General features: G+C 33.8%; 10 protein-coding genes and 2 long non-coding RNA genes across 20 annotated transcripts in view; 8 read left to right on the plus strand and 4 right to left on the minus strand.

Moving 5' to 3' along the window:
* LOC111011354 (GTP-binding protein, HflX) overlaps positions 1–1675 on the plus strand; it is a 6740-nt gene extending 5065 nt beyond the window's left edge. The window contains exons 10-13 of the mRNA XM_022285084.2: positions 73–166; positions 588–716; positions 841–930; positions 1372–1675. Coding sequence (XP_022140776.1) covers positions 73–166; positions 588–716; positions 841–930; positions 1372–1464 — 406 coding nt within the window. The 3' untranslated portion in view covers positions 1465–1675. The remainder of the gene's footprint in view (positions 1–72; positions 167–587; positions 717–840; positions 931–1371) is intronic.
* A 603-nt stretch (positions 1676–2278) lies between these two features.
* Positions 2279–3213, plus strand: LOC148207981 (uncharacterized). Its single transcript, XR_015788838.1, has 2 exons — positions 2279–2384; positions 2811–3213. It is a non-coding gene; the product is annotated as an uncharacterized LOC148207981 (long non-coding RNA).
* A 1557-nt stretch (positions 3214–4770) lies between these two features.
* On the minus strand, positions 4771–6431 carry LOC111009185 (bZIP transcription factor 44). Its single transcript, XM_022282163.2, has one exon. The coding sequence runs from the start codon at positions 5710–5712 to the stop codon at positions 5182–5184; it is 531 nt and encodes a 176-aa protein (XP_022137855.1). The 5' UTR covers positions 5713–6431; the 3' UTR covers positions 4771–5181.
* Positions 6432–13834: 7403 nt separating this feature from the next.
* On the plus strand, positions 13835–19946 carry LOC111007330 (Clathrin adaptor complexes medium subunit family protein). Its single transcript, XM_022279669.2, has 13 exons — positions 13835–14039; positions 14353–14447; positions 15094–15297; positions 15456–15572; positions 15660–15788; positions 16695–16821; positions 17478–17581; positions 17655–17759; positions 17848–17942; positions 18152–18239; positions 19116–19176; positions 19258–19331; positions 19432–19946. Exons 1-13 carry the CDS (start codon positions 13982–13984, stop codon positions 19528–19530), a joined length of 1356 nt encoding a protein of 451 aa, XP_022135361.1. The 5' UTR covers positions 13835–13981; the 3' UTR covers positions 19531–19946.
* Positions 19947–22290: 2344 nt separating this feature from the next.
* Positions 22291–24847, plus strand: LOC111008948 (alcohol acyltransferase 9). The gene is made up of 2 exons (XM_022281833.2): positions 22291–22765; positions 23702–24847. Exons 1-2 carry the CDS (start codon positions 22322–22324, stop codon positions 24641–24643), a joined length of 1386 nt encoding a protein of 461 aa, XP_022137525.1. The 5' UTR covers positions 22291–22321; the 3' UTR covers positions 24644–24847.
* Positions 24848–31010: 6163 nt separating this feature from the next.
* LOC111012391 (basic helix-loop-helix (bHLH) DNA-binding superfamily protein) lies at positions 31011–34469 on the plus strand. Of its 3 annotated transcripts, none has more exons than XM_088119333.1 (8): positions 31011–31029; positions 31404–31568; positions 32070–32772; positions 33107–33238; positions 33356–33421; positions 33776–33841; positions 33935–33994; positions 34070–34469. In XM_088119333.1, exons 2-8 carry the CDS (start codon positions 31414–31416, stop codon positions 34226–34228), a joined length of 1341 nt encoding a protein of 446 aa, XP_087975459.1. In that variant the 5' UTR covers positions 31011–31029; positions 31404–31413; the 3' UTR covers positions 34229–34469. The 3 variants fall into 3 exon arrangements, with proteins under 3 accessions (XP_087975459.1, XP_022142334.1, XP_022142259.1); XM_022286567.2 differs by lacking the exon at positions 31011–31029 and adding an exon at positions 31051–31284; XM_022286642.2 differs by lacking the exon at positions 31011–31029 and having other exon boundaries at positions 31049–31568; positions 33776–33835.
* Positions 34470–37873: 3404 nt separating this feature from the next.
* BBD1 (bifunctional nuclease in basal defense response 1) lies at positions 37874–42042 on the plus strand. 6 transcript variants are annotated; one of them, XM_022283973.2, is made up of 12 exons: positions 37874–38010; positions 38146–38279; positions 38720–39028; positions 39275–39445; positions 39549–39598; positions 39736–39792; positions 39951–40016; positions 40098–40172; positions 40486–40604; positions 41005–41096; positions 41530–41585; positions 41718–42042. In XM_022283973.2, exons 3-11 carry the CDS (start codon positions 38728–38730, stop codon positions 41580–41582), a joined length of 984 nt encoding a protein of 327 aa, XP_022139665.1. In that variant the 5' UTR covers positions 37874–38010; positions 38146–38279; positions 38720–38727; the 3' UTR covers positions 41583–41585; positions 41718–42042. The 6 variants fall into 6 exon arrangements, with proteins under 6 accessions (XP_022139665.1, XP_022139679.1, XP_022139672.1 ...); XM_022283987.2 differs by having other exon boundaries at positions 37895–38010; positions 38132–38279; XM_022283980.2 differs by having other exon boundaries at positions 37913–38029.
* A 1626-nt stretch (positions 42043–43668) lies between these two features.
* Positions 43669–45242, minus strand: LOC111012395 (AAA-ATPase At3g50940). The gene is made up of 2 exons (XM_022286539.2): positions 44247–45242; positions 43669–44167 (listed from the first exon to the last, which is right to left on the minus strand). The coding sequence occupies exons 1-2, from the start codon at positions 45240–45242 to the stop codon at positions 43775–43777; spliced, it is 1389 nt and encodes a 462-aa protein (XP_022142231.1). The 3' UTR covers positions 43669–43774.
* Positions 45243–45351: 109 nt separating this feature from the next.
* LOC148207982 (uncharacterized) lies at positions 45352–47802 on the plus strand. The gene is made up of 3 exons (XR_015788666.1): positions 45352–45612; positions 46968–47561; positions 47662–47802. It is a non-coding gene; the product is annotated as an uncharacterized LOC148207982 (long non-coding RNA).
* On the minus strand, positions 46596–47524 carry LOC111012402 (heavy metal-associated isoprenylated plant protein 43). The gene is made up of 2 exons (XM_022286550.2): positions 47386–47524; positions 46596–47169 (listed from the first exon to the last, which is right to left on the minus strand). The coding sequence occupies exons 1-2, from the start codon at positions 47392–47394 to the stop codon at positions 46831–46833; spliced, it is 348 nt and encodes a 115-aa protein (XP_022142242.1). The 5' UTR covers positions 47395–47524; the 3' UTR covers positions 46596–46830.
* A 1660-nt stretch (positions 47803–49462) lies between the features above and the next one.
* On the minus strand, positions 49463–53953 carry LOC111012378 (inositol-pentakisphosphate 2-kinase). Of its 2 annotated transcripts, none has more exons than XM_022286528.2 (10): positions 53708–53953; positions 53568–53626; positions 53355–53476; positions 52805–53014; positions 52464–52611; positions 51727–51764; positions 51516–51626; positions 50696–51295; positions 49952–50149; positions 49463–49750 (listed from the first exon to the last, which is right to left on the minus strand). In XM_022286528.2, exons 3-9 carry the CDS (start codon positions 53454–53456, stop codon positions 50006–50008), a joined length of 1353 nt encoding a protein of 450 aa, XP_022142220.1. In that variant the 5' UTR covers positions 53457–53476; positions 53568–53626; positions 53708–53953; the 3' UTR covers positions 49463–49750; positions 49952–50005. The 2 variants fall into 2 exon arrangements, with proteins under 2 accessions (XP_022142220.1, XP_022142212.1); XM_022286520.2 differs by having other exon boundaries at positions 53558–53626; positions 53708–53952.
* Positions 53954–54517: 564 nt separating this feature from the next.
* On the plus strand, positions 54518–58040 carry LOC148207983 (putative jasmonic acid carboxyl methyltransferase 2). The gene is made up of 2 exons (XM_088119343.1): positions 54518–57267; positions 57620–58040. The coding sequence occupies exons 1-2, from the start codon at positions 56512–56514 to the stop codon at positions 57959–57961; spliced, it is 1098 nt and encodes a 365-aa protein (XP_087975469.1). The 5' UTR covers positions 54518–56511; the 3' UTR covers positions 57962–58040.
* Positions 58041–60948: the final 2908 nt, after the last annotated feature.

Raw genomic sequence — 60948 nt, forward strand, 5'->3', positions numbered from 1 at the left:
ATTGGTTAGTCTATTTGTAATGTTCCTAATTACCCTATCTTATTCTTCTGAATTGGATATTTTAAACTTCAGCCATCCGCTGGCTGAGCAACAGATAGAAGCTGTGGACAAAGTTCTTTCAGAACTGGATGTTTCATCAATTCCCAAGTTGATGGTATGGAACAAGGTAAAGAAAAAGAAAAAAAAAATCTTGCAAAAAAGAAAAAAAAAGAAAGAAAGAGAGAAACTGTTCTGGAATAAAATAAGGAAGTTAACTTCTTTTTTTCCCCCCTCTAAACTTAAATATTTTATATTTACTTGTAAAATAATTTGTTTGTCGTTGACCTTGCTTGCATTGATTTGGTTTCAGTCTCTTTTTTGTTTATGTTATTCTAACAACGGTCCAGAGTTCTACGTTTTTATGGAATTCTCTTCCAACTTGTCATATGTTCTACATAAAATGGCCTTTTGTTTTTCCCATAGCTCAGTCTTGTAGCTTTTGTATAGGATCCTTGTTGGTAATTTTTTTGCATAAATTCAAGTTCCTCATCTAATTCTAATATGTATCTCTGACCACAAAAGTCAAAATATATACATGGCTCTGGCAGGTTGACAAGGTTGATGATCCTGAACTTGTTAGACTGGAAGCGGAGAAGAGAGGAGATGTTGTTTGTGTATCTGCGTTGAGTGGTGATGGTCTGGACAAATTCTGTGATGCAGTTCAGGGAAAATTGAAGGTGCATTATGTTTGTGTATTCTTGAAAATAGTTGTGTTTCTCAATTCTTTGTATTTGCAGCAGCTGGCACTGCTTTAACCTGAAATATAAAGACAAGATCAGGAATGATTGTTTTCAATGACAGGACTCAATGGTTTGGGTGGAAGCCTTGATCCCATTTGATAGAGGTGAGCTCCTGAGCACTGTGCATCAGGTTGGAGTGGTGGAGAAAACTGTAAGTTATGGATGATCCTTTTCGATTAATTTAGTATTCTTGTTATACCCATTCCAGATTTTTTTAATATCTTGAGATTGCATTCCGTAGAAACACTTGATTAGTGTATTTCAAAAAATGTTGGATGGAAAAGTAATTTATTTGAAAATGTCATTCTCAAAACCGATCCAAAATCCACACTTAATGTCCATTACTCCTGCTATCTTGACTTTCTATCATTACATTAATAGATTGTATTGAAACTGCCATTGCTCTAAACAATACATATTTGTTAGCAGTGGCTTATAAACCTTTTGACACCGTCTTAGATGCCAAGAAACGAACATTAATGTTGGGCGACTCCTCCTTAAAATCACAGGGATCAATTTGATCTCTATGTTGTTCGTGGTCACCACTTGTTTGCTTCTCCAGTAATTTCTATTGTCATCTTATGACTGGCAGGAATATACAGAGAATGGGACATTGGTGCAGGCATACGTCCCCCTTAGGTTTTCAAGGCTGCTTACACCTATGAGGCAACTGTGTATATCCTGAACTCAGTTTTCCCCATTTTATCATTTCGACTTTTACTATCCATTTCTATTGCACTATTCATATGACAGGGGAAGGGACTCCTGTTTGTTGTAATTGTGTAAAAGCAAGGAATCACCCAACCATGGGATTGTAAATAAATTATGTTCTGAATTGTTGAAATTATGATGTGGAAAGAAGTTACACGGGCATTGGAACGTCCTCTTTTGCTATTTGCTCCTGCTCTCGCTTAAAGATGTAATTGGTACTCGAGCAAGAGCAATAGTACTTGAACACAAGGTTTTTCTGTTCATTAGCTTAAAGGAGATCATCTTCAGTTGCTACCGAGGCAGTAATTTTGTAAGAAAAACAGATTGTAAATGGAAGAGAGGCCAAACGGTGACAGTGGATGACGATGAATTGGTAAATTCTGCAAATCTGGTGCCGGTACTCTGCGAGGAGCCATATTCGGTTTGGTGCAGCAGTAATAGCAAATTTCCAGTGAGTGAACTCCTTTTCTAGCCTTTACAACTTTCAAGTTCTCATTTACAATAGCAATAATGATGACAAAACTTCTTAATTATATTTACTTTCAACTTATCCGTTTCCAATCCAAACAAGGGGGGTGCAGTTCCGAGTCAAAATTAGCTCTGGACTCTGGAGTTCGTCCAGTTCATGGAAGGTATGGAATCAAATTGCTTCCCAAAGCGTCAACTCTTCTGATTCTAATTTTTTCTTCAATGAAATTTGATATCTTAGTTTGTAGTGCTCGAAAGCAGCATCTGCGATATAGAAAGCACATACTTTGTCCTCGACATGTTTGATTTTTTGCCTGCAGCAACCTAAACTAATCCGATGGTTCTGTTGGGTGGCCCTGTCAAATGGGATTTTGGAAGAAACAACTTTACACATGAATTATATGGCATTTGGTCAGATTTTCTTTGGTAGGTACATATCTTTCGGTCACGCATCATAATCAGGTGTCGTCAGCTTGAAATCATTGGTTAAAAAAATCGTATGGGTCGGTGTTCTGCTTTACCATGACCAGAAATCTGACCCATAATTGGAACATATATATATGGAAACCATCTGGGGATTGGGTACACTTTTTTATTCAATGTAGTATTGAAGTCATCGTATAGCTCAGCGAAATAAAGCCCTCTTTTCGCAAAACAAAGCCATTTATAATGCTTGATTCCACCAAGCCAAAGAGTAAGAAGAGGGAGAAAATGACAGCAAATGTTACAAAATTGGAAAGACATTCGACTTCTATATATATTATATGTAAATGGATTAGTGCTTTAATTGCAAGTTTTGGCATAAAATTAGTGGAACCTTTCTTGCTCACCTTTTCATCTTATTAACTGCAGGTTAAAAAAATCAGTTCAAATGTCCCAAATTCGACCAACCCCACCGACTGAAGCCGCAGGGTCAACATTAAAGAAAGGATGAGTAAAGTAGGTTCGCAAAAGTTCCCTCTCTTTCACTGAAAATTACTCAAAATCATAACCAACATGTCAATCTCTAATGAATATATGGTGAAAATAATATTTTTTTGAATCTCTCTAATGTATCCAACGAATATGAACTGAGAACCAAGACCATAATTTTCTGATGAAATTTGACCACAAAAGGTGAAAACATTAGATTTAAGAATATAAACACTAAAATACCAACTTAATAATAGTATCTTTGATCAGTTCAAATCTCCACCTTTTACATGTTGTACTAAAATAAATAAGTACTAAAATAAAATAAGTATTGATTGCATCATTGGTACGCACAAATAATAATCTGATTTTGTGAGTAATTAAGACGACTTCCTAATCAACCAAATAACATATAGCATGAAAAAGAATGATAATTTGATTATGAATAAGATGATTATTATGAGAGAGATAAAGACAAATTAATGAGTGGAGCAATGAGAAGTGAAGTTCACAGGAGAACGTGGTAATATGCGAATCAAAAAGGACAGCTTAATGTTTGAAATATTTTTTAAGGCTGTGTTTGGTTACTGCAGCCATGTGAGACGTAAGGCAATTCATGGACTTGCCATTATAATACACTTTCTTAATAGTGCCTTTGCTTTATGTAAACTGTACTTTAATGCCATTATTATTATTATTATTATTATTATTAACAGCCTTAGGGGACTCCAAAAGGAAAAAAAAAAAAAAAAGCATTAGGGGAATCCTCCTAATAAACTAATCTCATTTATCTATAGTTTCCTCCATGTTTGTTTTTAATTGTATTTTAAAAAAGGAAAATTTACTTTATGCTCTGAACATTTGACCTATTGAACCCATTTTCACCTGCCATTTAACCTACTAGAAACAGGCCGTTACGTTAAGGGTGGTTTTGATTTATTAGAGAGACACAAGATTATTTACCTAAGCACTTTTTAATTTAGCTTGGATATTTTTTTCTCTAACCTACACTAACTAGTTAAAAGGAAGTTTAGTAGCCAAAACGAGCAAAAGGTTGTGAGTTCGATATCCCACATCTCATGGACTCAAAAAGTAAAAAATAAAAAGTAAAAAATAAAAATAAAAGAAAGTCTAGTATATATAGATCCAACATTTATTCATTCTCTAGTTCAACAATATGTAAGGTTGAGATTTGAACCTTTGACATTTTAGTTGAGGATATCTATCCAACAGGTTGGCTATGTTTAGTTGGCGACTAAATACATTGAACCATTGTGATATTTAATATATTTTTATAAGCTATGTACTTGACTATTGCCTAATATTATGTAAAGAGGAATTTAGGTATTCTCAACATAATATAATAATAATAATAATAATAATAATAATTATTATTATTTTGACATATTCTCATAAAATATCATATAAAGTAGATGTCTAATAACTATATATATTACAAATTCTACAACTCCACAAATTTTTATTCCTAATTTACATATATTTTTGTCATTTTTGTCTTTACAATTTTATAAATAGTGGTTGCAAGAAGAGTTTGTGTGAATAAAGTGATTCAGCAAAAGACACAAAGTTTCATTCTCTTTATCTTTTATATTTCTTTAATTATCTTACTGATATGTTTTATTTTAGCTTGGTTGGGATTAGATCAAGTGGCATATTCCATGATTGACTTACAACCATAGATATACAATAAAAACCATTCCCTAAGATTTAAGAACTTAAATTAAGCATCAATCACGCCCAATCTCTCCTTCATAGATCACAAGCTCAAATATCCTCTGTCACGAGTAATATAATATTTTAGAAAAAGCTTAAATAGAAGGGCAATAAAATAATCATATTTTCCTAGTGGCTAGGAAAAGGGGAGAAGAAAGAGAAAATATTTCATTAAGTAATGATAGAAAGATTATATTATATGAATATATAATGACAAAGAGGGCCCCTAGAACCGCATCAAAAGCCCCATTACATCATACTGAAAACGACCCATTCGCCAATCCAAACAAAATCCGAGAAACCAGTTTACACTTTTTTTTCTTTGGTTGCTTTTCCCAAAGTTTGAAAATCCTTTCTTCAATCATATTCATCATTTGATTTCCACCAGCGTCATGACGAGATTAATAATCCTACCCAACCCCCAAAATCAAAACTTATATATATATATATATATATAAATATTTTACACTTAATTTTCTGATTAACCAATCTGGTCCGATCTGATCCATCAACAGAAACCAAAAGAGATTGAGATTAAGATTAAAATTAAGGTCTCCCCTAAATCAGTGGTGGATGATCAGTAGTGAAGCACGTGATGATGATCAGCAGAAGCCATAATTGGTTGGTGTTGGGCGAGGAAGAAGGAATTGGCGAATGGGTTATGAATATCAAAATAAGAATCGTCGTCGAAACTCGGAAGAAAATCGTCGTCTTCTTGTTCTTCGGCGGCGGTGTTGTTGATGTGAAAGAGGATCTGGTTTAAAGACTCTAATCTATGGCTGAGCTCCATAATCTGAGCTCTCAAAACAGAGTTCTCTGCTTCGACGTTGAGGAAGAGGTGCGTGGTGAGATTAATTCGCGAGACGATTTGGTTTTTGTTTTCCCTGAGGTTCGCCACTTGCCCCATCAGCCCATCCAAGTGCTGCTGTTTTCTCATCCGTGATCGCCTCGCGGATTCCCGATTCGATTGCATTCTCTTTCGTTTTCTTTGGTCCATCAATTGCCTCAGCTCCTCTTCAGAACCAGAGCTCTGGTTCTGAAGCACGATCTGAGATAATGAACCTGAACCTGAACCTGAACCTGAAGAATTCCCACTAGAACAGCCCATACTAAAATCAACACCAGCAACAATAATATTCTTATTATATATATATTTATATATGGATTTCTATATTTACACTTGGTAGACGCGGGATCGAAAGAACTAGAAGACCTAGAAAAGCTAAATTCAGGGAGATATTTTTTTTGGCGGGGGGGGGGGGGGGGGGGGAATAATATTATGCTAGAATGGGAGAGGAGGGGGGGGAATGGTTCATGAGAAGACGTAGAACCAGTGGAGGAAGACGACGGAGAAGGACTGAACTAAATGGGTCCGGCGGCGGAGGGAGGAGCTAATGATAAAACCGGAACGGAGGATTTCACTGAGAACCGGAGACATCAATCTCAAGCGTTAAGGATACGGTTTCCAGCATCAAGAACTGTGGACGGATTGAATCTCTCGAGAATTAGGGCAACAAAAAGAAAGAAAAAAAAATCTGTGGAGAGAACGGCGAAGATTGAAGAAGAAGAAGAAGAAGAAGAAGAAGAAGAAGAGTAGGCAGAAGGGAAGGGAATTAGAGAGTGGCGAAGAGGCAATATATAGAAAAAGGAGGGGAAAGAAAAGAAAAGAAAAAGAAAATGGAGGGTGGAAATGAAAAGATAAAAAGGAAAGGGGGCATCGGAATAATGAGGGGATGGGGAGGGAGACGGGAGGGCGGTGATTGGGCGTGTGCGGTGCATCCTGCAGATTGAGAGCTCGCAACCTTCCCATTCGAGTCGGAAAATATTTCTTCTTTAATGATGAGAAAATTTTCTGTATTATAAAACATCCTACTTCCTTCCATTTTTATTTATATAAATGAAATGGACTCCGCCACGTTACTAATACAATGATTGATGTGGTAAATAATAAATAGAATAGAGTATTCTAGAAATTTTATTAAATATTTGACAACTCATTATTAATTTAAGAAAAAAATTGTTTTTACATTTCTTTTATCTTAACAGTCAAACATTTAGTGATTAGGAGGATAAAGTTCTTCTTCATTGAGGAGCCAAATATTTTCCTTTCCAACTGAGAAGCAGCGTAGTCTCAAATTATTTAGTTTCGACTTAGACCCCATATCTTAATAAAATTTCAAAAAAAGTTGAAATTATAAACTTCGGTAGAATAAAAAATATCTATTAATGGCCTAAATTTTAAAAATATTAAATTTCAATTTTTAATCAACAACATGAGGATAAGGAATTTAAATCTCCTACTTAAGTTGAGCTATACTTAGACTTTAAAATAATAAGTTAAAATTTTTAAATATTTAGATATCTAGCTTATGTGATTTTTTTTTTAAATTCGGGGATTTATTGAATACAAAGTCGAAATTTCAATAATTTATTAGACATTTTTCAAAGTTTATAAAGTTATTGGAATATGATTTGACCATTGTTAACCTAAAACTCATCTTATGGCACTGAAGAGTTCACTTAGTCTCTACGTAACCATGGACCATTCTTTGCATACAATGATGTTGATTGCTTAGTCGTCCTAATAGCAAACGATCTATTCTTGGTTTCTAGAAAAATCTACTGGTTTGAGTTTTCTAGAAGCAGCCTATTCTTTTAAGAATCTATTTGACATATTTTAAAGTTTGACAATTTATTAGATAAAACTCTCAAAGTCCATATGCGAAATTTGAATATAACCTACTTTTAATCTAAGAACTCTAATTTTCTTTTAATTATATTATTTAATTTTGCATCCAATTAGGTATCATTGTTTTTATTTTTTTTTAATAAATTAGGTATCATCGTTAATACTATTAATTAAATATTAATACAACATGCCAGTTTGACCGACTAACAATTTTGTCCCATCATGTCACAAGAAAGTAGGTTAGATTAATGGAATAAACTAAACATTTCGACGAGGATAGACTAAATATATTTGAATTAAAAAATTTGTAGCACTTATATTTTTATTTTATCTTATTGACGTAGTTAAATTATTATTCATTAGTTTCATCAACAAATATATAAATTTTTAGTTATCTCTATCATTTTTCCCGCTCCTTTCAATTTTTACTGGCACCAACAAGTTTGCCAACTATGCTACTCTTTCTTTAGTCTAATCTCAATTCCTTTTTTTATACTACTCCTATTCATAGAAGGAGAAAAAGATAAAAAAACGAGAAGTACTCTATATTATTTTAAACATAATGTTAATTGTTAATGTGACATGTAATGAATGGAACTAATATGGCTCGTGGTACCAAAAATTTTTCAGCGGAAGAGACGGACCCATCTTTAGTTTCTAAGCCGACACGTCGCACCCGGAAAGCTAAACGAGGAAATATATTAATGCTATCATGACGACGGTTGAAGGGTAAAATTGTATTTTTACTACATACCCACTTTGTCCTTAAAGTTTGTCCGCGTCAACCAATCACATTTCGCAACTTCTATTATGAGCTTAAATCTTGGGGAAGCAAACTTGCCAGGAAAATATTTGGCTCAAACTTTCAAGTTTCAAGTTCTTAGTTTTTCTTTTTTCTTTTTTTTCAGTTGAATTATAAATTTAGCCCTTAAATCCTACCTATTTACTTTTTTTTTTAATTCATACGATGAATTCATTTTCTTTTAAAATGTTGACACGACATCTTATCTAAGTCTTTCTTAACTCATTCGGATTATATGTTTTAATCTTAAAAAAAAATTCGAAATAAGTAATGATAGTGTAATTAAATGAATCTCGTGGAGAGCTTAAAATGAGATCAAATCACAGTGAGGTAAAAAGAATGTCTAAAATGGCTGCTTTTGGAGACTTGGTGCAGTAAATTACTAAAGTTCTAAAGCCTGAATTCATGAAAAAAGCAAAAGGTAACATCGTGGGGCAACATTATAACGTTGGAACCTTTCAAAGACTTTAAGAAGAAATAGAGAGAGAAAGCCAATATACAAACACCAAAACAATATCATTCGACAAGGTTTGACATCTTTCATGCTTTTTGATTTCGATGGAAGACCTAATTCTTTTTAACTTATTTCCATTTTATTTATTTCCTTCACTTGCAACATAAGAAACCATCTCAAAATAATCCTTTTACTTTTAGAAAAGCAATATTTTTGTTTAATTTAATTGTTTCTCACATAATATATACCTAATATTAGTATAGAGTGCATTTTTTAGATACATGAGAATTGTGACTTGTGATTATAAGAAATATCTAAAAGTAAATGAAAACAAGAAATTAACTTTTCCAGAATTCAAGATAATCAAAGTTTTCTTTTTCCCCGTTTAATTCATCTTTTCTTAGTCTTTCAACTTTCAAGCTTATTTATTTTTTGATATCCTAAATTTTCAGGTATTGTGTAAAAATATTATTATAAATTCAAATTTTAAGGTAATATATGTTTTTCTTCCATTCATTTATCCAATTGCGAGTAGATTTGATGTCATGCAATCAAGTGTTTGAAGTCGGACATGTAGGGCATATGCAAGAGTTTGAGAGAATATAAGTTCAAAAGATTAAATGAATAAGAATATAGGGAACTAACTAACTAAAATATAATCTAAAACATAAAAAGAAAATAGCAACTTTTATTTATTTTTGTTTGTTTGTTCTTTTGTCAAACTTCCAAACTAGGCATAGCCTTCACTATGTACAATATTAAAGCCTAAGAAGATGAAAGGGAAAAAAAGGATTGCAATATCTTTCACCATTTACCAACTTGCACTTCCCCATCAAACTTTTGTCTCTTTGGTGCCTCTTAGCAACACATGGGTCCTTAAGCTTAAAGCTTGATAGACATTAAACAAGTACTAATTAAACTCTCTCTTATTGAGCTATATTTTTGTATACACATATATAGAGAGAGATGAAACAAGGCCTTGATATATAGTGCATGTGGATGGCATTAAAATTTTAACCCTAAAGGGCAACAGAAAAACCAGCTCTTTCTTGATTTAGACACAATTGATCAAGTGGCAAAAAAAAAAAAAAAAAAAATTAAGGGTTTTCTAGTTTACCACTTACATTTAATATAGGTTTCCAAAAAACTCAAGCTTTTGCTCAATTATTGCAATGGGAAAGTGAAAGTTTAGGTGGTGGTTGCAAGGTTTTAACTTTTTTTTTTTTTGGGTGGGGGAGTGGTTTAATTTTAGTGCAAAACTTCCCACAAAAAAGAGTAGTATTCCCCACTACAAATATGAGGATATATATATGTGGGTAAGAAATATGCATTTGTTGTATAAAAAGTTAAAAAGATAGTGCAAGAGGACAAGGCAAAGGGGCAGAGGGCATTAAAAAGTTGTTTCTCATATGGGGCACTGAGGTAGCCCTTCATGAATCTCGAGTGTCCTAAAGAACTGGACAAATCTCCTTAGATAGGGCACACCCCCTCTTTACAAAAGTACCATTTGCAGCTAGCTTTTATAACAACAGGCCGCCAGGCCAATGGATGCAACTTCAATTATCTTTACTTATAGAAAAGGTTGCCTTCATAATGTGTGGGAGCATCAGCAAAAAGAAACGTTAAATCTTAATTCTTCAAAAATCGATGATGACAATGACAAAGATGAGTAATCAAAGCGGTAAAGAATGCAAATTTTATGTGGAGATCAAATCTAACACGAAAAAACTACGGCCACGACAGAGGTAAAACTCACCATCACTGAAAAGAAGTGTAAAAGTATAGCAAATATATTCACTATGATAAAAAAAAAAATCACTATCCTTATCAATAAATTTATAGGCATAAAGAAAATTATATATAATTTGAATATAGCTCAACTGTTTTAAGACATATATTTTCGATTAAAAGATCGTCAGTTTAAATTCTCGAAAAGCTATCTTATACGATTTTTTTTTTCAAAATAAAAGAAGGTATATTGTTTTATTTAAAAATAGAAAAGAAAAATAGAAAGAAGTGAACAATAGAAAATATTAGGATCTACTCCCAAAAAAAGAAAGTAATAAGGAAAAGTAAATAGAAAGTAATCATCACATAATAATGACCTAATCACTAAAACATATATCAGGCTGGAAAATAGTAACAATTGCAATTATATTTGACCTCTTTATTACAACAAATTATCCATTCAAATATAGGTGAGTAGTCAGACATTTATAATCTTATAGCACAATCTCCCATACAAAATCTGACTTAGTCGAGACACTAATTTATTTGGGATTAAGTTTCGAAAATGCATCCTAATTCATATACGAAAAAATTTCACTCAAACATATCTTAATCAAAAATATAAATTTCAAACATATCTTAATAAAAAATATAAATTTAGAAAATTGAAAGTGAAAAGCAAAACTCCCAAAATAGGGCGTTTATTTTGTAGGGTGGTGGGAAAGTTAGAGAAGTGGGATTCTCAAAACAGATTCCCTTGTCTTCTCGAAGGATGGCTTTGCTAATTCTTTCTTGTTTTTTCCTTTCCAATTTTATTAACAAACTTAAATATTTGACCATTATTTATTTATTCTTTAAAAATATTTTTAAAATTATATACAAATTTTAGAAATAACAAAAATAAATATTTTTTTTCCTTATTCCCGTTTATATTTATTTCAAAATATAAATTTTATAATTATTGAATTAATGGGTCGGAGGCATGAAATTTTATTTTTATCTATTAGAAAAGAGGCACACAGAAGAAACGGATGTTAAATATTTGTTGTCAATCATTGACGCAAGTGATGGGAGGGAGCCGTTCTCCGGTGGCGTTGGCTTGGCGCTGGCCGCTGGCCCATGATAGCGACGCATAGATTTTAATTTTAATTTTACTTAATTAATTAATAAGCATCTTAGAATATTCCATTAATTTCCTCTTTGAAGTTTCGGTTCTGCACCAACCTTTTACTGATCGAAATTAACCCCAGACAAGGGATGGGGTTAAAAATAATTAACTCAGGAGATATGATTTCGGTGGCCCACCGATATTCCTCGACGATTCGGTATTGTTTTTTTCTACTTTGTTCTCTTCCACACAACTATCGCCATCGATTCGATGCTTCGTTTTGTTATTATTACTGCAATTCGTCCGCTTGCGGCAGATGTAGCCATTATTCGGTCGTTCGGTAAATGTGAAATTTCAACCACCACAGTTTATTTTACAGAAAATATCAATTTATACGTAAATTTGAAAAGATCTATCCATTTTTTTTACCAACTTTTAATTTTACCATATGTGTCCAATCTTCGCCTATTCCGCGTATGTCTGTACTACCTCTTTTTTTAATTAATATGTGAATTAATAGAAATTGAAACGAGGTAAAAATTGCAACCTTTATCTAAGGTTTGAGAGCATTTTGATAATTTAAAAACTTATGGTAAAAATTGATACAACTTGGATAAGTTTAGAGGTAAAAAATATATTTTCCTTTTATTTTAGTATTTTACCGTCCTTTTTTTCTACATTTGTTAATATTACATCAATGCATTTATCTAAATAATATAAAATAAAATTCATTTCCATAAATTTTAAAATTTTTACAGAAAAATAGTACAATCGAAATCAAAGTTAAATTTAAATACAGGTAAAACACCAGAACTTCCTAATTTCAATTTTTAAAAATAAGATTTCTTGAGAAGAATCAGATTCAACCACGATTTGACGAAATCCTAATTCTTTGATTGCTATCATTCAGTAACGAGGAAGTTTAACAACTATCCAAAATGTTTCACCAAAACTACCACTGGATTTACATAACCATAGAGATTAAATGGTTAACTATAAAATTATTAATTTGAGAGTAGAAAAATTAAACCCTCACATGTACTATAAGTGTTAGCTTTCGAAAGAAAAAGTAGGGGTACACCTTGGAAATTTTCGGTGCTAGGATATTTTGCAAGCCCAATCCCAGGTAGCGATGGCCACAAAATAGAACATGTGCGTCAAAACGGGCCCTCCTTTAGAAAGGAAGCAAAGTATGTATGTATCAAACAAGGTACAATTTTATCTCTTTTAGGAATGTGCTCTCAAGTCATGCTTTTGCAAAAGGTCGTGTTTGACTGTAGTACATTTCACTATTTTTTCTTTTGGGAAAATTTGTTTGTATGATAACCTCAAGAGAGATATCAACAACTTTTTCTTTTTTTTAAAAATGATGCTTTCAAGATTTGTTCCTCAGAATCCAATTTTTTGCTTTGCAACTAGACTCAGAATCACATTCCTTAATTTTACTTTTGGCAACCGTTATTCTCTTTCTGTTGGGTTTTGGTCCAAATGCTCTTTGACATTTGTCCTTTCAACCACTAATTTTCAAGTTAAAAAAAAAAAAAAATTATACACACACATATATAAGAAAAAAGCTCCCAAAAGAAGATCCAAGATGATATCGTTTTCTTTATAAAGTAAATGATTTTGCCAATTTAAATATAGTTTTGGTGGTTAAAAATTAATGTCCCTATAATAATAAAGTGTTACGATCCTTTGAGAAATCCACAATTTATTACTATTCCTTTTTACATGATATTAGGTAAATAACTTCATAACAAAATTCATGGATGAGATTATGAAATAATTTGGAATCAATATCACCAAATATATTCAGAATTTGTTGTCATAAATTGGCGTTGTCTTACCCTGTCTAATTGAAATTTTGGATATTGCAAATATGACCATAAAAAAAAAAAAAATCTATACCCAAATTCAGCATCCAGTTTCACCATTTTTTCATTCAGTTTGTCTGAAACAAGTAGACGAATCTTAATTATAAGTTCTAAAAAACATTTTTCAAAATAAAAAACAAATCTTAGATTTCTATTTTCGAACGTAACCAATACTATCTCCATAATAATACACAATGATATGCTATTGTCCGGGCATGACCCAATTTTACTTTTGGTTTCACCCAAAATGTCTATTAACGAAGATAATTGTCCTTTATCTATATAGCATGAATCACTCTCTCCCCTAGCGAATATGAGATTTTGTTTCTTACAAACCCAACCATTCTCCCATGTTTATAATATTTAAAAGTTTTTGCCAAATGTCAATTAACCTTATTTAAAAGGACCATTCTGGCAATTTTTCCAATGGTTTAGTTTGTGGGCTTGCAGTTTTCCCAAATGGTCAGTTTCAAGGCCCACAGTGAAAATGGGCCGGGGAGATAAGGCTTAGAATTGTCGGCCCAACTTTGTTCTATTAGTCACATGATTTTCTCGTGACGTTTACCGACGTGGCAAACAGCAAGCAGGTCTGAGTCTACTTTCTTCCCAAGGGAGTGCTTGGAGTCTCCCATCTAGTTGAGTTCTTTCGCGCCCGCTGTCTCTGCGATTCGAAGACGGTACTAATTTTGGATAAACTCGACACGGTTGCTGAGTTATTGGCCATGATCTCGCAATTCTTCGTGCTTTCGCAGAGAGGCGATAACATTGTATTCCGAGATTGTGAGTCTTTTTTGTTCAGATCTGAGGTTTTTTTAGTTTTTTTCTCCTCCCGTTCTCTGAATTGCATCGATTTTGGTTTCAATTTGCTTACTGTTTTCTGTCATGTAATCTGTTCTGAATCAGAAAGCATGGCGTTCTTAAAGAACTTTAATCCTTGTAATTGTTCTGTTTCGAGGATGCGATTTTTGTTGTTTTGGACTGTTGTTCCAATCGGAAATTAGGCACTACAGCTTATAATTATGAAATTTAACTATAATATGATGCGATGAATACATCTCTTTAATATGTCGTGATTATTGTTAAATGCATGCAGATCGTGGCGAAGTACCGAAAGGAAGTGCTGAGATCTTTTTCCGAAAAGTGAAATTCTGGAAGGAAGACGGAGAAGGAGATGCGCCACCTGTCTTTGTAGGTATTTTCTTGTATTGACTGTATGGTTGTCTACTGGCATCTTGTCTGCTGCACACACACTCGCTGGAGTGTTTAAGAATTTCGAAATGCAGATTCAAATTAAAGCCAATTGTTAAACTTCTTTTTATGATTTCCCCAATAGGCAGTAGTGTTCCCTACCTTCTGTATCATAGCTATGTTGAAATCTATGACATCCTTGTGTGTCCGTTCATGCGTTCCACCAGTTTGTGTAGGCTATCGATTGTGTCTTGAATTGGACATTGAGTGCAATGTATGCTGATATAATTTTTACAAACCATTAAGTTTTATGATTTTTCTTAATAGGCAGCAATGTCCCTTACCTACTGACTACTGTTTATAGCTATTATGGAATCTAGGATATCTTTGTCCGTCTGTTTCCTGCATTCCACCAGCCTGTGCAGGCTATGGACTCTGTATCTTGGAATAGGACGTTGAGTGCAAGTATGCTGGAATAATTGTTATAAACGAAATAGTTTTATGCATTACAGATATTGGATTACATTCTCTTTTTGTGTGGTTTTTTGACTTATCTGCTCAATGATATATATTTTGATCATACAATTTCTTTCACATATATTTTGATTTTTACATTTTTTTTGGTGTCATCTTTCTTTGGTGGCAGAATTTGGATGGTGTGAACTACTTTCATGTGAAGGTTGTTGGACTATTATTCGTTGCTACAACAAGGATCAATGCGTCGCCTTCTCTTGTTCTTGAACTTCTTCAAAGAATTGCACGTGTAATCAAAGATTACCTTGGGGTTCTCAATGAAGATTCCCTCAGGAAAAACTTTGTTCTTGTGTACGAGTTGCTGGATGAAGTTATTGTAAGTTTGTTATTTTTTCCCCATCCTTTTTCTGGATTTACATACTTAACTTATTTTTGCTCTACCTTTGTGTGGCAAGTTTTTACTTTGTGTTGTGTGATAGTAACACATTAAATTTTATACATGCATCTTGTTATATGGTTTTCATTTGGTATTAGGATTTTGGTTATGTGCAAACAACCTCAACTGAGGTTCTGAAGTCATATGTATTTAATGAGCCCATTGTGGTTGATGCTGCACGCTTGCCTCCTCTTGGTCCGGCTTCCATTTTTGTGGTATCTTCTATACTATGTAACAATCTTTTTCCAGTTTTATTTCTTATATGTTTCTTTAATGGACTTTCTGTACTTGTCTCTTTGAAGCAAGGGAGCAAACGGATGCCTGGTACGGCTGTCACTAAGTCTGTGGTTGCAAATGAGCCTGGAGGTAGAAAACGAGAGGAAATTTTTGTTGACATAATCGAGAAGATTAGTGTTACATTCAGCTCGAGTGTGAGTATTTGTATTTCATATTATTCTTTACAGCTTCAGTTATGCTTCCTTGTTATCTTCAACTCAGTTAGACTTATCAGAAAATTCATATGGATGTTCTTAATGCAAATTAGGTGGAGCTGTTAATTTGATTATTTTAACTTTACTTTTTATACACCAGCATTTAATGCTTGCATACTTTTGACTTATGTGAATGAGAAAAGAGATTTCATGTGGTTTTCCTATCTCATGTACAATGGAAAAACAATACTTCATTCTTCACTATTCATTACCTTCTCAAATTTTTAGAGTGAAAAAAAGATGCACCCTGCACAATTCTATCTAAAGTATGTCTTTGGTGGCTGCTGCATGAAAACCTTTCCCTGTGCAGCTGTGACTGGATTTAAATAATAGGGTTTGGATGGAGGAGAAAGTTAGTAGTTGGTTAGTTTGCTTTGATGTAGCGGTTGTAAACATAGGAAGAAGGGGTCAGTGATTGAGGTAGACTATTACTTGTTAAAACCTAAAAGTGGGATTCATTAGAAATGGTTAGGGAGATTTTATAACTCATCGATTTATAGTAATTTTTCTAAACTAATAGAAATGGCTTTGTGAGCATTATTTTACTTATTGATAGTTTTTCTTTGGTGCATCTTATTAAATGGTACCATGCTATTATTCTACACGTGGCAAACACCTCACCTTTAAAGGATAAGGAAAATTATCTAACAATGTGTTGCAATAGTTCATGGTAAATGTACCCCTTTATTTGGGCTGTGTCTTTTTGTATGCCCCTTGTATACTTTCATTTTTCTCAATGAAAGTGAGGTTTCTTTTAAACTAAATAATAATAATAATAATCATGGTAAATGTACATATTGTTTTACATCAGTGTTTCCATAATGAATTATTATATGTTGACTACAGGGTTATATACTTACTTCAGAGATTGATGGTACCATTCAAATGAAGAGTTATCTCACGGGTAACCCAGAAATTCGACTTGCTCTTAATGAGGACTTGAGCATTGGAAGAAGTGGAAGGTCAATCTATGGTAAGGTTCTGCATATTTATTGGTTGTGTATTCTTTATTCTGTTAGGGCATCGATAATTCATGTAAATCAGAGAAAGCGAGTTGAGGGAGTTTGAGATTTTAGGGTTTTGAGTTAGCATGGGTAGTGTTTTTATTTTTATTATATATATATATTTTTATTTTTAAAATTCCTGTGTGCGTGTGTGATGGGAAGGATGGTAACTGTTTAGGGAAGTACAGAATTCGTAAAGAGCATATAGGAGCTAGGAAGTTTATGACCTTCCCCGAAGTTATATATCCTCTGTTTATGAATAAATAAAGGTGAATTCTATCTCGTTCTATGAGTTTTCTTTATTATTTGCTCTCCTACATATATGTATGATTTTGTGTGTGTACTTTTTGCTCTCCAGTTGTTCTCTATCTACTACAAAGATACATGATAGGTGATTATAGTTGTACAAATTGCTACCTTCATATTTCAATTTGTTTTTGTTTTTGTTTTTTTTTCTTTCGATATTTTAAGTATTTGATATCTATTTGTTTCTGTTCTCTAGAAATAGCTAGGTTGATATTTTTTTTTGATCAATCGGGTATATTTCTTTTGTTTGAGTGCTTACTATTTTTCTCAACCTATTGCATTTTCTTGGGACTCATCCAGCTTCGTCCTGTTTTGACAGATTATAGTAGTTCATCTGGTGGAGGGTCCGTTATCCTTGATGATTGTAATTTTCATGAATCTGTGCATCTTGATAATTTTGACATTGACAGAACTTTGGTCTTGGTTAGTAAAATATGACACAAGTTATTTGCTTTAACTTGTGAATTTAGACTCATTCTTGATACAATTTTAAAAGGTACCACCAGAAGGTGAATTTCCTGTCATGAACTATCGAATGACTCAAGAATTCAAGCCTCCGTTTCGTATTAACGCCTTAATTGAAGAAGCAGGGTCCCTTAAGGTTGAAATAACTTCCCTCCTGCATTATACAGACTGTATGTTTAACATTCCTCAGGATTAGTGTTATTGAAAAGGACCGATTCTTTCAGGCTGAAGTAATTCTTAGAGTTCGTGCTGAATTTCCCTCAAGCATCACAGCAAACACAATTATGGTTCAGATGCCACTGCCAACTTTCACGACTAGGTATCCTTTTTAGTTTTTAATGTGTGGTGTAGCATAGAAAAGGGTAAATCGTGAATAGATGTCATTTTTTGGTTGTGATTTGATCTCTTTGCTTGGAGTTTAGTTAAATAATCCCTGCTGCTTTTATCATTCGTTTCTTTGATGAAGCACAGAAAGTTCAAGATACTGTAAATCCTTCTAAGTTGCTCTAATATTTATGACATTTTCAGAGTCAGCTTTGAGTTGGAACCCGGAGCAGTAGGAAATACAACTGATTTTAAAGAAGCAAACAAGAGGCTTGAATGGGGTCTGAAGAAGGCAAGACGTTTCCCTTAATTTTTTTCCTCTTAATGAGCTTCTTTTACTGGTATATTTATCGACAATTTTAGATAGCCCAAGTAGTAAGTTATTCTGGCCGTATGATTTGTCTCTTTACTTTATTTTTCAGTCAATGAATTATTATCAATTTATACATTAATCATCTAATACTTTGTAAGTTACTTCCATATCTAGAATTTACTCTTTTATATCGATTGTCTTATGTATGTGCCGACTGCCGATTGTAGAGCCTTTCCGAAACTCATTTGGATTAAGACTTTTGCCGCCTTATTTTTCATATATTTAAACAAGCTATTTGTTTCTTTTTTAAAAAAATTCTTTTGACTTATAGAGACCAGCTTGTTAAATGGCAATTTAACAGATTGTATCATTACAATCTGATAAGGCTTACTATTATTTATGAAAAGAGAGCATCATCAAAACAGGGGAGATTCGAGAGCTCCCCAACTCTCCCTGAAGCACTCAATAGAGCGTTACAGCGTTTAGAATGCAAAAACATACCCTCTCCTCAGCAAACATTCTCTCTAAAACCTCCTCTCTTCACGTCACAGCCCTTGCACATAATTCCCTCTTACTAACAATATTCCTTAGGGCCCTCACAAAATCCCCCCTCCCTACTAATTACGTGGCCCCTCTTGTCTCACATGCTTACATGTATAATATTTGGGGATTTGGAGTCTAATCACAATATTCCCAGTCTACACTACAATCTTCCTTGTCTATTACCCTTTTTGCCCCACCTCGCATATTCCCTCAACTATTGAGGGTCAAACAGAACGCCAGTGTCTTGTTATCTGATCATCAGCATGATTTTTGCATTAAATTATTGTTACTGATAGGAGCATCATATTGCAGATTGTTGGTGGATCTGAACATACTTTGCGTGCAAGGCTCACATTTTCACAAGAATCACATGGTAAATATGTCGTACATTAACAAACGAGATATTTTTCTTAAAAAGTAAACACATGCATTTAAAACATATTTTTTATGGCAGGAAACATCGTGAAGGAAGCTGGACCTGTTAGTATGACCTTCACAATTCCAATGTACAACGCTTCAAGGCTCCAGGCATGTTATCTGAACAGAATTGAATCATCTCCTATACATATTCTGATCATATCCTTTGATAATCGATTAAGATGCCAATATCTCCTCTTTTTACTCGCAGGTTAAGTATTTGCAGATAGCCAAGAAGTCTAACACCTATAATCCCTATAGGTGGGTGAGATATGTGACGCAAGCAAATTCGTACGTTGCTCGGTTGTGAATGTAAAACCTTCTTCAAACTCAATTCACTCTCTTTCATTGTTTTGACCTGCGCTGTCAGTAAGCAAAATAAACCTTTGTTTGTGGGTGGTTATTTGAGGCTGTATTTGGTGCATATGCGAACTTATTTTTATCCTTCTGTAGAGTATGAGTGTCCACCCTTCCAGTGGATCTCTCAGGATAACTGCGGTCGATAATGTTCACAGCGGCATGCTTTGAGCTATCAAAATGTCAAACTGCATTGTAAAGTAATAATTAGGAAACTGTGGCTTATGGCCATATGCATTCAGCCAGAATAGCCCATATTCTAGTAGTTGTAGGACAGGTCGGTGCTCTTAAATTTTATTTTGATGTATTTGGTTTATACTTTCGAATTAATGATGGATGAGTATTAGGATATGAAGTTTTGAGTTTTAACTTTTATAACGTTATTCTTTCCTCACTTCATGGTCTACTTGAATGATTTATGCTAATATTTGAGCCCATAAGTCTGAGTTTATTGCGATTATGTTGAATTCATTGAAGTGAGCTTGGCTTATTAGTTCAAGCTTTTTAGTTTAGTAGCGAATAAAGAAGATGCTGGAAAAGAAAACTGGACAATGAAAGGACTAGCAGCGAATTGACGAAATATTAAATTACATTCAATGTTAGAATGAAGTATATGAAGAGGAAGGGAATTAATAGTACATATATTTGGTTAGCATTTGAATCATTTTAATCACAGCCCATGATTTTATTTTCTGTCTACCAAATCAATTCTCTGCAATTAGCCTAGTCTACAGAAAATTGTTCAAGGCATCCATCTTTGACTGACCACCATCAAATTTTCAGTGGAGGCTTGCAGCAAGATAGATATTGACTAATTTTCCAATTTTTATTTGGTTTCACTCTCACTTTCGGAGTACTTTTCAATTTTATGTGGTTTTCAGTTTCACTTCAAATGGATACGATAAGATATTTTTCACTGCAAGCCATAGACAACCAAAAATGGGAGTCTCATCATTTCAGTCACAAAAAAGTTGATTTTTCCTGAAAAAGTCGATTAGAGGTCCAGCGGTAACCTATGATATGGTATATTTCGAGTCAAATACATCGAATGTGTTCAATTCTATAGAGAGAAGAGCATTTTCTGACCGTGAACAAAGCTTTCAAATCAAGAAATTTTGTTGTTGGCTAAGGATCAGATTTCATTTCATCGTCCAAGCTGGCCTCTAGCTTGGGATAAAAGGTGCTAAAATTAGGCAGTGATGGCAGGAAATGGCAACTATTTAGGGATAGTTCTATATTTGTCATACGTGGGAACCAGATGATCAAGTGCTATCATATTTGGTTTGATTATTGTACTATCGAGACTGCTTAGAAAGTTTCATTTTATTTGGTAAAATATTTTTTTAATGATATCAAACCAATTTTATTAGATCTCACATTTTTTTCCCACATGGTTAGATCAATTGTGAAACTATTCGTGTAAAAAAGAAAAAAAAACTTGACTATTTCTATTGGATAAAAAAAGATTTCATCTAGTTGCAAAAAGTTTAGTCTTCGTTGCTTTAATTAATTAATTATTTTCTTTTTTGAATTCATTGATAATGAACTAGATTGTGATTTGAACCATTAACCTTACAAAAAGTCACTTTATAATTTATTTAGTTAAATTATGTTCAAGTTGACTTAAGTAGTCTATGTTAATTAACATTTTGGAATAGTAGGAATGAGAAGCTTTATCATTACTCGTGATACAAATTCAAAATTCCTTACTATAATAATTAGACAAGCATCTAATCTAATCATGCATGTCCTTGTGACAAGATATTATTTTCATCCCATGGGGAGGCTAAGGGAGGATTTCAATTAGTGTGGACCACAACACAAAAGTTAAAGAGCCGTTTGAAATTGGTACAAAAGACCTGCTTTCTTTGACTCTCACTCCTCACACCTTCATTTTCACTTGGTTTCCTGTTGAGTTGGAGAATACGCTGACATCATCGTTTTCCCATGATTTTTTTTAGTACAACACATAGAGAATGTGGGATCGAACTCTCAACCCCATGGTTGGAGGTATATGTCAATTACTGTTGAACTATGCTCGTTTTGACAATTATTCGAAGGGATTGTAACAATGATAATATTTTATATAATGTTAGATGTAGAAAAGAGAAATTAAAAATTACGTTGATTGCCACACTATGGTGTCCACATTGAACAGCTTTCACTTTCATTCAATGTTCAGTCTATGGTAATGATAAAAGTTATTTAATGTATAACAAATTTGATTTCACTTTTTATTTTTTAAATAAAATTGTTTAGTATTAACATATATTTAATTAAAAAGAAGGGATGTTGGATAATGATTTTGAGTTTTATGTTCTATTTATAAAAAAAACCAAGTTTATTCATTAATATTTTCTTTTGGTTTCATACTCTACTTCTCAAATGGTATTCAAAATTCTAAGAACTAAATAATTTTTTTTTTAATTTTAAGAAATTTCAAAGTGAAATAGATTCTAAATAATTTCAAATTTAAGAAGCAAATCATAAGAAATACTAGTACATCCCAAACTAAAAAGTAAATTATGTTTTTAAAATTTAATCAACATTCCAAAGCCTATCCAAAAAACTGAAAGCAAGTGAAACACATTATGACTAAAAATACTGAGTGAAAAAGTTGGAGCATTAAATTAATTACAAGTGAAAATATAAATAATATTACTATTTTTGATACTATAAATATGTTGATTACCATAAAGTCCTCGGCATCTCCCTCTTTTGTCCTTCAAACTAAGAGGAAAACAATGGCAAAGGCCGTCATAGAAAAATCTCTGCAACTCCCAGACTGCGTGTACCAAAACGACCCCGTTTTGATCAAACCAAGCAGCGAAACTCCGAAGCATTTTCTACCACTTTCCGATCTGGACGATCAACTTTTTCTAAGATTTTCAATAAAGTTTTTGTTCGTATTCCGACGATCGATCCAATCGGAATGGCTAAAATGGGGTCTCTCGAGAGTTCTTGTGGATTACTATCCGCTGGCCGGGAGGCTGAGGAGGCGTCCCGATGGCGGCGAGAAGCTTGAAGTTGATTGTAATGGAGAGGGCGCTTTGTTTGCTGAAGCATTCTTGGATGTCGACTCTCACGATTTTCTCTCATTTTCTTGGAAGCCAAACAGGTCTTGGAGAACCCTTTTGTATAAGGTCCAAGCCCTAAATTTCACCCATGTTCCTCCTCTTGTTCTTCAGGTTGCACTTTTTTCTCTCTCTCTCTCTTCCATTTACCTAGAAAATTATATAAGAACAGTTTATTTTATTTTTATTTTTCTTAATTGTAAGACTATGGTTTTTATTCTTTAGGTCATATCTCTTGAAATCATATTTAAATTTCAAGTCGAATTTCAAAAACAAAAAAATAACTTTTGAAAATTAAAATTTGGCTTAGGGTTTTGATAATGTTTAGAAAAACTATATATAACAAAACAAATGTGTTATAAATTTATATAGATTACATAATCGTTTTTCTCCTTAAGAAGAGCCTTTACCGCCTAAATCAGTGAGTATAGGTGGTTATGCATAGAAAAATCTCATATAATTTCTAGCAATTAACAAGAGCTAAATAGAGATATTTGACCAAAAAAATTTATAGTAATTCAGTCCCAAAAAGGACTTACATTATTCACTTTACTTTACAAAGTTAACTTGTTACCATTCAATCTTGGTTCAATTATAAATTATACATATGGTTCAATTATCATAAGCTTTTTCCTTTTATGTGAAAGAGAGTTCATTGTTATATTTCTAACAGTTCAAGTACTAAAATTTTATAAAACAAAAGTTTGCAAATCAAAATGTTACCTCAACCGAAGGGTAAGAACAAGAAATGTGTTTTAACAGCAAGTATAGATTAGAAGAAATCAAAAAGAAAATTTAGACATTGATAATCCGTTTAGTGTATTCTCAATTAAAAAAACGAAAGGCCGTGAACAATTGATTTTTTTATTTTCTATTCTATTTTCAAACATAATTTTTTCATGGTCAATATCAATTTTGTTTGTCACAATCTGTCTTTAAAACCGTTCCAAATCAAATGTAGAAATTTAAAATTATGCTAATCTCTTTTCAAAAAAATATATAACAAAAAAAAAAAAGTAGGTTGTATTTAAAAAATTAGAGAATTTTCAGGTCACATATCTCCGGTGCGGAGCTATGATTCTGTGCACCGCGATCAATCACTGTTTATGCGACGGCGTCGGAACGTCCCAATTTCTGCATGCCTGGGCCCACGTAACTTCCGAATCAAATCTCGGCGGTCCACCAATCTCACCCTTACACAGCCGCCACGTGTTATCTCACCAAGGCCCAATTCAAATCCCCTGCGCTCATCCCCAGTATACCAAAACCCCACGGGCCAGCTGGCACGTCGACATCACCAAATCCCTCCAATCTCAGCCGTTGATCCCCTCTTCCTCAATCTTCACCGCCGCTCGCATCCTCCGCCTCAAGAGCCTGTGCCCGCCGACCTCAAACTGCACCACATTCGAAACCCTAGCTTCGCACACGTGGCGCTCCTGGATTCGTTCCCTCGATCTCCCCCCTTCACTCCACGTCAAGCTCCTCTTCCCTGTAAATATCCGCAACAAACTCAGCCCCAAAATCCCTCAAGGCTACTACGGAAACGCCTTCGTTCTCGGATGCGCCCAGGATTCTGTCGACCAATTGGCCGTTCCCGACAACTTAAACGGCGTCATCCGGTTAGTGCAAAACGCGAAATCGATCATCGATGACGATTACGTCAAGTCGATGATCGTTCTGCTGGAGGATAAGAATCTGCTTGCCGACTTGTCGGTTAGTTTTGTTATATCCGACTGGTCAAAATTGGGACTGCAGGACTTGGATTTTGGGGTCGGGAAGCCGCTCCATATGGGTCCTTTGGCCAGCGATGTGTTCTGTCTATTTCTGTCGGTGATCGGAGACGTTAAAGCGGTGAGAGTGCTCGTGTCGGTGCCGGAGAACGTGGTGGAGAAGTTTGAGTATTATATGACGGGAGAGTACTTTTCCGACGAAGAGACGGAGGTCTTAACGGAGAAATCAGTGGCTGGACCTGGACTGGCCCACTTTAAATAAATGGGCTATTTTATGTGGGCCTTCCATCGTTTGATCTACGGCCCAATTGGCCCAAAATAAATTCACCACACAGAAATGGTTGTGTGTGTATTGTAAAGGGCATGTGACGTGAGAGTGTATCTACCTCTTTGTTAAGGACTGTTTTCAAAATTGCCTCATAATATTGGCATATTCATTTATAATTTATCTATGTCCTTTAGAGTATGACCTTGGTTATATTATTGGGCGTGAAGCAAATTATTTAAATTAATTTTTGAAAATAATTATTGCCTTGATATTAATAGGTTGTATACTTGTTAGTGGTGGTTAAAGTACGGAACAATAGCATTTTATTTCTTTATATAGTAAAAAGAGTTAAAAGGGTATTTAATATATTTTCACTAAAAAGAAAATAAAAGTGATTCAATAATAAGAATAAGACTAAATGTGGATGTATTGTAATTGAAAAATGGGAAATTTAGAGTAAATATGGTTCACATTGTTTGATTTGGAAAAATGTAGTCCATTTTGAAATGTCTAGTTATAACACACAATCTTATCTTTAAAGCAAAAATTGCCAAAATTGAGATGTAATCAATAAAACCGACCTTATCTTTTTAATTTGTCTATTGAAGCACTTAAAAGATAAGATGGGGAAGAGAGTGGACCTAATAGTTTTTATTTAAGAAAAAAGAGACAAATGAATGAACCAAAAATTCAATAGGTCAACTTGTATTATATATAACTGGAAAAAATGGAAAACAATATAATTTAATGTGTTATATGTTTTTTTAATTACTATGGTTGGAAAAAAGACAAAACTTCTGTTCATAGATGCCCCCTTTATTCTCTATATGTGTTTGCTGTGGTGTACCGCACCACTTGGGATTTGTTTTTAAGAAGCGCAATTTTTTTTAAACTCTTCTGCCATTAATGTGTAAAGCTTTATTTTCTTTTTCTTGTTTGGAAATTGCAAAAGGACCCAGGGGAAAGAGGATGTCTGTACCATACTTGGTTAGAAAAAGACACAAAAACAATGTCAACATGCCTATGTTTTTCTAATAATTAATATTAAGAAATCAAAAAATAAATTACCAATTTCGTCCTAATTTGGGTCCTAATATGTATCATGTATTCCACATAGATAGGGTAGTAAATTTGATTCGACTATTTCGAATGCAAATTTATATGAATGTATTTTTGGATTAAATTCATAAATTTTGTTTTTGTTTTCTTCCGCTTTCACTTGGTTATATAGGACTGTACGTAGTCACACCATTAACATATCTCAAATTTAGTCCAATTTAAATTAATGAATAATAATACTGTGACAAAAAAATTTAAAGTACACGATGAGAAAGCATATAATATATAGCTAACAAATATAATATAGCAATAAAAACAGGTTCTTTGGATCTATAAAATAGTGCAAAAGGAAGGCAAGGGGAGGGTATGGCCCCTAAGCATTTAAATTATTTATCCCCCTGCCCTAAATTTTAGAAAGCAAATATTCTCCTGTTCCAATGTTTTGTCTTCTTCTCAAAAACCCACCTTTACATCCCCCACTTCAAACCCTTCTTTTAAGGGGCTGTGCCCCAAAAAGACTAAAAAAAAAAAAAAAAATCAGATATCTTTAATTTTTATTATATTCAAAGTGGAACATTATTACTTAGCGTTGTCAACTCCTAGTTAATTAAATAATCTGCTTTCCTATTACGAACATGAACGTAGCGGTAATTGATATATATCTTCGATAAGGGATCATGAATTTGAACACTGTTATTCTTACTTGTTATACTAAAAAAAACTCATTTACTTTTAATATCTCGATCAGATTCAAATATTTTTAAAAACTTTAGGTTTCAAATTTTGTTAGAATTAAATTTTCTTTTTAAATCTAAACAAACTTAATTTTCAAGAATTTATGAAAAGCATGTTCCTGCAGGAAAGAAGAGACATGTAAAAGCTGGGTGTGGTACTATAAGAGATACTGTTGGTGAAATTGCTCATAGAAAGAAGCTAAAAGATATATATATATGAGTAAAGAGGGAAAAGGCAGAATAGTTGAGAGGGAAAAGTTACCACTTTGAAAACCCTAAAATCTAAAGAGAGAAAAAAAAGTTTTTTTTTTCTTGGAAATTATTTAATTAATTAAAACCTGCACCTGCCTCATATAATCATGCAGACGTTCTGTTAATCTATTTAATTATAATTCATTAATTTAATTTAAAATATTTGACATGAACCTAGTGTGGAATGTGGATGCCTGTTATATATGCTTATTACTCTGATGAGTAAAAGTCTCAACATGAATTAACATTTATTGAACTTACATGTATGGTTAGATTTTTAAGAGTCTATTTGATAATTTTATGGTTAGATTTTAAAGAGTGCATGTGATAATTATTTTTATTTTGATTTTGATTTTTGTTTGAAAAATTTAGTTAAACATTATTTCTATCTAGGTGCTTGTTTGCTTTCTTATCTATTTATTAAAAACGTTTTCAAAATCTAAGTCAATTTTCTTTTTCTAAAGTAGTTTTAAAAAAGTGGTCTTTATTTTTTAAATTTGGTTAACAAGTTTATGCGGGAATAATATGTTACATATTAAATAAATAGAAAGGAAATATGTATTAATTCTTGAAAACAAAATTTAAAAAACAGTTACTACATGAGAGACCTAAGCTTTGAATTTATTTATGATTAAGGAAGAATTAATAGTAAGACTAAAACATGTGAAGTTTAAGGACTATACCAACATAAAAATTTAAAGCATTCAAAAGATTATTAAAATACAAAATCTCGAACTCCATTTAATTTACACTGTTGGTTTCTTGATCAAAGTTAACATTGAATTCATTGGTAAAGTGAAGAACAGTGAAAAAAGATTAAGACATGAAAAAGATAAAATTTACCACAATTTAAACAATACTTTTGGGTAATTTTTTAAACCAAAGACTCAAGTATTATTTCGAGGGAAGAATCTTTCCAGTAAATCAGATCAGAAAGTGAGATTAAAGGATTAATAAGTTTTTAATGTGTCTTAAATTAATATATATTGAGAAAAATGCAGCAAGCTTTAGTGGGAATGCATATTTTTGAACATAACATGAGAAGTTGCTGCTAAGATAAGTAAAGGGGCAAAAAAGGTAAAAGCACTCTATAAAAAGAAGAAAAGCTTTAAATAATGAAAAGATATAAATAGTCAAATATATATAATATTATGGTATGAACTTAAAGCATATTAATGTATAAAATGTGCAGATAGGAAAGAGCAGAGAAGAGAGAGAGGAGCTTGCCCATACTCTCTGATCTCACATTCTCCATCAACTTTTTAGTCTGATGTGATTCTTAGTGGGCCTCATCAAATTATTATAGGTCTTTTCATTAAGGTGAATCATACTTAATTAACTTATTTATCTTCAAATTATCATATACCCATCTTTTCTAAGGTGAATCATTCTTAATTAACTTCAATTATATAGGATGTGAATGTGAGATCTATTCTCTTTCTTTAATTTTCACTTATAATGTAACATAGTTAAAAGAAAAAAAAAAGTGATTTTTAAATCCAAAATCTAACCCGGGATTAATGAATATAAGAGAGAAAAGAAGAACATTCTAAGAATTTAAATATTTAGGGCGTCTAAAGTTGAATTTATTATACCATCTATGTGGGATCATTGGTAATATATCAATATTCATACAGTACACTTATATTATAAATCTTTATAAAGTATCTTCTCTTTTCAATGTACGATTCTAAACCGTCTATTATTAGACTTCTGTATTTTAATCAAAATATTTGAATGAAACTTGAGGAGATAGTTGTTGAGATGTATTGGAAAATTAGACAGAATAATATATATCTATGCAATATATGGTTTGTAGGTTAGAAATTAATAAATCTGGCTGCTTGCCACTTAGGGGTATGGGTGTGACACAAAATTCTAATTTTTCAATAGCATCATAATCAAAGATTTTGAAAGCAAAAGGTCTTTGCTCCATGGCCCTCGTACCCCCACACGAATCTAAATAGCTTAGATTTGCCGTTGCCTATCTCTGATCGCTCCAATTTAATCTTTGCATGAGACGCAAGATTAGTATATTATAATCATTATATGCATTTTCACCCTTCGTGTAAATAGATTGATTGTTTCTAATAATTATTGTTTTGACTAAGTATCAATTCATAAATTAAAATAATTATTTATATTTATTTCATTTGAGAATTTGAAGGTTTGGAAGATCCTAAATTCTGGAAGTGTGAGCAGCAATGATAATATATAAAAGTAGAGGAAAAGGAAAGAAAAAGAAGATAAATTATACTACAAATTTTTACGGATTAATAGGGCTATATGTCGTATCTTTTGCATACACACACACTGTAAGTTTATATTATAAGAATAAAGATTATTACAATGAATAAAATAAACCTCACACACACCTTATACAAGAATATTTCTCGCATTTGATCTACCAACTCAAGTTTTAAAATTTTAAATCTGCCTCAATAGATTGATGGATAGGTAATGAACATCCAAAATTTCATAAGAAAACGAAAAAAAACTTAACTTGTAATATGATGCACGATCCTCTTATTCTATCTCTTTTTCCACGTCATGGCCTAAGTCTTTTTTTTTGTCACCACAACTTTTAGTTGCCTTCATAAATTTTACATTGGGTTTATTTTAAACATTGATTTATATTTAAATTAAGATAGAATGAGTCTATTAAATGATTAGGCTTCTCCGTATATTTTAGTTTTTTTAATTAATATATATGTTTCAAATTGATGTGTTTAGAATAGGGTTTTCCCTAAGAAAACAAAAGAAAAGGGAAGGGTGAACGATGGTGGGGAGAACTAGAAGTTACATTATAAAGCTCTCACTTTTTGCAAATAATTTTAGATCAGGAAAATGTGTGTAAGAAATTCGTTGGTCAAATTTTCCTAGAAAAGTTGCTATGTCATCGAACCCACAAAAACAATTAATTAATCAAATTAATATTTTATTTTCCTTATTATCTCCAAAAAATTAAACAACTCCACTCATCGAGAGCAAACGTGACATAAAGGTAAATTCCTCTTTTTTATCATACATTAGTCTCTCTTTTTGTTTCGGTTTCGATTTTCTAAAAAATGAAAAGGAAAAAAAAAAAACTAGAAGAGAATATGGGGCCTAAAACATATATAGCCATGGCATTGAGTCATTGACAAACCTTTTTTTTTTTGTTGAAAAATTAGATCGACACTCCTAAATTAAAAGACAAAAGCAAAACCATGCAACTAATGGAATTAGAGCGCTGATATTAGTTTTTGTAAGAGAAAAAACTATGGTTTAGTAATAACAATTTTATAAATTTGAAGGCTAATGGAAAATAATTTTTGTTTTGTGCGTTGTTCTTTTCTTTTTATTTTTAGTATGGAATATAATGTGGTTACCACAATTCTTTTGGTTGTTTAGGGTGACGATTCTCATGCCATAGGGGATGGCAAAGATGGCTGCAACGGCACCAATAAAGTTCCATATTAGCTAGCGAAGAGAATGATCATGGATATATAGGAGATGACAATTATCTCCATTGGTATGAGGTCTTTTGGGTGAAACCAAAAATAAAGATGTTATGCCCAAAACAGACAATAGCATTGGTCACAATGTTAGTCACTAACTCTGTAACCAAAGATCTTTGAATTTGTGATATGACATATTCTTGAAAAAAGTTATTTTTATTTTTGTAAAATGAGTTGAGCAATTTTTGTATTTATTTCGGCCTTCAAAGCTAGACTTTGCACGTGGCTGACGGGTGAGGGAAGAGAACTACTTTTAATGCATGCTACTAAACAATGATGGCCATGGGGCAGTCTTACAGAACATGAGGGCTCTGTGGATAATAAAATTATGTCCACATAATTCCCAATCTTCAACTTCAAACTTCAAAGGTCCACACAATTATATGTTACAAAAATAAACTGTTTATTTTATCTTCTACTTACTATTTGTAATTTCCTGTCCTCTAGACTTTTCACTGTACCTTTTTTAAATTACAAGAGAGATATTCAAACAACCTTGAAAACTTATTGACAATTCATGTATGTAAACTGTAAAGCATAAATAGTGTTTGTATTTATGTCACAACATTGAAAATAAAAAAGATCGTAAATAAATAAGATCACGCAACAGAGCAAAAAGTCAAATCGGTTATATGATCTTTACAAGACGATTAGTCGTCTAAATAGAATTATGGAGCCAAGATATTTTGATGGAAAACCGACGGATCGACAAAAGAAGAATATAAACTATATAAGCGTGTGGTTGCTATGATTTCAGTTGGCAAAGTTTTGTTTTAAATTTTGAAAAGCCTTGGGATCGAAGGCAGCTGGGCTTCTTAATCATAACGTAGAGGAAGTAATCATCTTCCTGTAATTGCAGATAATTCGGGAAAAAAAAGAGAGAGAGAGTAAAAAAAATAATTAAAGTTAGTCAGAGGGGTATGGGGATGAATAACCCCACGCCCTTTCTTTCTTTCTTTTCAAGGCTACTTTTGTAAGAAATAAATTATAAATTGCAGAAAAGTGGGGGGTAAAAAAGCAAAATATGATCTGGGAATGTGCCTTGTTTCGATGCAGAGATTCCTAACACTTAGAACAACAAAGCTAACTTGTTTGTTTTGATCATTGCCCATCACTCTTATTTTCTTTCTCTCTTCTTGGGATTTTCAAGCTCTTTCAATTCCCTTTTAATATTTATTACTTATATATCTCAAAAATTTCACTTCCTAGATAGCTGTATATGGAGTCTGCCGCAAATCTCCATCACCACCAGCATCAGCTTCAAGACCAGCTCCTTCTTCCTTCTTCCTCTTCCTCTTCCTCTTCCTCTTTGCCTGTCATCCCATCTTATTTTGGCCTTGGAACCTCCCATGGTTGGACTCCCAATATTTCCCTGTGAGTCCTCTCTTTCTTTCCATTTTCCGAGATTTAAATCTCAGAAAGTTTATTAATATCTTAACGGGTTGAATTGTGTTTTCGAATTGATATCTTTTTTGTGTGTCTTATTACCAGCGTTTGGGGTAGCTGTGTTTTTTTACCAGGGTTTGAGAGTCTTTTATGAAGTTGCATTTGGGGATTTATGCTATATTTTGATATGTTTTTTATATATATATATATATAATTTTAATTTGGGCGAGGCCCCCTCGAAAAAAGATAAACTGAAACGGGTATGGATTGATTGATTTAATTTATATATGCTTGCTTATTAGCAACAATACCTGACATATTTTGAACTTCCTCAAGACCCCATTGAATTGCTGTAATTTTGGAAGCTAATTCATTAGGGTTTTTGCAAGTTCTTCTTTTCTTTTCTTCCCCGACTTTAATTAAGCATGCTGATGATGTGGGAAATATTTAATGTGGGGGATTATGGAATTTGGTGTTGTGTTGTGGCAGGAATACTTGCAACTACAACCCAAGAATATTCAATAATGGAGCAACTTCGATTCCAATTAGAGACTGTGGGCAGAAAAATAATACTTCTCCACCTCTCAACAGTTCTATGGTTCAAGATTTGGGGTTATTCCAATGGAGTAGTGGTGTAAATTCTTCAGGGAGTAGTTTCTTATTCCATGACCCGCAGGGTGGAAAAATCAAAGAAGAAATTTCCTCATTAGCTTCTGCTGCTGAATCTTTCCCCAAATTCACAGAAATGTTGAACAACAACAACAGCCCTTCGTGTACAAATCAAGATTTCGATCACTTAAAGAATACTAATAGCAACGATTCTCCGGCGGAGGATCTGAACGATCTCAGCCACAAGCTGTTGATCAAAACCCTCATTTCCTCCGGCTGCCAAATCGACGGTGGCGATCACATCAAACCCGGAGGTCATTTATTGTACAGCACTACTACTTCAAGACCAAATAGAGGCCACTTCGCTCAAATATACCCCAGCATTAATGTCTCTAATTGGAACCTCTCATCGCCGGCGCCGCCGTTCTCCAACTCCTTGGACTTGAACTTACAAACGCCGGCCGATATGTTGGCCGCCTCCGCCGGAAAATTCAGCCACTCGCAGGATAATTTTGGTATTTTTAGAGAAACCCTTCCTGATTATCACGATCACATCCCCAGCGTCCCATGCATTCCAAGTAAAGTAAGTTTTTTTCTCTTTTTTCTGGGTTAATTAAAATTTTTTTTTTTATATTGTTCTGGGAGGTAGATTTTAGGGTTATTATTGTAAAAGAAAGTGAAATGTCTTTAGCATAAAATTAGAGAGGGCATGGGAGGGGAGAGGGCTCTCTTTTTGCAGCAAGGGAAGGTACTTTCAGCTTTATACATTTGTAATTGTAAATGCATCTGCTTTCCCAGTCAACTACTTTCCCTTCCTTTTTCTTTTTACCTTTTTTTTTCAACTTTCTTTTCTATCTCTCAAACAACTGATTCGTCTTCTCCCCACTTTTTTTTTTCCTTTTTTTGGATTCTTAAAGATGACACCATTCAGCAGTGAAGTAACAGAAGCAAAGCGACCTTGTAACTCAATGGAGCCAAGGGTAAATCAACAGCCTCCTCCTTCAAAGAAAACGCGATTGGACTCACGCGCTTCTTGCCCACCATTTAAGGTTTCATTACTGTAACTAATTATCAACTTCATCCCATTACTTTTTAAAAGAAAAAAGATTATTATTTACTTCCATCAAAAGTGTACTCAGTGCATGGTTTTCTCTTTTTCTGGGCAGGTTAGAAAAGAGAAATTAGGTGATAGAATTGCAGCCCTCCAACAATTGGTGGCACCCTTTGGCAAGGTAATTCAACCAATCATGTTTAACATTTTTTCAAAATTAAAATAAAAATGTAAGATATTTGTGTGGTCAAGTAATTAATGTAACAATATAACCTATTAAATACAAAAATTGAAAGTTTTAATGAAAATTTTAAAGTATAACAATGGAATATAATTTTACTTTAAAAAAGAAAAAAACATAGATTTGAATGACAGCGGCTAGATTTCTGAATGACTAATTCTAGATACCTTGTAAACTGTAAAGTTCGTAGCTAGCTGTTTCGTAGGATTGGATGCTGTGTTTTGTTTGTTTGTTTGTTGTGAAAAAACATAGGTTATAGATTGGCGTTGTAAAATAATGCTGATGATGTTGCAGACAGACACAGCATCTGTGTTAATGGAGGCAATTGGATACATAAAATTCCTTCAAAATCAGGTCGAGGTACTTCTTTTTCCCATATATTACCTTTCTCATAAATCATCGTCCCTAATAACTCATGTCGTTTCAAATAATCTAAACCTTTTTATATTGCAGACCTTGAGCGTTCCATACATGAAGCCCTCCTGCAACAAAGCCTCTAAGCCGACACATCGGGTAAAAATAAGTAAATAAATAATAAAAAAGAAAAATACAATATTCTTCTCTTCCACTAACTGATTTTTTTGTCAGAGTTCGGTGGAGGATGGAAGTGAAGGGCAGCCAAATCGAGATCTCAGAAGTAGAGGGCTGTGCCTGGTTCCTTTCGGGTGCTTGTCTTACGTCACCGGCGACGGCGGCGGTGGCGGCGGAATTTGGCCGCCACCCGGGTTTAACGGAGGAACTTCTTGATAAATATATAATTAAATATATTTATTTTGAATTAGTCGAGAAATATTAAAGCTTCTCTAAGGACTAAGGCTCTAATGTGAATTAATGGAGCAAATTTGGTCAGTCTGTTTAAACCCATGGAGAGATACAGAAATGGACCAAGTTTGATCCATTAATATTAATCATTTCATGTATTGTTAATGATCCGTTGGATCCAACTTCACATTCCTTATTTTGGCTATCCATTATCTCATTACCCTTATTTTACCTTGGTTTTGTGCCTATAAAATTTCCTCACGATGAGGTATTTTGATTTTAATTGGATATAAATAAATTAGTAAGAGAAAAAGTTATTTAAAATATATTATTAATGTCTGACTTAGAGTACGATTTTAAATTATTAACATTAACACGTCAATTAAATATGTATATAATGAGAGGATGAACAAATCACACATGTGAAAATTTAAAAGTACACATGTATATTTCTTATAAATTATAATATTTTACGTATGAAATTTTGAAAAAATTGGTCTGAAATATCACTATTTTTATGCGCGATACTCTAGATCTGTTAATTACTTGCTATCTTATGACCAAATTGTAGATATAAAAATTCATTGTTAACGTTTTACTCTATTTTTAATAACTGAAGTTAGTTGTAAATAAGCAAATAGAAAAATATATTCGAACCTGAACACTAATCCAGATATGTACCCTCCAATCTTAGGTTAGAAGTTTGAGTCCCCAATTCATATGTTTTTTAACTAAAAAACAATATTTAATATTTAATCTGTGCAGGAAGAAAAAGTATTATTAAATATATTAAATCATCTCTAATTGTGTGAGGTAATTCCCAAATTATCTCAAATGAGTTCTTAATCTTTTAAATTCGCAATATTTGCTTCAATGTATTTAAAAGTTATTGATTAGATGATTAATAAAAGGATTTTTTTAGTACGATTATTAATAAAAAGTTGATGCTTCATTAAATATTATTGTATTATATTAAAATATTTGAACGTGTATTGAATATATCTCGAATTCTACTAAACATGTGAAACTCAATTAATATCTAGCAACAAATTCTAATTAAACTGTATGTTATGTATGGAGCAATACGCTACATCAAAAAGGACAATCGAGACCATCAACAGGGCCGGCCTAAGACACGGAGGTCGGCCCAACAAAGGGCCGACCCCACCTCGGCACCGACTCCTTCTCGGCCTTAGGTCGAGAAGGGCCTCGACGACTCTCCTTTTTCCCTCTCAGTCCCTGTTTCAAGTGAGTGGCGTTTGTGCCCCCAAGCCGATCCCTATTCTCGATCCTCTACCGATGCTGGAGACATCCCGGCCCAAAGCCCACGAATATCAAATCTAGGGTTGACATCCTGAAAAATCCTGAGGACAAATCGACTATAAATAGGGAGGGGATCACCCCTTGAAAGTAAGCTATAACTACACTTTCAAATTTGCTAACTTAGATATCGGAGCCAGTGTGACTAAAGTCACACAAGGTTAGGATTTTTGTTCGGTTTTGTAGATATTTTGTCTCGTAGTATTCGAGTTGGTGCGCGGAGATAACCGGTCTACCAAAATCCCAGCATCAACACTCCATCCGAGAAAATATATTTTTTTAAAGAGCGTGTCCAAATGACATTTACCTACATATTCAAAATTAAATATTAATTTAATGGTGTATCAAATTTTTATTAACAAAGTCTATCCATTTTTTCATTAAAAGAAAAATCTAACTGCTAATTTTTAAAAATTAAAGGCCAAGTTGAGAATTACCCTTTTTTTGTCCTTTTTTATTTGACGTGAAGTTGAGAATTACTTAAAATATGGGTGAAAATTTGGTATATTTAGTGCAAAAAGAAAGACTATTTTATCGTCCAACTTCAAATCCAATATCATCTTTTAATTAGACTTGAAAAAATTGTTTTCCTCCCTTTCAATAATTATTTAAGTGGTGGTAGATAAAAAATAGAAAACAACTCATTGATCTTAAGTTGATTTTTTTAAACACTCGTCACTCATCCCAATGGTAATAGACTTGTAAAAGAGAAATAAGAATTCTAAACAAGTCAATAGATGTTTGAAATTTACTCTCAAATGAATAATGTGACTCCTACGTACCTACAAATAATTTATTTTAGTATTTTATAGGTAACTAATGATTAGATTCTAAATTTTTAATGATATTCTCCCTAAGAAGTATTGAGACTTTTCAAATCAGGTTTTATGACAGATTTCAACAAATGACACGTGGCAGAACATTTTAAGATTATATATATATATATATATTAAGAAGTTCAATTAGATTATAAAGTCAAACTTATCAAATTTGTTTAAAAATATATATTTTAACAAGTTGGTGAATGCATGTTTTAAGCAAGATAACCAATGCTCAAGGCATTTACTTTTTATATATGCAAACAAAGGACGATTTATCCAACCGTCAATTATTAAAGTCACATCCACTGAGCTGTCACCGCCGAAGTCTTTTTAAGACTAGATATTTTTAGGAGGAAATGGAAAGGAAAACTGATATTTTTCCACCCCGAGTGGGTAGCCTTATCCAAGAACGTTTCAGGACGATTGTAATACACGTGGCGCTGATCGGAACCCCTTCATCTGCTCCGCCGCCGTCGACGGTAGAGAATATTTATTTTTATGATGTAAGCCGAATGCAGGGTGAAGATTCCCCAGACCCAATTTTATCCGTCGTTTTGCTCTCCTTTCAAAAGGACACAAACACCCTCCAGTAAATTAATAATCACATTTATTTGGCTTGTTGTGATTTTTTTTTTTTGGCTCCCCAGACTATTCTTTAAAAATAAGGTTTAAATTATATTTTTATTTATTTAATTAAGATATTAGAGTTAATTCTATCTTCTTTTATCAAAATTGAAGTCAAAGTTGACTTTTTAGAAAATTAACTCGTCGTTGGACTAAAACTAGTTAAAGTTACCAAAATTAAATTGAAAATGATCTCCAAATCTAATCCGAAATGTGATTTTTTTTATGTGAAAGGTGAAAGTTACTAAAATATATGAATATAATATATATAACTTAAATTGGAACTAAAATAAAATATTAAGAGGTTAAAAATTAAAAATTAAATTGAATGTGGATATTTAAAGATTAAATTAAGATAAACTAACAAATAAATGAACAAAACATAAATTTATACTGTGATCAACTTCACTTAAAGATTTTTGAGACAAAAAGAATGAGATGGACAAATATATATATATATATATATATATATATATTTGGAGTATAACATTTGGGATGAGGGTTCAAACCTACAATTTTTTGGTCTAAGATATATGTAAATCATCACTGTTCGCTTTGGCGAATAGATAGATTTATATCTACAATTTTATATCTACCATTAGTATTATAATCCATTGATTTTTATCGAGGTTAATTTATTGTATTTTCAAATTTAATTTTGTAAATTTAAAGATTGATTTGGTAATTACTTTTAATTTCCATAAAAGATTTCATTTTAGTTTTATAATTTAACTAACAAATTAGAAATTCATAAATTATTGAATAATTATATTTGAATAAGTTATATGATATTCAAACATATTTTAGAAATTTTTAATTCAATTTAACTTCGTCTTTTTCTTCATCGATGGCCCAAGGGCTAGAATGGTAATTTAGAATACATACTCAATAAATTAGAAATGGCGTGTGCTCTGAGCAAAAGTCTTCAATCACACTCCCTCCTCTTTGAAGAACCCATTTATCTTCTTGCCCGTCTACCGTTCCTCCTTATCCGTTCATCTTGTCGGTGTTTCTCTTCCAAGTTCTGTCTCTTTTTTATTTTTCCATCAATTTAATTCTTCGATCTGTATCGTTGATAATTTGTGAACTTAAATTTAGCCATCGATTACGTGCTTAAAATCAGATTTTGGATTCTAGAATTACGGGATCGAGAATCTGGCGGGAATCGTTTTACCTGATCGAGCTGTCATCGCCGATTTTTAGCGTACAATTCGGAGAGCCCTGTTGCGAGTTTCGGTCGTGATTCGGCCTAATTTTCGTATCTATAAAAGGTAATGAATCTTTAAACACTTCCGAGTGCTAAGATTGATGATCACGACCCACTTTATCTCCCACTGACGATCATGATAGATAGCCTTGATTGATAATGGAAACGTTGAATCCGACTATACGAGTCTTTTATCTACTTTCTATTCCATTAAAAACTCGTCGCCAAGAGACTGTTATTTGAAATTTACATACTGGTGACTAAGACTATTTAATTTTCTTCGCCAGAATTTTGTTCACTTCAAATTTCAATTTCCTTCGTCCGTCATAATATGAATAAGTTTAAGTGAAGAATTCAAGTTTGTTGCGCCTACTGATTATATGCGTTGGAATCGCGAATTCATTTTGCAATTTCAGTTTGTGTCATAATATATATTTTTTTGGTTAAGATTGGGGATTGTGCTTTTTAGTGTTGTCTGATCATTTTCATTTGGGTGAACTGAAGGACGCGAGATGGGGTCGTTGCAAGGACCAGTTGTTTGCCCCACTATTCGTGCAAAGCAAGCAGGATTGTACTCTCTGCCACTCAATCGTTCTTTAATGGCTTTTAGTTTTCGAAGAGGCGAATTATGGGGATTCACGGGGATCAACGGTTTGAATGCTAACTTGCCAGCTGCTTCTAACAAAGGTTGTGCTAGAAAATGCAAGACTCTGCGTTGCAGCTTCAGTTCATCATCTGATGGCAACGGAAGTACAGCAGAGAACTTCAACGAGAAGGATGAAGAGTATGTTGAATCGAGCGTGGTTGAGGCTGGTATGCTAAGCTGATGGCCTTAATCACATGACTATGTTTTATTTTCTTGAATGAAGTGTCTACAAATTAGTATTTCTCCGTGATTGTTCTGCAGTTTTAGTGATACATTCTGTAAGTTATCTGATTGAAGAAGAACCTTAGGACCATTTGGGAATTTAATGCTACTGTATGTTAATATGCACTTAGACCTTAGACGGTGCTATTAACTGATTGAAATGTTCTTTGGTTTGTTTGTGCCCTGTATAGTTGAGGTGAAAAGTGGTGCGGACGGTTTCATGATTAAAATGAGGGATGGTAGGCACTTAAGGTGTGTTCACAACAACCCTCACGGTGGACATCTGCCTGATTATGCTCCACATCCCGCAATCGTGTTGAAGATGGAAGATGGGACTGGTCTTCTTCTTCCCATAATCGTCTGTATGTATCTGTGGATGATAGTTTCTAACATGAACTTAATGTCATTGAACGAATTTGTTTTTGTTTTTTGTTTTTGACCCTATCAACTCTTCACCTTTTGCAGTGGAGATGCCGAGTGTGCTGCTTCTGGCTGCTGTGCGCAATGTTCCAATTGTATACTTTCTCATTTCTGTCTTCTCTTGAGATTGGACATAGTTGCTTTGGAATTTGAATTTTGGAAACTTGTGAAATTAGAAACATTCTATTCCATTGAACAGGAATTTTTAACAATTATTATTATTTGGTTCCAGGCCAGACCAACTATGTATCAAGTGGTAAAAGAGATGATCGACAAGATGGGTTATGAAGTATGTCTTTCTCTTTTTTTTTTTTTTTTTTTTTTTTTTTAAGTAGATTTTTCCACCTTTCCTTTTTAGTTGACCCTGCAGCATATATATTTTTAAAGTCTAGGTGGGATGTGGCAGCTTTCTGATGTTAATAACGATCATTTTACTCATCTATGCAGGTCAAACTTGTAAGGGTTACCAAGAGAGTGCATGAGGCATATTTTGCTCAGTTATACCTCTCAAAGGCATGTATTAATTTCTCCCTCTGAACTATGTACTCCTCTCTTAGGTCAGTCTAAGACTTTAAAAATTCTCGGGTTATCCAGATTGGCTGTGAGAATGACTGTCTCAGCTTTGATCTTCGACCTTCAGATGCCATAAACATTGCAGTACGATGCAAGGTAACTTAAACAGTTTTATGCATAACTTTTTTTTTAGCATAATTTTTCTTTGATAAGATTATAGACTTAGGTAAAGTGCCTCTTTAAGTCACTAAAATAATTGTTGAGATATTGCGATAAATATGACATTGAATTGCCTGGCTAACTGCAGAAATATTTTGTTGTTCAGGCCGTTAGATAATCTGTTCATTTGCTTTTGGTCGTAGGATGTTTCTATTAATTTGTTTGAGTTGTATTTTGTTGTTTTTCAAATTTTTGGCCTTGATTATGTGCTCTGATTTCTGAGTCATATTACTTCTGACAATTGATACAGGTGCCCATTCAAGTGAACAAATATCTAGCATACAGTGATGGTATGAGAGTTGTTGAAACTGGGAAACTGTCAATCCAGGCCCCTGCTACAGATGGCTTATTATTCACTGAGCTGGATCGGTAATCTTTCTTTTGAAGTGTCACATTCTTAGGTACAGATTCTAAGAAGTAAGAACCATGGACACATGATTTGGTTATTGATACAACCTGGACGGCAATACCCTGTTCCTAAGAAATAATGATAGATGATTTATATAGTCTGAGTATTATCTATGGGTTTAAATTATTTTTGCATCAATAAGCCGGCATTTTAAATGATCATACATCCGTTTAAGATAGAATATGAAACGATAAAATACAACAATACAAGATATTAACTGTGCATAACGAAGTTATGTCTATTCACACCTTTTTCTTTTTGTGTATATGAGGAATAATGGGCCCATTAATCGATAACAATTTAAGACTTCTGCTTCATTTGACGAGAGGAAAGGGTTTAATTGACTTCTTTTGTTTTCAGGCCAAGTGGTCAGCCTTGTGATGAAGCCAAAGAGTTTAATCTAGTGAGGAATATGCTGATAGCTGCTGTCGAAGAGCGCTATAGAGATGCTGGTACCTATTTCTGTTCAATAAAATTTTCTATCAATTGAACTGTTACACCATGATTATCATTTTACTTTCATTCATTTATGAATGTTCTAAATCAATTATTCTCTGACTTAGAACAGAAGCTTGCATGCTGTGGTAATCTTTTATCACAAGTTCGTTGAACATGTTGGTGTTAGTGTGAATAGAACATAACAATAAGAAAAATTGGAATACCAAGAATAATTAATTGCTTTGTAATTATATGGGATGGCCTTGTGGTGTTATACTTTTTCAAAATACAGAGAGTCTGGTGTTTTGAATAGTTCTGAAAAATTATCTAAGGTGTTCGTCTGCTTAGACAAGTCCTTAAGAAAGCTCCATTTTCCATTAATGTCGGGCTGGTTATTCAGCGTTTGAGAAATTTACATTTAGTTCTCACGGTTGGTGATTATTTCAGCTCAGTGGAGGGACAAGCTCAATCTGCTGCGGGCTAGGAGGAATTTGGCATAAGAGGTAGAAAAACTTATTATTCTCCTGTACTAACTGAGATGTTGATGGCTTATCTTTCTTAAATTTCCTATATTCAATATTTTCTCATCCACCTGGAACAAGAGAATGGTGACTGATGAAAACTACTTGTTTCAGTTGCTCCTGGAGAAAGTGTACTTGTAAATAGAACGGAATTGTTCGTGGCCGAGGATGGTTCGTGTCGGTAAACTATTGCCTCTTCTACTCAGTATTATGTATTTAGCCACTCTGTGAATGTACATATCTATAATATATATATATATATATATATATATGTGTAGATAGAACTTGGTGGTGTCGGGTCGTCAAATGTGTTCCAAGTGAAATGCATGACATAACCAATTCCTTCGATGCTTCACAATCGCAATGACTAATTTGTCAGTGAAACAAACATTGCTTATTTATATCTTAGTCACTGCTTATAGACTTTTTAAGTCGTTAATCTGAATGGTCATACATCAAATATCTTCAGTATAATGCTTTCTTAAGAAATGATTTCCTTTCAAGTCGTTTTTGAGGGGAGAGAATTATAAATAAACCCACCCTCCAAGGCAAGGGATGGGAAAACTGGAAATCGAATTATCATCATTTAGATTCCAATGACAAATATTTCAAATGAAACTCAAATTAAACATTTGTATGTTTTGTTTTCAAATTAGTGCTTCATATCCTCTAAATGAAGACAAATCTTCCATTAATCATGTATGGACGGTGCTTTTTATATATATATATATATATATATATATATATATATATATATTTCACAACAAATATTTGTTATCTAGAAAAATAAAAGTTTGTTACTTAATAAACAATTCAAACGTTATTTATTTGAATTACCAGTGATTTATTGTTACTTTTTTAACTATTTAATTTATAATTTTAGTCAGAGGTAGTTATTTGTAATGGACACTATTTGTAAATGTACTACTTACTCATAATAGTAAATTAATTATTTATTGCTTGAAATGTATTGAAATTATTAATTTGCTTATTTCATAATCAAAGTCGAGATTAAAAAAAGTTATAACTCGAATATATTGAGGAAATTACTTAGTGACATTGCAGAAATGAAAATTAATAAGAGATAACGATAATAATATTGATAATAAATAATGAATATTCGTAATATTACACGAGTGACGAGTAAATAATATTCCGAAACGACAGCTGGAAATCGACTAGAACCGGGTGCTTCAATGAACCGAGTATAAATAACAACAGTTTTGCCACGACGATATGCAAAATAACCCGATCCGGATTCCGGAGATGTGTTTCTCGGCCTCGCTTTCTCTACTTGAAAGGTCTCTCCGATGATTGTTTCTTGAAGCGTACGACATACGGTTTCTGGTTCTTGTTTCTCGGCACATGATCAAAATCCGAGGACGATTTTCTTTCAAATTCACCTGATCAGTTCGGCTTCTCAACCTATGTAAGTATGAATCTGTTTTTCTTCCCTTTGTGGTAACTGCGTATAAAACTCAGCGTGTTTGAGTAGATTTAGTTCCGATAATGTCTGTTGTTCTAGTTATTGAAAATTCCGTTCTACTTCGTCGTTGATCGTAGTAGTGAATGCTGCCTCATTAATCCTGATAATCAAACTTTCTTGTTCCTTAACCTCGAGAAATTACCGCAAGGACATATCATCAAATTTAGGAATCCTGCCTCCCGCTTCACTAATACTGTAATTTAATAGAGCAAAAGGAAATAAAAGAACAGTTGATATAGATCAATCACTGATTGAACTGTAATGGATAATGTGTAGATATATGCCCTGATTGGAACACGCGAACGGAAGTCAAGAGTAAAGAACATCGAGTACTTGGAGGAGCCACAAGTGCATCTAGAAAACTGGTGCTCTCTCCTATGAACTATGTTAGGCTTGTTGACGAATCTAGTTTCTTATAGTATGAGTCTTTGTTTGATACAATAGATTGATCGGTGTACATTTTAGAGCAAAAAATCTGCAGAACCTCCACTCATTTTCTAAAATAGTAGAGAAGAATCGGTTCCCTTTCGCATTTTGCAAATGCGAGGGAAACTAGAGAGCAACATCAATAATGGAGAAGATAGCAAAGCAGAGTGAGACACAGTTTTACTCCGAAAATTGAGTTGCAAAATAATTTGTAATCAAATTTGCAGTTGATTTTATGGGGGGAACAGTAGCAGCAAATCTAAGCTTTTACTGTGTCTGTCCGTGAATCTGGCGATCGATTTGTCCCCTGCTTGCCATGGAGGAAGCGATTAAGGCTTTGAAGTGAACTCGTAACATTGTCACTTTTCATTAGCTCTCCAGCTACTTCAGCAGGTGTTGCCTGAACTTCCTTTAATAGCTCTTTAATTTCTTCGAAAAGGGAGTGTTCATGAATTAGCAGGTAATTTTGTGCTAGAATCTTGAAACCACTGAAATCGCAGTAAGACATATGCAGGTGCAGATCCATGCGCCCAGGTCTCAACAATGCCGGGTCCAGCCGCTCCACGTGGTTTGTGGTCAACACCACTATCCGTTCATCTCCACAGCTCGACCACAGGCCATCAATGAAGTTCAATAACCCAGAAAGAGTAACCTGATTGCAACAAACACCCAACATTTTTATGCAGCTTTAAATACAAAATATTTAGTTTCATTCAGGTTCAGGGACCTACCTTTTCATCCTCTGCAGATTTAGTTCGATTTTCTGAATCAGAACTCCTATCTTGCAGCTCAATAGAACAATCAATGTCCTCGATTACTAATATCGAACGGCTTCCAGTGCCAATCAACAATCTTCTTAAATCCGAATTGCATTGAACTTCCCTCAAATCCATATCATAAATGTCAAACTTCAGATAGTTAGCCATGGCCGCGACCAAGCTTGATTTACCTGTTCCTGGTGGTCCATACAACAAATACCCACGTTTCCAAGCCTTTCCCACTCTTTTGTAGTACTGTTTCCTCTCAATAAACTTATTGAGATCATCAATTAATGCCTCCTTAGTTTCAGGGTTCATGGCTATAGTGTCAAATGTGGCCGGATGATTGAGGTCGATTGAACCCCAATAATCAGTACCACTATAATCTATTGTATGGAGCTTCACAGCCTTCCTCTCATCTCTAATGGCTTTTGCCTCCCGCAGAATATGTGGAAGGTAAAATTTCAATGCCATATCCCTGTGTTTGTTGTGAAAGCTTACCTCGAACTGTCTAACATCAGTCCGCGAAAACGCACTGGCATCGCGGTTCTTGTTTGAAATTGGCTTTTCAACACGCGAAGAAACCAAAACCCACTTGAATTTGACGCCTTCAAATGTGTCAATCAGTTCTTGATTCCTATCGATAGTCACGTCTAATTGCTGCTCTTTCTCCGGCTTGAGGACCTTAATTCGTCGTGAGGATGAAGAGAGTCTCGTGCCCAAGTAAACATTCACAGCGTCGAACATCTGGTTGGCGGTGAGGCCATCAAGTTCTTCGACGACGATGATCATCTGGGAGGATAAACGGTTGGAGAGGTCGTGGAGGCGCGCGAAGAAATAGTCTCGGACGGCGTCGGGAATGAGTTCGTTGTAGAAGGTTCGGAGGAGAACTACTGAGGCGGTGAGTGATGCCACCGCCGATAGAATGGTCCTGGATGAAGGCAAGCTCTCCTGAGGACTCCCCAACATTTTCCCCACCAAAATTTTGTGAGATCAAGCCGGCGGGATTTGGAGACGTGGGAAGGAATTGCTTGGTGAAAAAGAAAGCCAAGATTGCAAAGGTCGGCATGTATAAAGTGCAAAACTAGAAACGTCTTCATGCTGAGGGTGAGGATCGTTCGATCTACGGATCGATTAACGTTGTTAGAGTCTCTTTGAAGAGCCCACACATTGGTTCCTCGCGACGTACAAGAACGAAGCCCTGTGAAAATGGTTGGTTATGGAAGGGTGTTATTACGCTGAACCAACGAAGCCCATTTATACGGAAGGCCCATGTCAAAATATCTCAAGATTCCAAGTGACGAGGTGGCGTCGTGGCGAAGATTATGTTTTTCTTGAGGTAATCTTTAATCCAATGTTTTTCTTTATTTAGTTTCTATATTTTGTAAATTTTTACCAACTCTCTCCTATCTTATGTTATGGTTAAGAGGAGTATACGGTATAGGTACTTTCAACTTTGACTAAATTTAATATATATGCTCTAAAAACGTTTGGTTTTGTTTTATACTTTCAACTTTTGTCGATTTTAGTTTCGTACTTTTGAAATGTTCATTTTGGTCTTTAAAAGTAATTATTTTAGTCTTTTTATTTTTATTTTTATCTTATTTATTTTGACACTTCACGCTTACTAAATTTCTTGAAATACAACTATAAATTTGTATTGAAAAATTTTCCTTTGTATATAAACTTTATCTTAGACATTTTGAAAATATAGAGATTAAAATGAATAAAAGTTGAAAGACTAAATTTTTTGAAATTACAGGGATTAAAATGAACGAAAGCTAAAAGTATACAGATAAAAAAAGTATTAACCTAGTTATAGATGAATAAGAAGTGTTATAGTGTGACACATTTATTTTAGTTTATAACTTTGAATTGAACTTAAAGACATGTTTTAGTTAAGGAATGGAGTAGGGAAAACGACTAAAACTCATTTTAGGTTTTTTTTTTTCTACTTACTCCAAAAGTACTAAAAAAATTGTTACCAAATAATTATGTCTTTATTGAATTTCTATTAGGTTTTATTAATATGATTAGGATATTTAATTGGTGTCAAAGTGAACATAGCTCATTTTTCGGCACCAAATGTTGTAGGTCAGGCGGTTGTCCCGTGAGATTAGTCGAGGTGTATGTAAGATGGTCCCGACACTCACGGATATATAAAAAAAAAGTAAATATAGCTCAGTCGTAATTGACATATTTTTCCAATCACGAGGTTGAGATATTTGGTTTGTACTATTTAAAAGAGTTTAACTCTTAATTGAAACTGACATTGTCCAACGAACCTGGACATAGTTCAATCGATTAAGACACATGTACGTAGAAATAAAATTAGAAGAAAAACAAATGACATTGAAGACGGCATAAAAAAATGCATGGCAGTCTGAACCTAAACGTGTGCCCACTTATTTGGGTGGTTCGTCGTTTCTCGATATAGGTTGGAAGGAATAAGCCTTAATTTTGTCCAAATAAGGACAGATCACACCTACTTTTGAATGTTGAAGAAGAATAAGAAGAATAATGATAACAAATTGCTCATAAAATACACATTTCCTGATCACATAATGGAACAGTAACTATAAGCATCTTCAGTGACAACATACCAGACATCGCACTTGTGGCATGTCTTGGGGAAATGGCATATCACATCCTTGCTCTCGCTCTTTTTCTCATCCTTCTTCTCTTCTTTTGCAGGCCCTACACTCAGAATTGCAGCAGATTTTCTGAATTTTCTCACCTTCTTGATGACTTTCACTGGATCAGCTTCACCGATGACAGTGACCGTGTTTTTTGGTGGATCGAGGGCGATGGAAGTTATCCCATTAACCCTCGCAATCGACTTCATCACCTGCTGCCTGCATTTCCAACATGGAAGTTCCACTGACACTACAGTTTTCTGCAACGAAGAAGTGTCAGATTTTGCAGTACTCAAAGAGGTCCAAATTATTGGCATTCAATATTATATATGCAAAAACAAACTAGCAGAAGTACTGCAGTGTGTCAGTGTGTGGCTTTGACGCCACAGGAGGTTTGAGCCTCGTATTAATTGGCAACTAAAGGAAAACATCACACAGAAATGAAGGAATTTTAGAGTTTTGGAGTGCGGTGGAACCTTTGACATGGTTTTGGGAAAGAATTAAAGTGAGCCTGGTTGAAGAGGAAGGTATGAAAAAGTGGATCTCATATTGCTAATATAAATTCTACTGACAAACTTTCAAGAGTACTTTGCTGTAGAATTGAATTTCTCTGTGCAGGACGGAAGTGAAGATTGGTCGAAAAGTAAATGCGGTGAGTACAGAGTTTGTTGGCGACTACTAAATTCCAACGAATGTTATTCATGGAGAATATTGTAAACATCTCACCACCACCACTATGCCATTTATTGCAGCATTACCCCCTGAAAAAGAGTTCTTTTTCTTCTACTACGATTTGGCGAAAGTCGGTCAATGGAGCAACAAAGTAGCAACTTGAGCTGTGCAAGAAAGTACTTGCGCCTGGTAACTGGTAAGTACACATGTCTAACATTTAGAAGTTTGTTTATGTACAATTTGGGAGGGTACGAGATCCGTGCAAGCCGAGTAGCAAACTATGTAAAAAAATACACTCTGACCCTCATGTCAGTCAAAATGATATAGGGATTAGGAGAGAATCTTTTTGTTACGACAACGGCTAGCATGTTGTAATTTTACTTCCCAACAAAGTTTTTTCTCTTTCTTTCGTGAAAAGTATTTGATCCCTTATCACTAAAAATCTGTGTTTAATTTTAGGAAGTACAAGAAGTGAAAGGAAGAAAGCGAGCTTGAGTTTGCTTTCTTAGTCCATTTCTATTAATTCATCTATATCCTACCATATCTTCTATTATCTAGTTTTGCGTCTTATCTATAAGTAGCTTCCATTTATTTATTTTATATTTAATACATAAATAAATTTCAATATTAATTTTTACTCAATCAAATTACAAAATAAATTTGAATTTCTCTTGACAGCAATTGGAATTATTTTCTCGCATTATGGCCTTCACTTCGGATTTTGATATCCATTTTTTACTTTTATATAATATGATTGTTTGATAAGTGATAACGAGTTATTTTTCTTACCAACACGAACATTAAAGCTTAATATAAAACTTATCAGACAATCGTCCATTTTTAGACCAACTTTATATTTTAACCCTTAAAAAAACAAAATCCAAAAACAACATACTTCTGAATGATCATGTTGAGTGCATGCTACGGCGGCCCCAAACCCATCAAATAGCAGGAAGACTTTATTTTTTACAATTCCCAACGTCGTTCATCTAAATCTAAAATAAGATATCTCCTAGAGCACCCACAAATAAATGCTTTCACAAATAGAAAAAAAAAATTATAATTTCTACTCGTATAATTAATAACAAATAACTGGTTCCATTATTTCAGCTTTTTATTTAATTATGTGTTTTTTGAACGACTACATTTGCTTACCTAGTATTTCCAGAAACGGAAACACCAAAATAAAATAATTAAAACAAGAATAGTAACAAAATTGAGAGAAACTGTGAGCAAAGAGAAACAGATTACTGGGGAAAATAAAATAGTCATGAATAAAGAAGCGTGCAGACTGCAGAGAGATTTGGTGGAATAAAATGTGTGAAACCGAGGAATGAAGAGAAAATGTGTATAAATAGAGAGATTAGTGAGAAAAAATGTGTATAAATAGAGAGACTAGAGAGAAAAAATGTGCATATAAAGGAGTTGAAAGAGAGACTGCATGCATAGTAATTAGTAAAAATAGAGAATATAGAGAATGCAGAATGAGATTTAAGAATTAAATTGGATCTTTTGAAAAGTAGTTCTAAATTGTGTCTAAAGTATTTTTGTCATGATTAAAAGTGCTTCTAAACATGAGTAAAGGGAGACGATGAAGTAGAACCAGACAACAGTTCAAGTCAAAATCAACAGCCTTCTCAAAAATTCGTCCCAAAACGCAATAAAACAGACAATTCAAATGTATGAACACGTATCAGATCCCTGGTATCAAGAACATTTCAAAATCCAACTGTAGGAGTAATTTATAGGTCATAGGAAGGCTAAAAACTTACCAACGAGTCTCCTTGAGGTGGTCGCTAAATCACTCTACAGAGCCCCATGACAGTTCATTTTATCACTTTCTCCTGCACTTAAAAGAAGAAGCTCCCAATGGGGGAAAGATAAATAAAATATACATACTAGATCTTTACGAATTTCAAAAGAGGGCGCCATAGTAGAATTTTCCCTTTTTTTCTGGGGGCATAGTGGATTCTAACGTACACTAATCATTAAAAAAAAATCACTTCTACCAGATCATACATAACCTAAATTCCGAGGCAAGAGTGATATGCCAAATATTGACAGTAGACATATGCCACGTACGAATGCCATCGATGCTTTTGTTTGTCGTGAAGATTGGGATAACTAGACAAAGCTTCTGCAGAGGCTTTGTGAAACAGCAGATTAGATCTACAAAAAAAATACATCCAGCTTTTCATAAGAGCATCAAAGAAGTACAAAGGGCGATGCAGAAAGAAATAACTAATTAAGCAGCACCACGACAAAAGCTCAACGAGCAGAAAGTAGAATTGATAAAATAGCACAAAAAGATATCACTGATATCAGCATAATTACTATAATACTCTAAATAAATTTCCGATTCATGCTTACCAGAAAAGAAGTATAGCCACAAACTTTGGCGTGTACTCCCAATGCGTAGTAGATTCATAAGCGTTCGGGCCTGTAATAATTGTCTGCCTGCAGCTCTGTCACAAGCATCTGTGTGTAGTTGCAAACTATTTTTTTGTCTTGTTCGTAGTACTCTTCCATCTTCTTAAAAGGTTTTAGATCCAGGTCTATGAAATTCACCTAAAAATTTTTAGACCGGGTAGAGAATCATTAGAAAATCATGAGAAACCCAACTTGAAACTTAGAAAAAGTTGTTGATCTCAGTAAACTACTCGATCACCATATTCATGTTTTATTTGTCAAAGGATTAACGATGAGAAAGTTTGTGGAATCAAATAAAACTTCCCAACTGAACTGGGAAATTGGTCATTAGTCTTTCATGACCAACACAAAGGAAGGATTCATCACCAAACCTATTTGATTCCTGTGATTTAAATTATACCTACTCATCATAGTTCAGAAACATTTCACTAAGTATAGTAGACAACGGATTAATAAAGTACACCTGAAGTTGATTTATACTGCACCATTAGAAATGTAACCATTCAAATGGTGGACAAAATGCAAATTTCCGTGGATTTCATTGTCTTCACTTGTTAAAGAAAGTGTCTTACAAAATATATATACATCCATATATGTAATTCAAATAAATTAGCAGTTTTCAGTTTACTTGAAACTTTTGATATAAAAAAAGGGAATGCAAATGGATAGGCAGAGGGGATATACCTTATAGTCAAAAGTTTGGTTGGTTGATTCAAGTAATATGCTGTTATATGCAGAACCTGGACACTCAATATGCCACGGTCTAAACGTAACCATCAAACTACAGTCTTTAGCAGTTGCAGCTATTAAAAAGTTCCTCACAATCTCCAAGCGTTGATCAAGATGGGCAGAATGTAAAGTGGCACATCTGTTCAACAATTCATCATCATCCAGATGTCTACAAACCAAGCAGGGCTCAGAAATAATGTCATAGTACGCATGAATAGCCCCTTCTATGTCAAAACTGTCAAGCTTCTGAACCTCAAGGAGTCGATTCAGACATCCTGATTTATACACAGCCTCAGCAACAAGTTGTAGAAAACTCATTGTTCGAGATCCATTTTCTCTCTGGATAACAGATTGAAGGGCATCTTCAAATGCTTCCTCAATCACCAAATTAGTGTCAACAGCATAGCCACCTGACGCCCCAAATATTAGGGAACCATTCAAGAAAACACGGAAATTATTCTGAGGGGTAGAGAAAAGATCTTTGATTGCTTTATATATCCGGTCCTTGGATCCAGAGAACAAATCTAGAGGATCGTAATCACTTAACTCTGATATCTGTTAAGTAAATTGGATGCAATCAAGTTAGAACTTAAAACATTTCAGAAGAGCAGTCAATTAGTATCATAGAAGCATGAAGATCAGACACTGAAGTGATAGAAGAACTGGGATGTGACACTGAGAATCACATTTGAAGGGATACAGAAAAATAATTGATGGAGGAGTCACAGGTACAATCTAGATAATACCATTGAGACAAAAAGAGGAGCAAAATTACCTCGCCTTTCTTCAACTTCAATGCTTGGTGCATCCTAAAACGAGTCACATTTTGTTTAATGGCATTTCTTTTGCTTATGAATCTTGAAGTTGGAAGAAATCCCCATTTCGGCTGATATATATAAAATAGAAAAATCACTTTCAGGGTAAAAAATAAACTAGGAGGGGAAGGGGAGGGGGAGATGGGACAGATGAAAACCATTGAGGAGCACCTTTATCTCGACAGAAATGCAAAATTCACCTTCACCACCTAAAAACAAAGAAAGGTAGACTGGTGATACTCATTACTCTGGATAATAGAACGAAAGCATTAAAATATTAAGCAGGTATTTCAAGATAATTGCTCATCAATAAACCATGTTGAAACAGTTATAACAAGAATAATATTTTTTCCTATAATAAAATGGTTTTTTTAAGGAGACGTGATAATTAGTTCTTTTGTCCTGACAGTTGACAAGTTGCCATTTCAATTGCAATATGCAATTTTAGTTTTAAATTTCTTCAATATATTCAAAGGTAATAGAAAAATTTTCTAATTCTCTTCCCCTTCTCTTTTCTATATTCCAATTTTTTCTTCATGTTCTTCATTGTTTTACACTCTAACTTGTCTCTAAATGAACAACACTATGGGAGCTATTTAAAGCTTTCTTCCTTGCTCCTAAGGAGTCTATCAGGTATCAAATAATGAAATAACCAATTAGACAACACAACAAGCTTCCTGCTAATAGAAGTATATATTCACTCGTACATCCCATTTGCTTTACATAATAGGTATCTAAATTTTTAGTTGATTCAGCTGTTAGCTAGAGAATTTTTAGATATGAACATATTGACTGCAATAAAAAAAAAGTTAGAAGTCCATATATAGTATGTGCTAATCTTATAGTTATAAATGTGTTTAAATATCAGAAGAAGGATAATAGCAAAAGAGAGCATGAAGAAACTCTACCTTGAGGGAAAATAGAATGATCAGATTGAAGGAGGACAGAATCACGATATATATTTACTTGTCCTGCACTAACCCTCCATGCAGGACGCTGACCAAGAATATTCTTCTCAATGGTCTCTAGGAATTCTTTCGTTACAAGGATGTGGACCTACCAGTATAGGTAGAATAGAATATACGGTCAGAATAATTTGTTCTAAAATGAGAGCATCAATCATTCTTGATTTATCACTTTTTCAGATTGAATTATTACTACAAGTACATGCAGAAATATGATTCACTTCATTCTATTAGCAGACCTCTAATCTAAGCAAGATTAGGATGAAATGAATACAATAACATACCCCAGCGTCAACATGTTTGGAATCCAATAATGGGATCATTACATGCTGCACATAGATTTGACATGCAACATCTCGATCCGTGCATGACACAAGGTCCCCTACATCTCTCCACAGAAGGCGCTCATGCGCGGACAAATCCATTAGGTTCAGAACGCTCGGGCAGTGTGATCCATTTCTTGTAGCCTTTTCTATTCGTATAACTTTCCCAAACTAAGAATAAAATTAGCACAGAGATAATCAGCGGCCACCGGTAGATTGAAGCAAGTTCAAACGAATAGAAAATTTCAACTAGAATTCATTTTCTTCCTCGAAAACAAAAACGTCGATCGATGACTTGAAATCTACCAACGAGAATAGTGTTTCAAGAGAGTACTAAACAATCTTATCAAAGAAATAGATTAGTGATAATCATACTTCCAAATTGAAACAGAAAACCGATGAAAATGTTCATAGATTCTTTCACTAAACTTTCGAGGGAAAAAATAAATTACAAAAAGAAGAATCAAGGGTTATCTCCTTGGACATAAATATAGATGCGAAGTAGACATACAAAAAGAGGAGAGGAACCAGTGTAAGCGAGGACAAGATTGACAGCTCCTTCGCCTCTGTAAATCCAGTCAACAGCATCCTTCTGCTCCAGTACAATTTCCATCCCGCAGATTTCCTTGCGGTCTAAAATTCAAACAATCGAGACATAAAGTAAATAGAAATGAACAGAGCAGGAGAGAAAGAGAATTTGGAAGCTCCATGCACCTGATCGGACCTCTGATAAGAATGCGTTGAGTTGAGTTGGAAGCTCCAAGCACCGGCTCGATTAAAACCCTAACAACAAAGAAGGCTCGCACCGATCAGGCACTCAACTTCGTCAAAAATGCATTTTAGAGACGAACTTCAACCAAATACCTCCACCAGAAGAGAGAAAGCTTCACGCCGTTGATCGAATCGACTTGTAGACGAGTTTGGACTTCAGAGTGACAGTGAGAGCATAGATTCCGCAGACTGAAGCATTCATAACTTTACTCTGCGAGAAACCTCGAAGACTCGCTCACCATAAGAAGCGTGGAAAGCTTCCGAAGAGCAGAATCTGCTGCTCACACGTTTATTCTTTTGGAACCTTTCAGCTTTCAGTAATGTTTACACTTGTAATTGTGGCTCTTTCTTTATTTTGCGTTAAATTATATTTTTAGTCAGTTTGCTTTGCTTTAAAATTTTCATTATCATTTGATTAGAATCTATCATGCCCCTAGTTAAAAATTAAATAGCATGATTTAATAGTAATCCACATATATCTCCAAATTAAGAGATTGTGAATTCGATCCCTACCTCATGTTGTACTAAAATAACCTACCATCTTTAAAGAATGAACAAGATAACTTAATAGTTAAGTTGTGTATATATTGGTACAATCACTCTCATTCAAATGGAATAGTATTAAACTTTTAATATTATTGAAGGTGTAAGTTCCATGGTTAATATTTTATATTCTATTATACTTTGTTTAACTAAAAAAAAAATGATTCATTCATAGTTTAATGTATACTATTAGAGATATAACTATTCACACGATGATACACCATTATATATATTCTAATTCAATTAGTTTGTTTAATTAATATTGATGAGTCAGATTACAGAATTTTTAAGTAAAATATTTCAATTGCATCGATTTTTAATATGTTAGGTTCAGCTGATTTGGTTTTTTTTTTTAATAAATTTCAATTTTATTTTATTTAGTTCAATAATGTCAATTTTTTATCTCTTAGATATATATTTTTTAGTACATATCTGATACATTCATTTACAAATTTTTTCCCTATATTATAAAAATTAAGAGTATTCTAACCATGTGTTCATCATTTAATTGTCGGGTGAGAATTCAAGAATTATACGCATTTTGTCTTCAAAAGAAAAAAGAAAAGAATTAGATGCATTTTCCCTTCCCAAGTTGATATTGTGAAAACTGCAAACAAATCCTTTTCAAGCTCAGGATATCCTTAATTACAAGCCAAATTTCCAATGAATTTTCTCTTTTTCCTATTAATTATAAGCCAAATTTCTAATCGTTCCAACTGACATTGAATTTATTTTTAGCATTTAAATTTGATTCTATTTTTATTGTAACTACAAACTATCATACTGTCACTACTTTGAGAAATGATACAGAATAAACAAAATCTGCTAAACTCCAGTCTGGGGTGGATGTGGATGCCAAAATATCATTCAAAAAGATTTTATTCTGAAGGATCAATGCGTAATCAAACTAAGGATAAGGAAGTAGTGGAGGCCTTCAAAAGATTGCTCAACTTTCCTTCTGTTCCTCAACAGAAAGATATTCTCACAAATGCATAAAAAGAAGATTATACAATTAACAAGCTCAAGAATAAATACAATTATGCACAGAAATATTATACTTGTCATAATCAAATCCCATGGGGTAAATATCATTTTCGCATTTAAATTTTATTCTATGTTTATTTTGTTACATTAGTATCTCAACTTTGAGGTGAGAAATAACTTTCAAACAGATTATACAAATCCAGCAGAACCAGATTACAGTGAACAAAACTCCAGTCTATGGTAGAAAAGAAGATTCTATTCTGCAAGTCCAGAAACAAACCTAGGATAAGGAAATGGTGGAAGCTTTCAAGAGATTGCTCATCCTTCCCTCTTTTCTCAACAAGAAACATATTCTCTTAATGCACAAAAAGAATTGGACCGAATTTGAAATTTGGATTTACCTAGAATCTGAAGAATTTTTAATCTCAATAACAAGCTCAAGTATAAATATGTTGGGCACAGGCGCATGCGCATACCTTGATATCTAGACATCAGAATTTCTACAAAGCCTCAACAAACAAGCTGCAGAAAACTCATTGCTCCATCGTCTCTCTGGACAGATTTGAGAGTATCTTCAAACCCTTCCCTAATCACTGACCAAGATCCCAAGAATTTGAGAACCATTCAAGAAAAAAGCTGGAAGTTATTCTGCTTTGTTGCGAAGTAGAAGTACCTTTTTCTCGAAAAACCATACCCTACAGGCTACAAATATATTCAGTGACAATATCTGTTATATGTAAGCTGGTCAGCTAGGCAAGCTTTTTAAAACCTGGTCCGATTGTTGCTTCAAAAACCTTGATACGATTATTCAAGACCAAATTGGAATAAGCAGAGCAATGAAAACGGTACAAATAAATACTTATTATTTTAGTTTTTAAAATTTGACTTAGATTTTGAAACTTTATTTCCAAAATAACGGTACAAATAAATACTTTGATAAAAGTTATGTTTGTAACCTAAATTTTTAAAAATCAAAAATAAAAAACAATATATATATATATATATATATATATATTTTTTTTTTTTTTTGAAAAACAACTCCATTTAATAAGATGTCATTGCCATTTAGTTATATGTAAATTTTAAGAATTTCCTTTCCAACCACACTCATAGTCAAGGAAGAAAATCATACATCCTTGCCGACAAGAGGGGTGGGCAGCAGTCAGTGGGTTCAAAAATCAAAATTTAAAAACAAAACAAAAAATGGTAAGGATAACAAAAAAAGTTATTTCCTTGCCGACAAGATCTCATTATTATCCAACAAAAGAAAAAACAAGCCAAAATAAACAGTACCTTTAGTGGTTGGCATGGCAGCAGCGAGCGGGTTCTGCTTTTCAACTTGACGCCTAATCTTTCAGGAGAAAAGGAAAATGGAAGTGGCACGGATTCTCCATATGAACAAGGGAGATGGCGAGACAAGCTATGCTAAGAACTCCTCGCTTCAGAGCAAGATTCTATCTGACTCGAAGTGGATCACCGAGGAAGCCATTGAAGCCATCATAAGCTCGAGCTCTGCGCCTCAGACTCAGAGCATAGCCATTGCTGACTTGGGCTGCTCCTTCGGCCCCAACACCTTGATTTTCATCTCCGACACGCTCCACCTCCTTAACGCCAAATGCAAACGCCTCGGCTACCCGCTGCCCGAAGTTCTCGTGTTCCTTAACGACCTCTTCACCAACGACTTCAACTGCTTATTCGGGTCTCTGCCCGATTTATACCGGCGGCTCAAGGTCGACAAGATTGGGCCGTGCTTTGTCTCCGGCATGCCCGGTTCTTTCTATGGAAGATTGTTCCCCAGAAACAGCCTGCATTTTGTGCACTCTTCCTCCAGCCTCCATTGGCTCTCCAAGGTTCCGGCTGGTCTGGACGGCCAAGGAAGAACGACGATAACAAACAAAGGGAAGATTTATATATCTCCGACCAGCCCACACAGCGTGTTGGAGGCGTACGCCGCGCAGTTCAGGAACGACTTCTCTTCGTTCTTAAAATCGCGTTTCGAAGAGATGATTCCCGGCGGGAGGATGGTTCTGTCTCTCGTGAGGAGGAGATGCGTGGACCCCACAACCCTCGATAGCTGCAGCTATTGGGAACTCCTAGCACAGGCTTTAACGAGATTGGTTTCCAAGGTTTATTATTATTTCTTTTTTTTTTTTTTTTTTTGGTTAAATTACAACTCTAGTAATTTTTTTTATTTTTTATTATTAGTTCATAAAACTTATTGTGCAAGTTAGGAAAAATTTGAAACCTATTAAACATTCTTTAAAGTAGAGTGTTTTAAGAGATATTCATATAGCTTTTGTCCCCTTGATAGAAAGTTGCCTAAAAAGTATGTGTAGAGTTGGAGGATTTTGTACCTTTCTTCTTGGTGTGGTTGTAACTATGTCCACTGATTATTCGACTCTCTTTCAGCTTTAACTTTAATAATGAACAATATAGAAAACTTTTTTTTTTCCTTTTTTTCTCTTTGTTGGGCCATAGGGAGTGGTTGAAGAAGAAAAAGTTGACTCGTTCAACCTACCTTACTATGCACCATGCATTGAGGAAGTGAAATTGGAGATAGAGAAGGAAGGATCGTTCGTTATAGATCGGTTTGAAGCATTCGAGGTGGAGTGGGTTGACTCCACCGACGAAGCTCAGAATGGACACAAAGTGGCGAAGACCATGAGGGCTGTGGTTGAAAATATGCTGGTGTCTCATTTCGGAGGTGATATTATGGATGATTTGTTTGAGCTATATGGAGAGATTCTGGAAGATCACTTATCAAGGAATAAAGATGAAACTATTAATACCAATTTGGTTGTTTCTTTAGTCAAGAAATGAACTGATTCGGTAGTCGAAAAGGGTTGGAAGATGGGTCCAATCCAAAATAATAAGATAAATCTATCTTTTCTAGTTTAAATCGTATGTTATTGTTTTATCTTTCTCCCTGAACTTTCAAATACTCCTTTTTCCTCTTTTTTTCTTAACGCAAACCGGATTTTTGTTTAAATGTTAAATGTATTATTTGTTAGGACGTAATTTTTTTCTTTTTAATAAAATGAGTGGATTTTGGGTTTTTGTTGGAATTCGTGGAAGATTAAGGAAATAGTGGGGCAGCTTTCCATTGCTTTTCTTTACTTATTTTTCTCAAAAAGAAAGTTATTCTGTGATGGTATGCATAAATAGCCCCATCTATACCTACATTTATCATGCTTCTTAACCTCAAGTAGCTACTGGATCTAGAAATCTGAGTTTTCTACAGTGTTCTCTGGTCATCTTCTCTCTTGGTAGATTTGAGAGGATCTTCAAATCCTTTCCTAATCTCCAAATTAGAATGAATATCGTCACTGACCAAAGTTCCAAGCATTTGAGAACCATTCATGATAAATACTGGAAGAGATTACTCCAAAAATCCTATCCTTCAAATATATTGATGGTCTGTGTCAGTGATAATATCTGTTATGTATACTAGATGCCTAGGCGAGCATTTTTGAAAAAATCTAAGTGCTCAAGACCAGATAGAGGAAACAGAGTAACGGGAACTTATATGACATTATAATATAGATGCAGACATAATCACTGATTGGAACTGTGAAAGAACCTAAATTATTCTCAGATGTCTCCGAAGAGACGTGAAAGAACATAAATTATTATTACCACTAAGCAGAAAATGGGAAACGAAACTACATCCACTTAATGCAACTTTACTGCTGGTGCATTCTAACACAAGTATGGGCTATGGATGTCCTAAGTTATTGAGCACAAGGCATTAACTTTTTCCTCCCTAAGTTATGAATGTTGAAGGTTTGAAGAAACCCACATTTTGGCTAGTTTGGAAAAAAAAATATCAGAATTATCATATCATATCATCAAGGGAACTAAAGAAATAAGAGAGAGATCAGCATTCAGCGGGTAGATCAAATGCTTCCTAATTATCGGGGAAAATACCTTTATCTAGACAGAAATGCAGCTTTTACCTTCAGGAGCAGCATCTGAGATTAAAAAAAATAATAAAAATAAAAGGTTACCATTAATGACATTCTGATTACTACAATGGAGACAAAAAGAAAATGCAAATTAACAAAAGATTTGAAGCAGATTATTCATCAATTAAAAGATTGCACGGAATGAATGTTTGGTAACCTTCTAATAAAAGGATGTGAATCAACATAAAGTAGCACTTCAAGCTCATATCTGTAGCTAAATTAAATGCTTGAATTATTTTTCAGAGATACAAATACTGAAGCCGATTCATTGATTCATCGTTCTTAAACTTGATTGATATTTTTTACTACTATCATTGACTTATGTAGTTCTCTAAAACAAGCACTGTGGCTATAATTAGAGATTACCCCGCTATCTGTTATTTGACAAGTTTTTCCCCCAAATTTGCAATTTAAATCTTGAAATGGAGAACTTAACAAATAAAGTTGATTAGAAAGAAAATCAAGATGAGTCATAAATAGAATAATAGTAGTTTACATCCACTGCACTTCTGCATTGTAACCAGAATAATCAAACAACTAATCGAGAATAATAGAAGCAAACTGAAGAGAGAGCAAACGGACAGAGACAGAGAAACAATACTAAACCATTGTTCAGATGCAAAATGCTAATTCAGGAGTTCTATAAAAAAAATTCACGAGGAATACGATTCCACAGCAAAACAGAGAAGAGGAAATTGAAACGCGTAGAACTAAAACGTACGTTCGAAGGCGAGGATCCATTGTAAGCAATGCAAGAACAAATTCGGCAGCTTCGTCGTGTCGGCAAGTCCTATCAGCGGCGTCTGCGTAAGGATCGTCTCCGTCCCCCGGAGTTTCTTGAAACTGAATATCATATCAGGTACAATCCACTCATTCGAATGAGAGGGAAAGGGAGCATTGGCGCGAAGCATCTGCCACTACGAAAGTTCCTAAAATTAGGTCAAATTACAAGTTTCGTCCCCCATTTTTTCTCTTTTTTTTTCAGTAGATATTCAAATATCTTTTAAAATTGATGTTTATTTAGTCCTCACATTTAAAAAAAGTCACGTATATAATGTTTTGTTAAATATTTTTAATTTCGTGCACTCTTCTTTGAGTCTCCATTACCTCTCGACTTAAGTCCATTAACTAAACTTGTGTAGTTAAATCAGTTTGTAATATAAATGTTAATATGTATCTTATTAATAATGTTGATATATTTATTATTTCTTTTATTATTATTCACACCTATTTTATAGCTCTAGATTAAAGTCTTAAAATCTCTTTTATTCTAAGTTCAAGATTGGAAAATATTTAAAGTAAAAATTGATTCAATATTAACAATTTTAGTGAGAAAAGTATATTTTTCTCTAAAAATAACGTCGTTTGCAAATATATATATAAAAGTAAAACCTCGTAGAACCCTCACGGGTAAGTTTGGAAGCCGTTCTTTAGCTTCTAATGTGCTCGACTTCCATGAATTTATTTATATCCTTAAAAATTCCTTAATTTTCCATACGATATATATTTTTCTCTCCATTTTCAATATATCTTCCAATATATTAAGTCTCTTTACAACATCAATATAATGTCTAATAACATATTGGTTACCAACTACCCTTTTAACCAACTTTATTACTATAACTTACTTAATCATTCATCTTTGTTTTGTTTTATGAATTCCATACGGTTTCAAACGTGGTTGATAATTGACATGTTTAACAAGGAAACTATTCTAGTACTAGAAAATTTCCAGGTCAAATGCGGTCAAATATTACAATCGAAGCACCAATTTGGAGGACGTAAAGGGCACACATGGAATTTTGATTTTATTAGAATTGGCACACGTGGGATTTAAGATTT

This window comes from Momordica charantia (assembly GCF_013281855.1).
Source record: "Momordica charantia cultivar OHB3-1 chromosome 11 unlocalized genomic scaffold, Mcharantia_2.0 BLBB01000011.1, whole genome shotgun sequence".
In the NCBI taxonomy this organism is placed as follows: Eukaryota; Viridiplantae; Streptophyta; class Magnoliopsida; order Cucurbitales; family Cucurbitaceae; genus Momordica; species Momordica charantia.

Excerpts from the sequence above, each read along its gene's own strand:
- LOC111012391 (XM_088119333.1), top strand. The coding sequence starts at position 31,414 with ATGGAGTCTGCCGCAAATCTCCATCACCACCAGCATCAGCTTCAAGAC. Across the intron at positions 33,239-33,355 it reads CTTCTTGCCCACCATTTAAG|GTTAGAAAAGAGAAATTAGG; the intron begins GTTTCATTACTG and ends TTTTCTGGGCAG. Across the intron at positions 33,422-33,775 it reads TGGTGGCACCCTTTGGCAAG|ACAGACACAGCATCTGTGTT; the intron begins GTAATTCAACCA and ends ATGATGTTGCAG.
- LOC111012395 (XM_022286539.2), bottom strand. The coding sequence starts at position 45,242 with ATGTTGGGGAGTCCTCAGGAGAGCTTGCCTTCATCCAGGACCATTCTA. Across the intron at positions 44,168-44,246 it reads AATCTGCAGAGGATGAAAAG|GTTACTCTTTCTGGGTTATT; the intron begins GTAGGTCCCTGA and ends TGTTGCAATCAG.
- LOC111012378 (XM_022286528.2), bottom strand. The coding sequence starts at position 53,456 with ATGGAAATTGTACTGGAGCAGAAGGATGCTGTTGACTGGATTTACAGA. Across the intron at positions 52,612-52,804 it reads CCAAACATGTTGACGCTGGG|GTCCACATCCTTGTAACGAA; the intron begins GTATGTTATTGT and ends CTATACTGGTAG. Across the intron at positions 51,296-51,515 it reads TGAAGTTGAAGAAAGGCGAG|ATATCAGAGTTAAGTGATTA; the intron begins GTAATTTTGCTC and ends TTTACTTAACAG.
- BBD1 (XM_022283973.2), top strand. The coding sequence starts at position 38,728 with ATGGGGTCGTTGCAAGGACCAGTTGTTTGCCCCACTATTCGTGCAAAG. Across the intron at positions 39,446-39,548 it reads TCTTCTTCCCATAATCGTCT|TGGAGATGCCGAGTGTGCTG; the intron begins GTATGTATCTGT and ends CACCTTTTGCAG. Across the intron at positions 41,097-41,529 it reads AGAGCGCTATAGAGATGCTG|CTCAGTGGAGGGACAAGCTC; the intron begins GTACCTATTTCT and ends TGATTATTTCAG.
- LOC111007330 (XM_022279669.2), top strand. The coding sequence starts at position 13,982 with ATGATCTCGCAATTCTTCGTGCTTTCGCAGAGAGGCGATAACATTGTA. Across the intron at positions 17,760-17,847 it reads AAGAAGCAGGGTCCCTTAAG|GCTGAAGTAATTCTTAGAGT; the intron begins GTTGAAATAACT and ends CGATTCTTTCAG. Across the intron at positions 19,177-19,257 it reads ATTTTCACAAGAATCACATG|GAAACATCGTGAAGGAAGCT; the intron begins GTAAATATGTCG and ends TTTTTATGGCAG.
- LOC148207983 (XM_088119343.1), top strand. The coding sequence starts at position 56,512 with ATGGAAGTGGCACGGATTCTCCATATGAACAAGGGAGATGGCGAGACA. Across the intron at positions 57,268-57,619 it reads TAACGAGATTGGTTTCCAAG|GGAGTGGTTGAAGAAGAAAA; the intron begins GTTTATTATTAT and ends GTTGGGCCATAG.
- LOC111008948 (XM_022281833.2), top strand. The coding sequence starts at position 22,322 with ATGGCAAAGGCCGTCATAGAAAAATCTCTGCAACTCCCAGACTGCGTG. Across the intron at positions 22,766-23,701 it reads TTCCTCCTCTTGTTCTTCAG|GTCACATATCTCCGGTGCGG; the intron begins GTTGCACTTTTT and ends GAGAATTTTCAG.
- LOC111009185 (XM_022282163.2), bottom strand. The coding sequence starts at position 5,712 with ATGGGCTGTTCTAGTGGGAATTCTTCAGGTTCAGGTTCAGGTTCAGGT.